The sequence below is a fragment of the Canis lupus genome, chromosome 1 (genome assembly GCF_011100685.1).
Source record: "Canis lupus familiaris isolate Mischka breed German Shepherd chromosome 1, alternate assembly UU_Cfam_GSD_1.0, whole genome shotgun sequence".
NCBI classification, from domain to species: domain Eukaryota; kingdom Metazoa; phylum Chordata; class Mammalia; order Carnivora; family Canidae; genus Canis; species Canis lupus.
Genome location: NC_049222.1, coordinates 122,733,746 through 122,803,401, shown reverse-complemented (window position 1 = coordinate 122,803,401; position 69,656 = coordinate 122,733,746). Strand labels below are relative to the sequence as shown.

The 69,656-nt window shown below is 59.6% G+C and overlaps 1 protein-coding gene across 2 annotated transcripts; it reads left to right on the top strand.

Moving 5' to 3' along the window:
* Positions 1-43,171: 43,171 nt before the first annotated feature.
* On the top strand, positions 43,172-62,647 carry VSTM2B (V-set and transmembrane domain containing 2B). 2 transcript variants are annotated; one of them, XM_038525680.1, is made up of 5 exons: positions 43,172-43,301; positions 43,555-43,739; positions 44,631-44,660; positions 45,844-46,321; positions 61,915-62,647. In XM_038525680.1, exons 1-5 carry the CDS (start codon positions 43,214-43,216, stop codon positions 62,001-62,003), a joined length of 870 nt encoding a protein of 289 aa, XP_038381608.1. In that variant the 5' UTR covers positions 43,172-43,213; the 3' UTR covers positions 62,004-62,647. The 2 variants fall into 2 exon arrangements, with proteins under 2 accessions (XP_038381608.1, XP_038381609.1); XM_038525681.1 differs by lacking the exon at positions 44,631-44,660.
* Positions 62,648-69,656: the final 7,009 nt, after the last annotated feature.

Below are 69,656 nucleotides of genomic sequence, written 5' to 3'. Positions count from 1 at the left end.
CTCAGCGGTAAGATCTGTAGAATCAGCTGGGTGCTGCTAAATGCTATTGATGCATTGAAGGGAAAACCGACAGACTCAGGTCAGCCCATGATAACTAACTTAAGGTCTGATCTGACAGACAGAAGGCCTCTGCGGTCGCGCTGGAACACGTAGCCCCCATACAGGGGGTGAGCAGACCAGGCCTAAGAGGAACTGTAGGATCAGACCGCAAGGGCAACACAACTTCAGAAGGACTGATGCCTCCCATGCCCAAGTCAAGGCCTTGATGGAAAAAAAATTGGGTCCCTGGGACTTGTGATAGTGACATCTGAGTGCGTGCTTGAGGACACTGAACTCCCAGACTCCCCAAACCCTCTGCCTTCAGAAGTCGTCCTCCTCTACCCCTTTCTAGAAGACAGCAGATCTCCTTGCCTGAAATATATCCAGAGGCCCCCATGATGACAAGTCCTTTGAAAGATGATACAATCTTCCCTCCTCAAGATCTGCCTCCACTTCCCCTACTGGCCACTAGAAGGATGACCAGGTTGCATCTCAGCAGGGCCCAACCGTGGAAATGCTGGTCCTTCCAAGAGAAGAGAAGGATTATTCACCCAGGGACTGGGAGGACCTGGAAGTCACAAACCCATAGGAGCCTGGAAAGCTTGCCTGGAAGTGGATCTCAGGGGTGTCAAACCAAGGGTAGGTGGGAAAGGGGCACAGAATATCAGGCTATAAAGAACTTTGTCAGGTTCTGGGAGCCCATCCTAATAACTTCTGGAATGGCTCCTAGAATCTTGGAAAAAAAATGTCTCACCTAAAATAATATATGAAAATATGAGATCAGCCTCATTAGAGTGTTAAATAAGGGCTTCAGATCTTTTGATCTCAGCATAGTTGGCATGTTAGAATGCATCCATTATATAAGATCCAAGTTCTTACCATATGACTATGTTGCTAGAGGGAATCCATAAGAAGTGTCCCTAACTAAGGAGCAGGGAAGGAGCTGGGAGGGGGCAGGGGGAGAGGGATAGGCATCATCGAGAAGCTCCGTGTCTGCTATCTTCTACACGCTGTGCTGACAATAGATCTTACAGAGCTGGCTCCCTAGAGTCACTAAGGAAGGGAGGGTTCTAGAGCAGCGGAGGCCGTGCGGCAGCGCTCGATCATCAGGGACAGGATAGAAAGCAAGGTCAAGATGGCAACCTGGGGACTTTGACCTACAGAGATGTGTAGTGATTCCCGGCAGACCACGGCACATCTAGAGGCAAGATATACAGGTGGTTGGAATGGTATTGCTCAAGAATGGATGGAAATGAGCAGAAACTAGAGATAAAGCTCACCAGTGGGCAGGCCCAGTGCTGCCCAGTCCCAGTGCTCTGGGTCTGAGCCCATCAACTGAGGAAAGACCCTGCAGGGCAACTAAATGCATGAACAGCAGCAATTACTCCAGTTCTGAGTAACAGCACATTGGAGAAAAAGGAAATCCTCTGCCTCTAGTACTGAACAGAGCATCTGAGCTGACATTGATACTTGGGGACTCCACCATCACCCCCCACCCCTCATTACAGGAAAAGTGCATAGGTGCAAAGAATGAACAAAATCTTTCCCACAGTGTGTCCAGTAGGTCCACAGACCCCAAATAAGTCATCTCCTCAGTTCCTGAATATGCACAGTCAGGATGGACATACTTAGCCATCAGCATGGTAGGAAAGGCCAAATGCCAGCCCTGAAATCGGCCCTGACCCACTCACCAAACCAATCAAAATCAATACAACATCCCAAGGGTAAAGGCAAAAAGGAGTGGTATTTTCAAAAACTTAAAGAATATGGTAGCAAGGGTCCCGTTATGACCCCTGTTTAACTTACAAGTCCGGGACCTGCAAAATCCACAGTGGACCACAGTGGATAACGGTGAACCACCTCAGACTTAACAGAACTTTGCCCCAGGCACAGCTCCTTTACCAGATATGGTATCCGTACCTAGGACAGATCAAGAGCCTCTGCTACCTACAATGCAGCTAATCATCTAGTGTTTTTTTTTAATCCCCATCAGAAAAAAAGAACCAGAAGCAGTTTCCACTCACATAGGATAGACAATAATACATATCTGTGGTCTTTCCCCAGAGCTATGTTAACTCTCCTATTCTCTGTCACAGTGCAGCCCAAGGTGACCTTGAACATCTGGACATTTCGCAGAACATCACACTAGTCCACAATTGCCCTACAGAAGTTGGAGGATAACCGGCAGAGGCCCTAGGGCCTGTTACATTGGCCCAGGAGGCTCAGGTACGCTTGTGCACATTATACCTCCAACCACCGAGGAAAGGCGTAAATACATCTCTGACTCATCTAATTTTGAGTAGGACCCAGAGCAAGAGAAAGCTCTGCCACAGGTCTAGAATGCAATGCCAGCAGATCTAACGCTTGGGCCATATGATTCAGCAGATCCTGTGGTGCTGGCAAGATCTATGGTATATAAAGGTGCAGCGTGAAGTCTCCCCAGTAGGACAGTTACAGCCCAGAGTTCTAAGATTTTGGACCAAGTCATGCTATCCGCCGCCCACAAATATACCTTATTCAAAAATCAGCCCCTGGAATGTGAATGCCACGTAGAGACTGGGCTTCTAACCACGACGCATCAAGTGACTGCAACCAGAGCTGTCCATATGAGGCTGAGTGCTCTCCACAGTGATGAGTGTTAGCAATGCATCATTCTGTGAGAGTCATACATCCAAAATCAGGCACAAGCAGGTCCAGAAACACAAGGAAGCTTTATAAACCAAAGACCCAACCCCTCATATCGCCAGTCTATGTTGTGCCAATTCTCACTTATGGCTTTATTGGGGGCGTGGGGTGATCTCTATAAGCAGCCAGCAGAGGAGGGGGAAACCTGGACCTGGTTCATGGTTTGGGTCCACTCAGGATGGTGATGCAGATGAAGGTCCTCTTCCACGTACAGCTGCACACAGAGGGAGCCCTGTGAGCTCCAGCAGAGCATCTGGTCATCCACTCTGCATAGACAAATGGCCTGAGGTAAGGCTATACATAGATTCCAGGGCAGGTGAATTTTTTGGCTGATTGTCAGGGTCAAGAAAGAAAAAGATTCAAAAAACAGGGAGATCTTGTATCTGTGCACAGGGAGCACCCACTGCAAGGGGGTCATTTAACAATCAGGCAGACAGATGCTCTTTTTTTTAAGATTTTTATTTATTTATTAATGAAAGACACAGAGAGAGAGAGGCAGAGACACAGACAGAGGGAGACGCAGGCTCCATGCAGGGAGCTCGACCTGGGACTTGATCCCGGGGCTCCAGGACCATGCCTTGGGTTGAAGGCAGGTGCTAAACCACTGAACCACCAGGGATCCCCGGACAGGTGCTCTTAACCAGGGGGTCAACTGGCATCATCAGCCACCACAACGCCTTCACCACAACACACATTCAGCCACTCAGCAAAGCTTTCCACACAGTGTCATCCTCAAGGACACCAGCAAAACACCAGCGGCGAGTAAATTATATCCAACTTCTTCCTCCCTGGAAAAGCGGTGACTCATCCTGTGGGGGATTAATACATATTTCTAGTAGGTTTGCCTTCCATGCCCATAGCATCACTGTCCAAAGCAAACAGTGCATGATTCATTGTCACTGAACGCCACACAACATCACCTTGCCTCAAGTGACCCACTCCACGAGAAAGGGGATGGGACATACACAGGGCTCATTGGGCCTGCCACATGTTGTACCACCCCAGAGCCACCAGCCCGAGGCACTAACTTGGAGATGACACCCTGCAGGGTTGGCATATTGTCCTCAAGGTGTAGACTAGCGAAGGCCATGTTATAGTGTTCTCTCTTCAATAGATGGAATATTTTAATCTAAGAAATAAGAGGTTGAAGAGGGCTCAGCCCTGCTATCCATCACTCCCAATGACCTCTTCCACTCTTCTCGATCCCCTGAAGAAGTTTCACCAGGAAACACAGTAGAGTCTCATTAAACTTAAAAAGCAAAGCTGCCACCTAGTCACTTGGGGCTCCTCACACCGTTAGGCCAGCAGGAAAAGAAAGGGATCGTCATATCGGCAGAATTACCGGAGAAGATGGGGTTAAGGATACGGGATAGAGAAAGGAAAATCATGTTTGGGATGCAGAGGATCTGATGATCATCTCTCGGGGCTTATGAATGTTCATTACCAATGGTAATTAGGGTAATCGGAGGACAGAGTGCAGACCCCTCGGGGAATGAAGGCCGGGCCCACCCACCAGGTGAGCCACCCAGACCAGCTTAGAGGAATCTAAAATGGGTGGTTGTTGAGGAAGGACCCGCTGAGTATCAGTTACAGACTCAGAACTAACTGGAGCAGTGAAGGTCGTAGTTTATCCTTCTTACCCTCTTAGTCTAAGCTATATTTCCCCAAAAGTTATCAGCCATCACTCACCCCAGGAACTCTGACTGGACAGAGTGAAATACAAGGCAGGATAATGCAGTACTCCCCCCAAACCCCTTCGGCTATCCTTGGGCACCCTTCACCCATCTCCTGGATCACAATCTGGGTAACTCTAAAGCATACCTGCCAGTCCAGAACCCCCTGTGTGAGCAGGCTGACACCACTCTCTGAGGGCCTGAGCCTGAGCCCAGACCTCACCAGCTTCCACTTTCCTGTCCTCCTTTTCTCCCAGGTCCTTAGATGCTGCCTTCACCAACCATTAGCACACCCATCCCCATCTCAGAGGCTGTTTCCACAGACCTGGCCAAGAAGGTATCTCTGCCCTTTTTCTCCTCATCCTGGAGAAGTAAAAATTGTTTCTGAGGAGAATTGGGGGATTGTTGAAGCCAACACCAGGACAGACACTTGGAGGTGAGGGAAAGCTCCAGGGCAACACAGTGGGTAGGGAAATGTCCCAAAGCCCTAAAGGATCTCCCACAGAATGACAATGTTCCCATGCAGGTGTACTAAGCCCAAGAACATTTAACAACACCTCCAAAGAGGTTGCAGGGCCAGCTACTCCTGCATACCACCCCAAGATGATCTCATTCTCCACCCCACACAGCATCACTTCAGACAGTGACTAGGCAGCAGGTATGCAGCCACCACCCGCAGCTCAGAGGGAAAGACTCAGGGGGCTCAAGAACAGTGATTGGAGCAGAGAGGATGCCCAGGCAGATGCTATGTGTGAACAAGACAAAATGCCTCCGTGTGGAAGCCATGCAAGCACAAAACAGAAAGAAGGGAGGTGGGAACACAACACAATGGAGATAAGACAACCACACAACTAGACAAGCTAGACAAATGCATCACTCCAGCACCAGAAGATAAAAGTCCACCACTGCTTGAAATTAGAGAAATTTTTAATAGAAATATGAATTTAGTAAAACTAAAACTCAAAGATGAAATGATAGAACTACAGAAATGGGATGGAAAAAGAGATTGAAAACCTTGGAAAACAAAATTAGAGACCAAAAGACGTCATTATAGAAGAACAGAAAGGACACTGCTGATCATCTAATTATTGACATAGAAGGAAAACTTAGGATAATAAAAATGAATGTGAAAGAAGGAAAGAAAGGAGGGAACCAAGAAGGGAGGAAGGAAATGAAAGAAGGAAGGAAGGAAGGAAGGAAGGAAGGAAGGAAGGAAGGAAGGAAGGAAGGAAAGAAGAAAGGAAGGAAGGAAGGAAGGAAGGAAGGAAGGAAGGAAGGAAGGAAGGAAGGAAAGAGAGAAGGAGGAAGAAAAGCCTAAAGAAATAAAAAAAGAAGAAGAAATCAAATCAAAACCATTAGAGAGACAGACACTGACTATTAAAAAAAAAAGATTATTTTAGGAAAAGTTGGATTCCCTGAAGGAAAAGACCCAACAAATGAAACAAAATACATATTCAAAGATATAATGCAAGAAATTTTCCTTGTATTGAAACAAAAAATAACTGAATCTGCCAAAAACAAAACATAACAAACAAAATCAAAAGAGTACTGTGTATTTCAGGAAATTTTGATACAGAAATCTCACACAAAGACATGTCCCATCCTAATTAAGTTAGTGAAATCCAAGGTTAAGAGAGAAAACCTCCCACATTCTAGCAGAAAGAGCAAAATCATATACAATAAGAAAATCAGGCCAGAATCTGACTTCTCTGCAGTAACATTCAACCAGAAAAAAAAGATGTTCATATCTCAGAGTTCTGAAGGAAAGAAAAAGTGAGCCAAAAATATGACACCTAGCTGAAGTCACTCCTCTGTAAAGGCAAGAAGCAGCCATTTCAAAGCATTAAATACTTCAAGAAATATAGAACATATGGACCCTTTTCTTGAAAAAAGCAAAAAAGAACCTATTCACAAATAAATCCAGTCCATTAACAGATCAGTAACAATAATAGTAATAATAAGGATAAACTCAGGAATTTTGACCCAAGGTAAAAGAACTAGGGATGAGCAGAGAATTTATCTAAATATAGAATAAATATTAAGCAACTAAGGGAATGAGGATTATGGAACACAGTACATTAACCTGGGTAAGGAAAATGTCAAAACCTAACTAACTGATAATGCTCGACAGATGGAAGGGAAGCTGATCAAGGTCTCCTCTTTTAAAGAAGGGAGTCTGGGGCGCCTGGGGTGCTCGGTCAGTTAAGCATCTGCCTTCAGCTCAGGTCATGATCCCGGGGTCCTGGGATGGAGCCCTGGGTCAGGCTCCCTGCTTAGAGGGGAGTCTACTTCTCCCTCTGCCCCTCCCCTGCTCCTCCCACACTCTCTCTCACTCCCTCTCAAAAAATTAAAAAATATATATTTTTAAAATTTTTTAAAAGGGAGTTCATTGAGTAAATTCAGGACTTTGAAACAAACTTGAAACTTGAAACATACTTTTAAAAAATAATAACTATAGACTCCTGATGCTTCTCAAAATTTCTTTTTTATTTGTAAGAGACCTTCCAGGAATTAATTTTGTTTACTTTAAAAAATATTTAACAACTCCCTTAATTTCACTTCAGTTACTTTTATTTCTAAGTTTTAGAAATATTAAGATATTAAATATAATGTGTAATTATATATGATATATTATATATTATATATAATATATTATAATTATATATAATATTTAATTATACATAATAATATTATAATATAATACTTTACATTTTGAAAGAACATCCAGAGATGGTCAGATTTTTATAAAAGTCACTGTATCCATGTTGCCTTCTGTCACATATTTGCATATACAAGTGTCTGGAATTATGTTTTCCTAGGGTAGTGGGGTTTGTTTTGTAACTAGCGTGAACTTTTTTAACCTTTCTTCATTGTACATTTCTGTCTTGTTTAAAGCCTTTGCAATAAGCATATTTCATTTTTATAAAAGTAATAAAATGATTTCCTGGAAGCAAAATATGCCAAGATAAGTAATTAATTTCTGATGATGAGAACACTGATGATTGATTTGTTTTGTGTTTTGTAACTTTAACCAATTTAAACTTTAAAAATATGTTTAAGAAAAAATCAGGATAATCATTTAAAAATAGAAATAAAATCTGTAATTCCCAAATTAACAGAAGAAAATGATAAGAGCTTTAGTAATCAAACGTAAAGCAGAAAGGGGGTTGGAGAGAAGCAAAGAATAACCATGGCAAAAAAAAATATACACAAAACAAGATAATAAAAATAAGTCCAAATAGATCACTTCAATATTCATAATAAATATACACAGATGTAAGTTACTCATTAGAAGACAAAGTCTAACAGACTACAATTTTCTTAATCTAGTGGTAATGGTGCTTCCTACAAAGATACACTAATATAAATAACCCAGAAAAGCCAAAAATAGAGGAATGGAAAAAGAATATTCCAGGCAAAACAACAAAGCAGGAATACCAATATTTGCAGCAGATAAAATCAAATTTAAGACAAAAGCCTTTTGTAGAGATAAAAAAAAAAACCACTATGTAATTTAAAAGGAAAGGACTCACCCAGCAGATAATAGCAATCATGAATACTATGTACCTTACAGCATTGTAGCCCCAAAAATACATAAAGCGAAACTGACAGTTACAAAAAGAAGCTGACAAATCTATAATCAGAGTGGGGGATTCTAACTTGCTGTATCCGAACTTGGTCCTGCAGACAAAAATTACTTTGGATATAGAAAATTTGTACAGCATTGTATCAAGCTTGATCTAATAGATATATAAAGAACCGTGCAATCAACAAATAGAAAGTATGCATTATTTCACAGAAAAGCAGAAATATTTATTTACAAGTAAACAAACTTACAGTGGAACAAAGCAGAAGTCTCAATTTCAGAGAATCAAATATCACAAATACCATTCTCAGACCCTAGTACAATTAAATTAGAAATTGCTAATGAGGGATCCCTGGGTGGTGCAGCGGTTTAGCACCTGCCTTTGGCCCAGGGCACGATCCTGGAGACCCGGGATCGAATCCCACATCGGGCTCCCGGTGCATGGAGCCTGCTTCTCCCTCTGCCTGTGTCTCTGCCTCTCTCTCTCTCTCTCTCTCTCTCTCTCTCTGTGACTATCATAAATAAATAAAAATTTAAAAAAAAGAAATTGCTAATGAAAAGAACTTTAAGACAAAACTATAGGACATTTTTAATGACATTCCTAAACTACTTGTGTGTTAAAAATGAAAATCCCAGTCCCAAATTAGAATATTTAGGGCTAAGTGAAGCAGGGGTTCTATATACCATAAGTTGTGGGATAAATTCAATATAGTTCTTGATAAATTCATTTACATAAAAAATAAAGATGAGTGGAAAGAAATGGTTTAGCCATACAACTCAAAGAAGACTAAACTCAAAAAGGTCAGTGTAAGAATATCATCTGAGGTAGGGATTGGAATGTGAATAATCTAGAGAGAAGTAATCCCAGAAGAAACCAGTAAGGAAGGAAGGAAGAAGTGGGAAAGCACAATGAGGAAGGGAGAGGTTTGTTAGGTCTTGTGGCAAAGGACTTGAGCCAGTCCTTGGCTAAAGGTTGCTTAAGGGTGGGAGGGTTGTCAACTGCAGGGACTTCCAGCTCTCCGTGCCAGCAGGTAGCTCCAGTGCTCAACAGTGGTCCTTTGAAGATTTCAAGTACAAACCTTTAACAGCAACTCACACAGAAGCTGGGAGATGGGCATGCTGAGCTGGTAAATATGATGCAAAGCCATTTGGTAAGGGCACCAACAAAGCCTTCTACAGAGCTTTACTTAGGAGAAGAACAAACAACTCTACTAAAAGAGATCCTTAATACAACAACAACAACAAAAATCCCAGTTATTTTAGAAGAACAACAGAGTAGAAAGATGTCTAGAACAACAAAAAAAGCAAAATTGCACCTTTGAAAAGGCAATTTTTGGGTAGCCAACATTGATTAAGCCGACCGTAGCCTATCTCTTCCATTGATTACAACTAGAATTCTAGACAAAATGACTATGTTGAGAAGTTAAAAATTCCAGAGCAGCCACTAAAAACAAAAGAACAAACAGATTAATAAAAACAAAGTGTAACTCCCCCCCCAAAAAAAAAAATCCAAATAATCTAAAAGTAGACAGGAAAGAGAGAAGGACAAAGAGTAGAAGGGACACACAGAAAACAAACAATAAAATATTTAATCAATTCCAAATATATCAATAATTATATTAAATGTAAATGATTTAAACATACTGAATAAAAGACAGAGATTGTTAGTTTGAATTTAGGAGGAAAAACATCCGCTTAAGGGCAAAATAATAACAATTCTACCCAATTTATTCCAGAACACAGAAAAATGACTTAATATTTCGCAACTAATTTTGTGAGGCCTGCAGGACCTTATTCTAAATCTGACAAAAGATGTTATAAGAGAAATCAATCGGGATCCCTGGGTGGCGCAGCGGTTTAGCGCCTGTCTTTGGCCCAGGGCGCGATCCTGGAGACCCGGGATTGAATCCCACGTCGGGCTCCCGGTGCATGGAGCCTGCTTCTCCCTCTGCCTGTGTCTCTGCCTCTCTCTCTCTCTCTGTGACTATCATAAATAAAAAAAAAAAATTAAAAAAAGAGAAATCAATCAATCAACAAACGACAAGCATCCAAAATTTTTTAAAGATTTTATTTATTTATTCATGAGAGATATATATAGAGAGAGAAGCAGAGACACAGGCAGAGGGAGAAGCAGGCTCCATGCAGGGAGCCCGACGTGGGACTCGATCCTGGGACTCCAGGATCATGCCCTGGGCTAAAGGCAGGAACTAAACCTCTGAGCCACCCAGGGATCCCCAGCATCCAAAATTTTAATTAAAAATAGAATTACAATATGATCCAGTAATCACTACTGGGTGTTTACCCAAAGAAAATGAAAACACTAATTTGAAAAGATAGATGCACCCCTATGATTTATAGCAGCATTATCTACAATAGCCAAAATGTGGAAGCAGCCCAAGTGTCCATTGAATGATAAATGGATAAGGATGTGGTATCATTGTATAATGGAATATTATTACTCAGCCATAAAAAAGAATGAAATTTTGCCATTTGCAACAACATGGATGGAGCTGGAAAGTATAGTGCTAAGTGGAACAAGTCAGTCAGAGAAAGACAACTACCATATGATTTCATTCATATGTGGAATGTAAGGAAAAAGAAACAAAGCAAATCAGCAAAGAAAAATAGACAAACAATAAAACAGACTCTTCACTATTGAGAACAAGCTGACAGTTGCCAGAGGGGAGGTAGGCGGGGGAATGGGTCCAATAGGAGAAGGGAATTAAGAGTACAGTTCTCTTGACGAGCACTGAGTAATGCAGAGAATGTTGAATCACTGTATTACGCACCTGAAACTAATATAACACTGAGTGTTAGTTAGCTACACTGGAATTAAGTAAATCAGTAAGTAAGTAAATAATAAACTACAGACCAATATCTTTCATAAGTGTAGATGCAAAATTCTCAAGAAAATGGCAGCAAATCAATTCCAATAATATTCTGAAAGAAATATAATACGTCAAAAATAATACATCAAAGGTGTGCCTGGGTGGTTCAGGCAGTTAAGCATCTGACTCTTGATTTCAGCTCAGGTCATGACGTAAGGGTTGTGAGATTGAGCCCCATGTTGGACTCCATGCTGGGCATGGAGCCTGCTTAAGGTTCTCTCTCTCCCTCTGCTTCTGTCCCTTCCTCCACTGTTTCTCTATGAAGAAGGAGAAAGAGAAGGAGAAGGAGAAGGAGAAGGAGAAGAAGAAGAAGAAGAAGAAGAAGAAGAAGAAGAAGAAGAAGAAGAAGAAGAAGAAAGAAGAAAAGAAAGAAAAGAAAGAAAGAAAAAAAGAAGGTATCAAAACTAATAATCACTTATCAAACTCGCCCCCGCATCCGCATAATCCTCAGCACTCCTCACAACACGATAAACCCTGGCCTACTAAGCTCCGTCTTCTCTTATGTTTTTTTTTCTTTTTCTTTCTTCTTCTTACTTTCTTCTCCGCCCACCCCCCCCTCTCCCCTCTTTCCCTGACTAAAGGGGAAAGGAGAAAAAATGAGTGGGAAATATGAGAAAAGGAGACAGAACATGAGAGACTCCTAACTCTGGGAAATGAACTAGGGGTAGAGGAAGGAGAGGTGGGTGGGAGTGGGGGTGACTGGGTGACGGGCACTGAGGGGGGCACTTGGCGGGATGAGCACTGGGTGTTATGCTATATGTTGGCAAATTGAACTCCAATAAAAATGAATAAATAAAATCTTATACATCTAATCAATATGAAAGGCAAAATCTGGGCAAGGAAATTAGCAAGAATTCTAAATTTGAAAATCTTCCAGTAATAGTTCAATTTATTTACTCAGAATTATTTTGGGATACTTTTGCATGAAGAATATTCCATTTTCCTTGTTCCTTCCTTCTGTCATGTTAAGCCTCCTGTTTTCCACCACCTCTGTCACTGTTAATAAATAAATACAGTGATTGCTATGGTCTTTGGTAGAATCCATGGGTTTTTTGCATATTAGCAGAACTTCAGAGATGTTTTTAATGCCTACAATACATACTGATCCATAATCCATCCAAAAAATGTTAATGAGCAAATATAGTGCTATACTCTGAGGATATACGAATTAAAACATTGAAGTCTCTGCTCTTGAGCCTGAGGCCATTGTGTGGCCATTCACGATAGATACTGAACTATTCGGCCAAATCTCACTACTTCTCTTTTAACTGTGTAAAAATAAGGGTTGGATAGGATCTTAAAAAAAAAAAAAAAAGAATAACACATCATAATCTTATGAGGTTTATCCTGAGAACACAAGGTTAGTTCAACTTTGCAATAACTGTCAGTCATATTAATAGAACAAAAAAAGAAATAGCTTGTGATCATCTTCACAGGTGCAGAAGAAGCATTTGACAAAATTCAACCATTTGTAATTTTTTTTTAAGATCTCAGCAATGCTGGAATTTAAGGGAACTTCCTTAATCTGATAAACAGCATCCACAAAAACAAAAAAACAAAAAAAAACAAAACTATAGCTAACATCAAATTTGATGATAAAAGATGGAATACTTTCCCCTTAATGTCAGAAACAAAGCAAGGATGTCTATTCTCATGGCTTTTGTTCAACATTATATGGAAAGTCCCAACTAGTATAAAAAGGCAAGAAAAGGAAATAAAGGGTGTACATATTGCAAAGGAAGAAGTAAATAGCCCCTTTTTTCCAACAGACAAAATAAGGCAAAATAAGCCCTTATACAAAGGGCTAAGCAGAAAACCCAAAGGAATCGATAAAAATGATTCCTAACTAATAAAGGAGCTTAGCAAGGTCATGAGATATAAGACATATATACAAAAATCAATTGTATTTCTATATACTAGCAGCAAACAAAGGGAATTCAAAAAAGTTCTAAAACAGCACCATTCTGCATGTACACCACTTACAAAAAATCAAATTCTTAGGTAAAAATTTAAGAAAACGTGTAGGACCTATACACTGAACACTACAAAATGCTGATAAGATAAAAGACCTAAATAAGCAGAGTGATAAATTTGTGTTTAAGGGTTGATGTCTCAATATTGGCATGATCTGTAAATTCAATGCAATTCCAATCAAAATCCCAGGAGGGAATTTTACGAACATTGATAAAGTGTCTCTAAAATTGATTTGGAAAGGCAAAGAAAGTAAAGTAGTCAAAAAATTTGTGAAACGTAACAACAAAGCCCCAAGTCTTCCACTACCTGATTTTAAAGTGTGTCAGAAAGTTGGAATAATGAAGAAAGTGTGACTCTGTAAGGACAGCGTGAAAGCTTTAAAGATAGCGAGATCTACGGAACAGAACGGAGCCCAGAAATGGGCCCAGAGCATGTAGCCAGTGTCCTTTCTTACAAAAGGGCAAAGGCAATTAAGTAGAGAAAAAAAGAATTTTCAACGAATAAATGATAACTAAACAATTGGGTAGATTTAAGCAAAAATTTTAAAAAAAAGAGAAGGAAAAAAGAACTTCCACTCACATCTCATACCTTATACAAACATCAATTCAAAATGTATCGTAGACATAAATGTAAAACTAGAAAAGGGAAGGAGAAAATCTTTATGACCTTGGGCTGGGAAAAGAGTTCTTAGATACATCTTCGGACCTGACCTCCCTTAGGGAACAAAAGCAAATTGAACTTGATCAAAACCGAAAACTTTGCCTTGTGAAAGACACTCGATAGCCACGGAGTGGGAGAAAACATTTACAAATTACCAATTACGCGCTGGACGACAACAACAACAAAACCATATCCAGAATAAACAAAGAATTTCAAGACTCAACAATAGGAAAGCAGTACAAAGTGGGCAAAAGATTTGAAAAGGCCCTTTGCCAAAGAGGACGCCCGGATTGCAGGTAAACACGCTTAAAGGTTCTCAATGCCATTAGTCATTAGGGAAATGCAGATTTAAAATACAGTAAGAAGAAAGATGATGGATAAAGAAGACAATAAAGTAGACAATGGGATATTCCTCAGCCATCAGAAAAGACAAATACCCACCATTTGCTTCGACGTGGATGGACCTGGAGGGTATGATGCTGAGTGAAGTAAGTCAATCGGAGAAGGACAGACATTATATGGTCTCATTCATTTGGGGAATATAAATAATAGTGAAAGGGAATAAAGGGGAAAGGAGAGAAAATGAGTGGGAAATATCAGAAAGGGAGACAGAACATGAGAGACTCCTAACTCTGGGAAACGAACTAGGGGTGATGGAAGGGGAGGAGGGCGGGGGGTGGGGGTGACTGGGTGACGGGCACTGAGGGGGGCACTTGACGGGATGAGCACTGGGTGTTAATCTGTATGTTGGCAAATTGAACACCAATAAAAAATAAATTCATAAAAAATAAAATAAAACGTGAAAAAAATAAAATAAAATATAAAATAATAAAATAAAATAAAATAAAATAAAATAAAATAAAATAAAATACAGTGAGATGGTGTTACCTACCTATTAAAATGGCTTTTTTTTTTTTTTTAACAGTCAATACCAAATGCTGTGTAGGATACAAAGTAAGCGGAACTCTCACAGTCGCTCGTAGGAATGCAAATTGGGATAGCCACCATCCAAAGCAGTTTGACAGTTTCTGCTAAAATTAAACACGCACTTACATTTCATACAGCAATTCCAGGCTCGGGTATTTAACCAAGAGCAGTGAAAACTTATGTTCACATAAAATCCTGTACATAAATGTTTATAGTGACTCTATTCATAATCACACACACACACACACAAAAAAAAAAACCTGGAAAAAAATGCAAATGTCTTCAACTGGTGAACGGATAAACAAACTGGTCTGGGCATCCAGTGGAATGCTGTTTTCTTATGGAGCTTAGCGACGTGATATTAAAGTTCAAACTGACAGGTGGAAAAAGGGAAGGCAACGCAATTTTTAAAAGAAAACGTTCAATTAAAAATATATATATATTAAATAAATAAATAAATAAATAAATAAATAAAATATATATGGAAATTAATTAATTAATCAAAAAGAAAACGTAAAGAGGGGAAAATACACCAGGTAATAAACCGAGTAGTTGCAGAGCCAACCTCATTGAACCAATGCCATGTTACACGGGAAGGGAGAGTAGACCCGGGCTCATCTAGAAACAGAAGTAGAAACACCACTTGGAGAAAAAAAAAAAAAAAAAGAAACACCCCTTGGTGGGAAAAGGTGACCCGCTCCAGCAACGTGCGGGGACAAGGGCCCCTGTGCAGGTCTCCATGACATCCACATACAACGTAGAGGGAGCGGTGCACATACTGTGCACGCGTGTGTGAGCACATACAAGAACATTCGCGTACATACTCGTACCTTTCACTTGCGGGAATTGTAAACTTACAAACGTGAAAACGTAAAAGGCTCAGGGACAGATTTCCTGAACCCAGCACCACGAGCACACACCGCCAAAAAGAATACAACGGTAAGTGTGATTACGTTAAAATTTTATTTTTTATTTTTTTTTAAGAATTCTTTTTTTTTTTTTATTTATGATAGTCACACAGAGAGAGAGAGAGGCAGAGACACAGGCAGAGGGAGAAGCAGGCTCCACGCACCGGGAGCCCGACGTGGGATTCGATCCCGGGTCTCCAGGATCGCGCCCTGGGCCAAAGGCAGGCGCCAAACCGCTGCGCCACCAGGGATCCCAGGTTAAAATTTTAAATGTCCGTGTGTCCAAGACACCATTAACAGACTGGAAAGCGCGAGTCAGGGCAGCCCAGGGGGCTCAGCGGTTGAGCGGGATCGAGTCCTGCATCAGCTCCCTGCGTGGAGCCTGCTTCTCCCTCTGCCTGTGTCTCCGCCTCTCTCTCTCTCTCTCTCTGTCTCATGAATAAATAAATAAAATCTTAAAAAAATAAAACTAAAAAAAGAGCGAGTCACCCTCTAGGACCATGTATCTCAACGCGTACAGCCAGCCTCAGGGCGTCAAGAGCGTGGGAAGTACTCCTGCAAGGCGATTAGAGACAAATCACTTAATGGTCAAATTCGTGAGAGATGAAGCCCTAACGGCCCAGAAGCACAGGAGGCGACGCTTCATTTCACTAATATTCAGAAAGAATTCGAATCAAACCACCGAGAGGCAATCACGCCCCATCAGAGCACGTCGGCGGGTCGGCGGAGCCGTCGGGAGCCCCCGAGTGGTGCTCCAGGCTCGGGGGAGGCAAAAACATCCAGGAGTTGTTGGTGGGAAGCAGAACCACTAGAAGTGCCCTGGAAACACGGCGGCAACCCCGAGTCACGCCGACGGCGCCCGTGCCGCGGGGCTCAAGGCTGGCCGGGCCGCCCAGGAAGGGGCCCCGGGGTCCAGGCCGCCGCAGGAGGCCCGCCCGCCCACAGGGGACACGGAGGTCGCCGTGCAGCGTTCCCGCCCCGTACAGGCCTTCCGCGGAACTGAACGGCCGGGACGTCGTTCCCATAAGGTGTGGGGTCACATAGGGCGATGGTTCTCGGGCGCGGTGCACGAGGCCACGGCGGGCGTCCCCATCAGGGGGCAGGTGCCCACGACACAGAAGAGTGAACGGACGGCGCGCTGACCGGTGCTCTGTCCTCCCTTGTATTTCGCTCCTTTCTCCTTGAACGATTCTACGACGACAATGAGAAGAGGAAAGAAGAGACCAAACGGAAACCCAGCAAAGTGCTCAGAGCCACCGTCTCTTTGGCGCGTGACGGGAGGCCTGCGTTCTTCCCTTGACGCCTTGTCATGTTCTCTGAATTATCCCCGGTGAGCACGTGGGACTTTCATAATCTGAACAAAAAAGCAATAAATGCTGCTTTAAAGCAGCCTGGCCAACACCTTGCCAAGCTGGTGTGGCTTGGAAGTCTGGATCGTGGGAGGGACGCTGGCGTGTGGACGTCGGGCCCGGCTCCCGGAGCAAGTTCTCCACGTCAGCTCTCTGGGGGGGAACTGATAAGGGCACAACCGAATTTAAATTTCGCTCTCGGGGCCACCCCCTGGGCCTCGGGCGGGTGGGGGCTCCAGGAGTCGCCATCCCTCTGCCAGCCTCCCAGGGGACCGGGCCTGCGGCGAGAGATGAAAGCCAGCTCTCTTGTTCTCGCCGACAATCCCAGAACCATTCCTGAAAACCAAGGTCACGGTCCCCACAGCCAAGTCATCACTGGGAAAGGCCCACCCGACGCCCTCGGCACACGGCTGTGACCCCTGAGTCCCCCAGCAGGGGCACGAACCCGTGTGCGTCACGCGGGCCTCGTGCTCAACGACTTAGAGTCCGTCCCCAGTGGCTTCCGCATTTATTTCTCAGAACGACTCCGGGAAAGCTCTGTCTGGTTTCCACTTCGGAGTCGAACGGCTGGGAGTCGGAGAAGTTACCCCGGAAGGGGCGGCCCGGCCAACTCGCAAGGTGGCGTCAACAGCCGGGACCCTCACGGTGGAAGACAAGGCACTAGTGAAAGGCTAAGGAAGTAAAGGGTTTGGGATTGGGGCGGGGCCGTCCCCAGGACCCCGAGCCGTGTCGGGAGAGCAGCCCCAAGCGGAGCGGCCGGGAGGGCCTATTTGGAGATGCGAGTCTGAGCCTTCCCGGCCCGACGCCAGGCCTGCCGCCCTCCGGGGGCCCCGTACGGAAGAGCCCACCCTCCGCCCGCCCTCCGCCCGCCCCCGTCCCCGTGCATAACTGTCAGGCCCCTGACGCTACCGTAGGAGACACTCGGGCGGCTTGGAAAGAGCTCGAGCAGTGGGAATGAGGGGACACTCCCTGCGCTGTCCCATCAGTCTCTCCATTGCTCTCAACTCCGCTCTCTGCGCGGGATCTGTTGCAGCCAAGCTCCAAAATAGTCATTTTTAACCTCAATCAGGAAAAACCCACAGTCCTTAGCGGCCACCGGGAGCCCTCGGAGGCCTAGGCAGGCGGCAGCCCACGGGGCAGCGATTCCCCAAGGCCGGAGCTGGCTCCGGGAAGGCCCGAGCCCCGGAGGGACGGAGGACCCCGGCCAGGCTCCCGGCTCCTCTCCTGGACCCCGACCCGCTGACAGCGTCCACCCTGGGGGACGCCACCAGCTCCCCGCTCTCAGCGGACGCCGCTCCCCCCGGGCCGTCAGGGCTTCCTGACCCGGGCCCAGCTTTGCCCCCCAGCTCTCAGTCCCGCGGAGGCAGGATGACCATGAGCGTGGCCCCCGGGTGACAGGGTGACGGGGGCAGCAGCCTGGAGAGCGTGTCCTGCCCTGAAGGGATCGCGTGCTCCTGGCAGCCAAGCGTCGGGGCCACGCGACACGCAGCGGCTCTTCCCGGCAGCGGCCGAGGACAGAAGCGACCCGGGGCAGGGTCGCCGAGGCAAGGTTTCCGCTATTCCAGGGAAAACTGGAGCTCCCAGTCTTTGTATGAAAGCGCTCACGTTTTTAACAAACAGCAGAGGCTGCGTATCCCCCTGAACCCAACGAAGCACGCTCACGGCTTGGCTTTGGGCCCAGGCTGCCGTCTGGCCCACGGCTGGCCGGTGTCACGCAGCCGTCGCGCTCGCGTCACGGCAACGGAAGGCAGCGGCCTCACCGCGGTGGACAGACGCCTACGCCCACGGGCCCAGGCAGCTGGGGGCAGCGTCGCTCAGGCCTCTGCAGCCCTTCCGGGCCGTCGGGAGCTCCCGGCGGGTGGGTCCACGCAGGCGGACACCCAGCGGCCCGTGGTCCCTCCTCTCTGCGCCGGAGCTTCCTTCTGGGGCTAGAGGACGAGGTCTCCCCGCGTGGGAGCCGGGCCACAGGGGCGGGGGCTCCCGGAGGCAGCCCTGCCCCGCGGGGTGGGAGCCAGTGCATGAAGCTCGGCGACGGGCGCTCTGGGAGCCCCTGCTCGGCCCGGCAGTAGCCCGCCCGCTCCCTGTGCACCTGCTGCCTCTGCCCCCACCCCCTCCCGGGTCTCCCCGCAAACAGGTCTCTGAGCCACGTTCTCCAGGCGGCCGCTGCCTGCGCAGGAACCTGAATTAAGACAGGGGACCTGCAGCCGAGGACACGGAGCTCAGAGAGGTCACGGAGCTCGCCCGGGGCCCCTCAGCTCGGCAAGGACCCAAGTGCACAAAGGCCGGCTGTCGCGTCCTGCTCTTGGCCCCTGCCCGCCACCTGCTTGCAGAACAAGGGTCTGGTCGGCGTCCTCCCTGAATCTGGACCCCGCAGTGTGCCCGGGGGAAAGCCCCCCCCCACCACGGAGCAGGGGTGTCTACTCGGAACCGGGCAACGCTGGTCCGGGGCCCACCCCAGAGGGGCTCAGGACACTGCCCCCGACGCCCCGGAAGCCCACTCACCCTGCGCCTCTTTAGGAAGAGAGAGCTGAAGGGACGTGAGCACCCCTGGGGGCCACAAAGGGCCCCGGCGCCCGGCACGGGGCGGGGGGGGGGGGGAAAGGCAGGGCCTGTGGGGGAGCCGCCTGCCGAGGCCCCACGGGGCCCGCGATGAACAGAAGGTGCGTCGTGGGCGGACGGAGCCTCCCACCACCAGCGCCCACTCTCCCAGGAGGAAGGGAGGAGCTGGGCCCGGAGCTGCTCGTCTCCTCAGGGAGCCCAGAGGGTCCCAGCGGGAGGCGTGGATTCGGGGCCGGCAGGCTCAGCCCCCTGGCGGGGCTCGGTCACAGCCTCCTTGTCGCCTGCCTACCCGGGGACCCAGGCCGGGCCGCCGCCTGGCTCGGGGTCAGCTGTGTCACCCTGCAGGGGGGCCTGGGCCCACGGCCTGCTTCCCGCCTCTGCTTCCTACGTGACAACCGCCACCACGGCATCTTGACGCTCCCCCTCGCTCCCCACTTGTGTTGATCATGGCAGCCCGGGGCCCAGGCGGTGCCCGCGACCCCGATTTGGGGGTCGAGGAAACCCAGGTGCCGATGGCCTAGCGACTGGCCCAGAGTCACACAGCCTGTCCCCAGCCGCACAGGCCCGTCGACTCCAGAGGCTGCATAGACTCGCCGTGCGGCACTTCCTCGACTCCCTTTATTTTTAAAAAACATCCTGTTAGAAGGAGCCTCAAAGCCAACGTTTCCAGAATCTTTACTCGGCTGGATGAGGATGAAGGAAAACCCTAAAAGATCCGTGCAAGAACCTGCACACGCGACACCAGCCGCTCTGAGCTGGAGCAGAGCCCCCGGGGGGCAGGAGAGGGCTGGTCCACCACCGGGGCGCAGCACCCATGGCCGAGTGCTCAGGGCAGCCGTGCTCTCCGGGCGCCCGGGCCTCCGGTTTGCAGAGCATCAGATCCTCCAATAAACGGGGAAAACACAGATTTATTTCCAGGCAGGAAGGAGCCTGCAGGTGCTGCCGAGCCTCCCGGGGGAGAGCGGGGAATGACCTCTGTCCCGGCTCGGATTTACTGTTCCAGGAAGGCCCGGAACAAGGACTGTGATAAACCGTGGGCCACAGTGACCCGCAGAGGCGCACGGACAGAGCCTGGCATCAGGGCAGATTTGTGGGAACGGCTTGAAAACCAGGAAAAAGACAAAGTGCGTGTTAAAAATGTACTAGGATAATTCCCTGCAGCCCATCTTCCCCACTGCGCCCTAGGAACAGGCCTTCCGGCCTCAGGGAACCTGCAGAGAGCCCGACCCCCCTCCCCGCCCACCCCCGGGAGGAAGAGGCCTTCCTCGGAGAGCGCTCGGGAGCCGGGAGGCCGAGGCCGGGATGTCGCCGCGCACAGGTGCAGGCAGCCTCTCCGCCCACGGCCTCTCAGCGGCATCCAGACCTCCCCCAAGGTCTATCCTCAGCCGCCAGGGCACCGACCCCGAGGAAGCAGGACGGGTGTCCAGCCCCACTTTGCAGATTCTAACAAGGAAGGAGGATGGACAGACCCGTAGTCCCAGCCAGTCCACCCAGGCCGCTGGTCAGCCCTGGACAGAACATATTAGCACAAATCAAAATGAACAAAAACGAAGAAAACCTGACTACACACGAATAAATTCCATTTCCCATAGGAAATACACGCACTCTTCCGGGGCCCGTGATAGGCTCACAAAAATAAATACCTTTGACCGCAAGAACCTCTAATTTCCAAAATGCTGTAGACTTATACAGGCCACAATCTTCTCATCACGACACAACACGCCCAGAAGTGAATAATAAAAACGTAAACCTAATCCCTTGGAGCTTTCCAAACTTTGAATTTAAAGCTGTCCCACGAAACCCTCGGGTCAAACAGAGACTTGCGTGCTATTTAGAAAAGAACAAAAATGGAGCGTTCACGTCCCCGTATCAAAGCTTAGGGGGTTCATCCAAAAGTACGCACAGAGGAAAATTAATAGCCTTGGTGGATTTCATCGCCGAACGAGAAATAAAAGCAGCAAACTGGATTTTCAACTAAACACGTTAGGAAAAAAAAAAAGGAAAAAAAAAAAGAGAAAAAAGGCAAAAAATAAATAAATAAAATAAACACGTTAGAGAAAAGCAGGTCACGTGCAGCATGACAATGTCGGAGGAAGGAACCGCCTCTGTCTTAGCCGAAGGAGGGGCGTCCGGGTTCCCACTGTTTGCACAAGGGCTGTTTGCACAAAATAACGCAGTATAGATGCTTTCATAGACCATTTTAATGTCAGAGTCTGTTGGAATAAACACCGTGGGACGCGGCCTTGGATGAAAACTGTCTTCTCCGTAAACCGGGAAACGGGCAGAGCACTGGAGCGCCAGGGCCAGACCAGAGCCGGTGAATGGACACCGGCGACCCGCGTTCAGAAAGACCCAGCGAGTAAATCCGACCGGCGAGACCCCGGCAAACCTGACCCCGACTGGCCCATCCCCAGCCCTGCTCGCGGCCTCCAGCTTCAGGACGGGAAATGCCATCTGCCCATGGCCGTGCGGAAGCAACACAGGTTAACTGAGACGTGGACTGAGGAGGAGGAGGATGGTCAGGTGAATTCACACCAGTGATCGGTAACGATCGAATATTAAAATTGTATTTTTTTCCCCAAATGCCCGTGAATGGAAAAGGCCATGATGAGGGTAGAAATTCCTTTTTTTTTTTTTTTTGAGATTTAATTATCTATTCATGAGAGACGCACAGAGAGGGGCAGAGACACAGGCAGAGGGAGAAGCAGGCTCCATGCGGGGAGCCCGACGCGGGACTCGATCTCGAGACCCCGCGGTCACGCCCTGAGCCGAAGGCAGACAGACGCTCCACCGCTGAGCCCCCCCGGGCATCTCAAGGGCAGAAATTCTGAATCAGGTCGTACGGAAAGTGCAAAAGGAGGGGCTTTGAGAAAACACGACGTGCGGCACGCACACCTCACCCTCACGCTAGCCACGGCCTCGCGAGCGGGACAGGCTGACGTCCTTACACCTGTGACCACAGGCACGAGTGATTGAAGAAGGAGAGGCCCCTCTTGGAGCTTCAGCGTGTGTGATGGTGGCGTCTCGCCAGCGACGTACGGACCCCAGGGGGGCAGACGCCGGAAATCAGGGCTCCCAGGACCCGCCAGGAAGCCTACTATTACGCTGGCCCCGTAAAGCGAGTCAAAAAACAAACCCTATAGAACTTTTGGCCCAGCTGGAAAAATTCCACCTCTATCCATGAACAAGGCCCGAAAAATAAGATGCGACGAGATGAGGAAGGAGGGCAAGCGGGGTGGGAGGAGAGAAGGAAAGACACGACGTAGCCCGTCCACTAGTCCGGTCCTAGACCCCTCCGTCCCCACCTGCAGACCTTCCCGGGTCACTCCAGGCTCCCACGATCTGCCCTGGGCCCACGGCGATGGTTACCTACATGCCCCATACATTTCCCTACGTGATCATAACTCACCTTTATATAATCAATCACAACATTCACCTGAAACTACCTTTAAAGAACGCATATGGAGCGACTCGGAGCCGAGCAAAGTTACTGGGAGGACAGAAACTACTGGAAGGCGCTTGGAGATCCACGTCGGGCCGTCCCCGAGGGGTGGCTTCTGGGGACTGGGCCCTTCGCTCCCCTTCCTAGGAGAGCGAGACGGCGTGTGGATTCCAAGGTGGACGCAGCTGTGGTGCCCGGGAGTGTGGGACACTCCTGGCGCCCGATGAGCCCCTATTTCACTGCGGATTCTTTCTCCGAAAGCTCCTGGAAGGGCCTGTGGGCTGTGATTAGAGTAGGGCCCCGCAGGCTCACACTCACGGATGTAAGGACGTAATCGTTTAGAGCTAAACTGCGCCACGAGCGGGAGCGGTTTCCCGAGGACTGCGGGGGGCAGGGGTGTGCACGCGCCTCGGGGGAGCCGGGGCGTCTGGGAGCCCTCCCGGGTGCTGCTGGAGCCCAGACGGTGGAGGCTGAACCGAGGGCCCTACCCCTTCAGTGGGCCGCGTTCTCCTCCGGCTCCCGCTAAACGCACCAGGAAAGACTCAGTGGTTTGGGCTCATCAGCGGCTTTTTGTTTGGTTCACACGCAGCTGCAAGGGTAGGGCATCCAGCGGCGCCGCACGGCGCACGGCATCTCTCCTTCCTGAAGCCTGGGGAGCACCAGCCTCGGGGACGGAAAGTCTCTTTCGTTGGTCCGAGTGTCCTAAATTTCGGTCCAGAAAATTAAAAAAAAATAAAAAATAAAAAAAAAAAAAAACCGTAGCTGCACAAACAGAGCACAGCTTTTGAAAGCCAGGAGGATAAATCGCATTAATTTGGACACCATTAATCCGGAGTGTGCGCTAATCCCGTGGGCCTAGGAGGAAGCTTAGCTTTGAGGAAAGGGTTTGCTTCCTAAGCAGAGACGGAGGCGACCGAGCCGCAGGAAGCACAACCTACTTAAAAGCAAATGTTATTCTTAAAGGAAATGGTTCACGGTAAGCTCCGCCGCCGCCCTCACCGTGGCCGCCCACCGTCCACCTGCGCAGGACCTCCGGGCCGCAAGTGCCCCTGGACAGCCACTGGCCGCGGAGGCTCCTTGGGGAAACCGAGGCCCCGAGGGGGGACGGAACCAGCCCAAAGTCCCGCATCCACAAGTCCACCCTGGTTAGAGGGTTCTCACCTCCGCTCGGTCTCCTTTGGCGACACTTTGCACACGGAGAGTGGGCCCCGCGAGTCCCCATCCGTGTGACACAGATGAAGGCGGAAGCCATCCCTTCCCCCAAGGTCTAGATGGGACGGAGCCAGACTCCAGCTCCGCTCTCCCGCCCTCCGTGGAGAGCCCTCCTCTAGGTCTCTGCAGAGCCCCGAGGCCACCCCCACCCGGGGGGGGATCCCACTCCCCTGCGTCGTCCAGGGGGACCGCGGCCCACCCTCAACGGGCACCTCCCGAGGCCGCGCCGTGGGCTTGCTGAAGGCTCGGGGTTAGGTTAGGCTCCCGGCAGCACGGGAGGGGCCGACTTGCAGACCCCTGGTGTCCCAGGGCACGCAGGAAATTTTCCTCAAGGTGAAGAACTTCATATTTGCATCCAAAGGGCACCAGCATCTTTAGGAACAAATTATTTGAAATGAGGGATGCCCGGGGGGGCTCGGCAGTTGAGCATCTGCCTTCGGCCCAGGTCGTGACCCCAGGTCCTGAGATCGAGTCCTGCGTCGGGCTCCCTGCATGGAGCCTGCTTCTCCCTCCGCCTGGGTCTCTGCCTCTCTCTGTCTCTCATGAATGAATAAATGCATTTTTAAAACATTTTATTTATTTGAAGTGATAGCTGTCAAGAAACACCATGGTTAACGAAGAAAATAATTCATCTCGCATCCACAGAGGAAAAAGAAACGGACTTTCCGGGCAGGGGAGAGAAGTGCGTGAAGTCATGGCCGGTTTAGTCTTTTCGTGGATAGTTTTCAAAGCAGTGGGTGAAAGAGAAATGTCCACACACTTGCGGGGAAAGTGTGAACCTAAAATGTTAGGGCCGTGCCCCTGGGCATCGGAGTGAAAAGACTCTGGGAAAACGTGGTCTGGGAATACGAAGGAACCCAGGGAACTCCGCCTCTTCTTTAAGGTCCAATTGACCGTGGAACCCAGGCGAAGAGTAACAAAAGGAAAAGGAAGGAAGCTGGCACCATGAGCGCCTTGGGGGGAAATGGCGAGGTCAGGGGTGGGGTCCTCAGTCCTTACTTTCTTTTTTTTTTTAATAAAATAATTTTTATTGGTGTTCAATTTACCAACATACAGAATAACACCCAGTGCTCATCCCATCAAGTGTAAGCAAAGCCTGCGGGGAGGCAGCCTGGAGGGCAAAACCTGCATGACTCCGGCTGCCCTCGGAATCTAAAACCCGGCAGCCGGGCAATCTGCCGCATGAAGGACGCAGGCAACACACAACCATGATCCTCGGAAAGAAAAAACAGCTATTTTGCAATAAAACCAAACATTAAAATACCAAAAAAAAAAAAAAAAAAAAAAAAAATGCCTTCGAAATAAAAAAAAAGAATGGCAATCGCTGAAAAAAGAATGGCAATCGCTGAATATGGTAAAGTGGAAAAAAATAAAAAATAAATAAAAATAAATAAATAAAATAAATTTAAGAAATAAAAAAAATTAAAAATTAAAAATTAAAATAAATAAATAAAATTAAAAGAATAAAAAAATAAAAAATAAAAAATAAAAATAAAAAATATAAAATAAATTAAAAAAATAAAAAAATAAAAATAAAAAATAAAAAATATAAAAATATAAAATAAATAAAAAATAAAAAAATAAAATATAAAATAAATAAAAAATAAAAAATAAAATAAATAAAAATAAAAATAATAAAAATAATAAAGTGGAAAAAAAAAAAAAGCCGGGAGAAGAGCATCCACACATTACCAACGTGGGCAAGGTAGAGGAACGATGTAGCGGGCGGAACAGACAAGCGTCCTGAAGAAAGAAGCAAACCCCGCTAACCGCATCGGTTGGAGCCAGTGGAGACCATCGAGAGTCAAGACATCCTTAAAACGACTCTCCGCGCACGTTGTTTTTCATAATCTTTTTTTTTTTTTTTGGATCCTCGGGACGCGTTTCGGAGGGACACTTCCCTGTCCCCTTCCTGCTGCTGCTGTTAAATCCAAAAGCACAATTTGACGATTTTATTCGTGAATAGCTGTGTGGAGTAAGCCCATGCTTGTCAAACCGCTTCTATTTATGGGCCCGTCGGTGTCCCTAGAGATTTGTCTGGAACAACCGACACCTTTCGTTTTTGCTTTTTTTTCTTTTTCTTTTTTTCCCTTTGCTGCTTCTGTCGTTTGCTTGAATTGTTTATGAGAACACGTCTTTCATGAAATCAATAAATTTGGTATCCTTAAAGGGAAGAAAGAGAAAAAAAAGGGAGGGAGAGGGGGAGGGAGGGAGGAAGCGTTCAGACACAAACACATGACTCCGGTTGGTAGATGGCACTCACGCCTGAGACCTTAGCCACAAGCCCTGGGGATGGCAGCGGCTCTCGTTGCCCGGGCTTCTCAGCTGGTTCAGGCCACAACCTATGGACGCCAGGAGCATCCCACGGGGGTCTGACCTCAAAGAAAAGCAGACCGACACGTGTAAATAGAGGGGTTGGAGCCCTGGATCAAGCCATGCCTGAAGCCTAATCCTTTTAGTTACTGAGTCAGAGTTGCCCTGTGCGTCCACGCGTAGAGCGGTCTTCCATCACCTGCACCTGCAAGCAGCCTCCAAAGGCCCTTTAGCTGGAATTCGGGATTCCCCGTGTCCTACAGATGTTTCCCTGCAAGGCTCAGTCCCATTGTGCATCCTATTCCCAGCACTCGTCGCCCAGTAAAGCGGTCGGCACACGGCGGAAAGCCCCCGACTGCGCGTGCTCAGGCCCAAGGCTGCTGCCGCTGAGGCACTGGGTCATGTGTCTCATGAATAAATAAATAAAATCCTTTTTTAAAAAATTAAATAAATCAGACGTCCAGGCCCCGGGGATATAGGGAGGAAAGGGATCACGCAGCCCAGCTCAGCCACGCGGCACCCGAGGCCCAGGCAGGGGAAGTGGCTCGCACCGGGTCACAGAGCCTCCCTGCGGCTCCGGCCCGCTCCGGCCCGGGCACCGCTGCATAGACGCGGGTCAGGTGTCGCCTCTCGTGCTGAAGCTACTGAAACACCAGGTGTCAAAACATCAGGGGCAAGGAGAGGCAGGAAGGTCACACGGGGACACGGGGACACGGGGACAGCGCGGCGTCCTCCGAGTCCTCCCAGCGCGGGACAAGCGGTGCCTTCTTCACAACGGCTGCAGCTGTCGCGCGTCGTCAAGCGTGTGGCGAGGCCCCCGATCAAGCTGTCTCGTATGTTTTCAGGCGCTCCACGTTGGTCCTGCGAGACCGGGGCGGGCGGAGGAGCAGGGGCCGACCCAGGCCGGCCGACCCCCGGAGACACTGGAGGTTCAGGACCGCGGAGGGCCGCCGCCAGCCGACTGCGGGGACAAGGGCGGAGGTGCCCTCGCGGTGGAGAGGAGTGAGGACGGCGGCACCCCGGGGATGCGACATGCGACCGGCCGCGTGGAGCGCTCTTCTCTTTCAAGCCTGCAACCACGCGCGAGCGACTCACAGCAGCGCGCCTGGGCGGGATGGTGGGGGGGACGCCCTCCCTGAGCCGCGTGGACCCGGGGACAAGCCAAGGCCCCGTAGCCTGCAGGGGCCCCAGCCAGGTGGGGACGGAGAGGGCGGCCGCCAGGAGCGCGGAGACCACAGCCTCTGAGAGGTGGGCAGGCGGCTGACGCGGGCTGGGGGGGCTCGGGGACCTCGGGCGGCAGGCAGGATGGGGGGACCTGGGGGCCTTGGGGACCTGGGGCAGCGGGCAGGCTGGGGGGGGGCTTGGGACCTGGGCAGTGGGCAGGCTGCGGGGGGGCTCGGGACCTGGGGCAGCGGGTGTGCTGGGGGGACCTCGGGGACCTGGGGCGGCGGGTGGGCTGGGGGGCCTCGGAGACCTGGGGCAGCGGGCGTGCAGGGGATGGGAATTGGGGACCTGGGGCAGCTGACATGCTGGGGGGACCTGGGGGCCTCGGGGACCTAGGGCAGCAGGTGTGCTGGGGGAGGCTCCCCGGGCCCCTCCTCCCTCCCCCCTCCCTGTAGACACCCCAGCGCCAGGGGCTCCCCGCCTCCCTGCGGCAGTACAGCCGTGCCCACGGGTCGGCCATGCAGGGAGCCTCGAGGGCCCGCAGCAGGACGTCTGGGTGCCCTGAGCACGGACACTCCCACCCTCGTTGAGGCCCCCTGAGCCCTGCCAGCAGCCCCCCTGCTATGGCCTCCGTGGGCCACAGGAGCGCAGCCTGCCCTCCCCCAAGGCCCTGACACAGGCCCCACAGCAGCAGGTGTGTGCGCAGGAGACACGGGGTGAGGGGCACCCGGGCCAGCCCTCGGGTCGCCCTCATCACCATCGCCCTGCGGGCCCGTCCCCACCGCCCTGTGCTCCCAGCCCCCGGACCTCCCCTGGTGGCCGGCCCACGCCCACCCCAGCCCACCCGTCCCACCTCCTCCCTCCGCCCCCACACCAGGGGCTGACAGCCGCCCCAAGGGCCCAGACACAGGGGACCCCACCAGGGCCTGGTCCCAGGGGCCCAGCCCTGGCCTCCCTCTGAATGACCAAGGGGCCCCGAGGGCTGCAGGGTGCCCCGCGCTGGGTTTCCGCCGGGCCCTCGTGGGCATGAGGCCCTGTGCCAGGAAGGAGTAAACCCCTGCGGGGCCTGTGCCGGGGCAGGAGGGCACAGAACCATCCGCCCGGTTAAGTGGAGTCACACCGTCGTCCCGGCCGCGTCGCGACTAACTGCACGGTATTCAGACACATCACAGCAAAATATAAAGGGACTTTTTTGTTTTTTTTTTTTTAAAGAAAAGCCATGTTCCTCACTAGTCTTTTTTAACGAGCTAAGCCGTGTTAGTTTTGAAATTGCAGCGGAGAGAGAAAGCACAGGCGCTCACACAGGAACGGAGCACTTTAATTTTCAACAACTCTGATCGTGGATCGCGCCGCTAAGGGCTTCCTCGGGGTTTACGTCCGTTTGCCTAAAAGCCAACCCCCAGGCTCGTATGGTGAAGAGGAGAAGGGCGACCCAGGCCGCGCGGGGCGAGCTCGGGCCTCCCGCGCCGGACCCGAGGTTGGAACTCGGAACGTCGGGCGCTCTGGGCCCCCACGCGAGGAACCACGGTCTGGGGAAGCGCAGGACCCGAACCGGCCTGGGAGCCAAGCGGAGGACGGGGACTCCCCGCAGCCACGTGACGGCGGCTCTGACGCGAGACACTGCGATGACAGCAGCGACCGGCGGGCCGTGGGCTCCCTTAAAAACAAGCCCCGTTGTGCCCCAACCGCCTGTTAATCGCTAGAAAAGACATCGGTTCCTAACCGGGTCCCTTCTGAACTCAAGCAGGCTCCCCTCCGCTCCCCCGGGGCCAGGAGGGCATCCATCGCGCGACGCACCCTACCAGGCAGCGGGCGCGTGGGGCCAAGCTCGGGCCGAGCCACCCGAAGGTCCGTGGCCCCACCCGGTGCCACGCTCGGGCGCTCGGAGTCCACTCCGGGACCCCCCCCCCACCTGGCCACTACAGCCCTACAGCCCCCCCCCCCGCTCCCGGACTCCAGAGCCTGCTCCTCCCCGAAGGCCGGCCCAGCAGCCCGACTCCCAGCGCAGCTCCCCTAGGACGCCCCCGGGGCCTCGTCCCGCCCCGGCCACCGAGGACCCACCCCCTCCACAGACGGGCTCTGCTCTCCGGGCGCCCCGGCCCACGGCCGTCCCTGGACGATGGGGGAGCCTGTCGCCGAGACTCACCTGTCACTTCGGTCCCTGGACAGCAGGGGCTCGCTGTGGACCCAACGCCCAGAAAGGGAGCCTGGTGCCTCGGGGTGGCGCGCCCTGGTTCCCGGGAGGGCCCTGTGCTCCCCTCCACGCCCGCCCCCCGCCGCCCGGGGCCTTGCCCACCGCCTGGCTGCCCAGCCCGCTTCCTCCGGCTCCTGGGACGGAGCTTGTCCCCCTCTTGTCCTCCCATGGCAGGTCCTCCGCGCAGCCTTCCCCGGCCCACCAGGCCCGGGTGTCACCCCTGTCGTCAGACGCTCTGTGCAGCGCTCGGCTCCAGACTCTGGTCTCTCCCCTCGTGGGCGCACGTCAGTACCGGCTCCCCTCGTGGAATTAAGCCCGAGAGTAAGCGCGGGTGGGGACGCGGTGCGGGGCTGTCGTCTGAACAAACAGAAGCGGCAGCCGGAGCGAGCGCGGGCAGCCGGGCAGCCTGTTGGTTCGGAGCCCAGGCTCCCGAGGGACAAAGACCTGGGGCCTCGGGCACGTTACCTGAGCCCCCGAGCCTCGGGCCTCTCCGGCTGCACCGCGGGGACACGACCAGCGCCTGCTGCCCTCGGAGGGGGTGAGGCGGTGCTTGCGGAGCGCGGGTGCAGGAGCAGCTGGGGCCACCGGGGGGTCCTGCCCGCACGGGGGCTCATGGCAGGCCAGTGGCGGGGTCCGGGGGCGTCTGCCGTCCAGCCCCTGGGCCAGGAGCAAGTGTCCCCGGGACAGCCGGGCAGGGAAGCCGCCCCGACCCCGCGGTCTCCCGCCGCTCTCCTCCTTTCTGCCCCGCAGAGCAGCTCCCAGCCCGGGGGCGCCTTGAGCTCAGAGGAGGGGCCCAAGGGGGCGACCCCGAGGCTGCTTTCATCTGCCGCCCCAGCGAGGAAGGAGCAGGTCCTCAGCTGCCCCGCGCGGGCCCCAGGAGGGGCTGCGGGAGAACACAGACGCCCCCAGCCACGGGCCCCCCTCTCCCTGCGCCTCCAGCCCTGGCCGTGCCCCCCGCGGCTCCTGGGCCGGGGCCAAGGCGCTTCCGCTGGCCCCTGGCTCCCCGGGACACAGCCGGAATTGTGCAGCCGCGACGGGGCTCAGCCACAGCTGAGGGGACAAGGCCCAGCTGTTCCTGCAGACAAGCGGGCAGCTTTCTTCCCACATGAAAAGGGGACCTGTGTCCCCGGGGAGGGGAGGAGGAGGAGGAAGACAGGGGCCAGGGGAGGCCTGGGCAGGGCGCACAACACCCCTGCCCGGGGTCCCCTCCGTGGCCAGGGTCCCCTCCGTGCCGGGGGCGGGAGCGGGCCAGGTGGGCGACGGGGAGGGCGGCTCGGGCTCCTGCAGGCACTTGCGAGGCGTGGCCGGCTCTGCGCCGAGCCCTGCAGGCCCTTCCCCGTCCCCCTCTGCTGCTGTCCTCTGCACGGAGGGGACCTGCAGCGCTTTCCCTGGATCCCCGCACGGTTCCCAGAAGGCTGAGCTCCTGGCGCCGAGAGGACGCAGGAGGGTCCGCGTGGCGCTGCTGCAGGACCCTCGCAGGTGGACCAGCAGGCCCGGGGGCACGGGGCACGGGGCAACCACTTCCACGGGGGGCGGCGAGCACAGGCCTCCCACCCCCTGCCCCGTCACAGAATGGGGGCCTCCACAGTCCCCCTCCGAGAACACGGCAGGCCCCCGTTTACGCCTCCACGTCCCGGGGCTCATCACTCACTGTTCACCTTGTTCCTGAGAAATGAGAAATCCGTCTCGACGCCGGTGCCCCCCCCACGCACACGCCCGCTCCCCGGGCAGCCCCGGGCAGGCCTGTCCCCTGGCCTCCCTGCAGGTTCCAGGCCTGGCTGAGGACGGAGGACGGTCTGCCCCACCTGCCTGCATACCAGGCCTTTCAGGGGTCGGCGGCAGAGCACAGGGGCCGGGGAGGGGGGTCCCCCGACCCAGGAGGGCACGGCTGCTGCTACGGGACAGGGTCAGGCAGTGGGCCCCGGGGCTGGAAGCAGGGAGCGTCCTGAGGGGCGCGTCGAGGAGGGAGCCAGGGCCGCTGAGCGAGGAGCGGGGAGGGACCAGGCCGTCCCCGACAGCAGGCTGGGACCTGCAGCGTCCAAACAGACCAGGAGGGGACCGCAGGCGGAAGCGAGGGGCAGGGGTGCTCCAGTGTCCAGGCCGACCCAGGGCGTGACAGACGTCACAAGATTATCTTTCTGTGCATCAGCTCGGGCTTCTCCCCAGAGGGTCCAGGGCAGCCCCGCCATGCGGACACCTTCCTGGTGACCCTGGCCGGGCCCCTCACTGTGACACGACGTCACGTCCAGCCCGGGCCCTGTGCGTCGGTCCGCAGACCCCGTAAGGGGAGGGCATCAGGGCGGGGGGTTATCTTAAAACAGCTCTTCCCTATGAAGGTCCCCTCGGGGGGGGCGGGGGGCTGCGGTGTGAGGGGAGAAAAGGAGGCCGACGTGCATGAGCACCTGGAGAGAAGCCGAGACAACAGGTGCCCAGATCCATTCATCGAGCCCCTGGATCGAGCCCTGCCTGACCTCCACATGATTCCCGGGCATCCGTAGACGTCTTTCTTGTCTGCGCCAGGCCCTGTGAATTCATTCTCTGTCACTTGCCACCAACGCGAGGATGCATCCAAATGCCTGCCCTGCCACCGAAGTGCTGAGCTCCAAACCATCAGAAGTCTCATCTTCTCCGTCTCTGGGGGCCCGACACCCGGCACGGGGTCCGGCGTCGGGGGCGAGAGGCGTACGGAGGGCTTGGCCAAGAAGGAAAGACTATCACGGGCGACGGGACAGTGAGGCGACTCTTCTCGCCGCCCCCGCGAGCCCTCGGCGCCCGGCGAGCACACTGGAGGCACCTGCATGTGCGGCACCTTCCCCACCGCCCACGACATCCCCGACTCGGGTGGCTCAGGGGGTGCAGGGCGGGGGGTCCCCATCCTCCTAGAGGAACGAGGGCTGACGGAGGAAACCGTCCTCGGGGAGCGGCCTCCTTGCCTGTTGACCACCACGTTTGTGACCCGAAGGAGCCGCCTTTCGGACACGTGGCGCCCACGCCTCCTCCCAGGGGCCTGTCCCGGGTCCCCCTGCGGGGCCGTGGGTACACCCAGGCGCCCCCGACACGGGGCTGTGGCAACGTGAGGCCGGTGCAGGCCTCCGACCTGTTTCAAGAGCGAGATGGAAATCGTTAGCTCCCGCTCTAATTTAACAAGCCCAATTTTATAAATAAGAGTGAATTTTCCCAGGCTATTATATCTAATTATGCATTTACATCAATTCACATTATGCGGTTGATGAAATGTTAATACCAAAGGCAATTTTCTGCTGACGGGTGGCATGGAGAAGAGCTTTCTTCACATTACAAGTCAATATTTTTGGAAATAATTACCCAGTTGCTCACTAGAGTCTGCACTGAGTCACCCAGTAGCTGCGTCTACACAGCCCCCCCCCCCCCCACTTGAGCTGCTACGAGGGGAAATCCCTGGATCGGAGAGGAAGCCGGGAGAGCCCAGGGGCGCCCGGGTGGGGGGTCCTGGGGGGCTGGCCCGGCTCCACCGCGCGCCCGTCCCGCTGTCGTGCCGCAGAGCTCAGACTGTACCTGCAGGACGGGAGCGACCCCGGAGCCGCGTCCAGGGCGTCAGGGCACTGGTGCCTTCGGCCCGTTGGCTCCAGGAGACTCTACGGCAGGTTACCCTCAGCTGCGCGCTCAGCGGACGCACAGGACACGGCAGTGACGGCTACACGGGGGCCCTGACGGGCCTGGCCGGGCACCCCGGCCTCGACGGTCACCGCGTCTCAGGATGGGCGGAGGCCCTGCGAGAGCCAGCCCCAGCGCAGAGCGCCGGCAACTCAACACCGTGGCGTCACCCAGGTGGCCGGGCAGGACAGGGTGGCAGCCGAGGTGAAGGGAACGGATGACCTGAGAGAGCCCGAGGGTCGGATCACAAGCGCCCCGTCCGTGGGTGCGAAGGGGGCGGAAGGCGCTGGGATCTGTCCGGGCGGGCTACCGGAGGGCAGGCCGGTCACTAGGCGGACGTGACCGCCAGGTTCTCAGGGCCCGGCTGGCAGGTTCCTGTGCGCCGTCCCCGCGGACGCCACACATCCCGAGGACCCCCGTCTGGAGCCGGGGGGAGAGCCCACGCCCTGGCATCAAAGACGGCAACGCCCAGCAGCTGCGCAGAGGCAGCCAGCCCGCGGGGAGCGGGGGGCAGGAAGGGGCAAGAGCGCGCCCACGCGAGCCGGGTGCACCGAGGGTCAAGGGGTCCCTCCGGCTTGAGAACATCGGCACCCCGAGGGACCTCTCCGGGGCCGCTGCGGTGAAGGAACGGGGCGCTGGCCAGGCTGAGGGGCCGCGGACAACGCCGACAGGGCCAGACCTGCCTCGGGGGGCGCAGGGAGGCAGGTGGGGGCCTCCGCCTGTGCAGGAAGGCCCGGGACTGGCCCTCACCCTCCGCAGCCGGGGCGAGAGGACCGGGCAGGCGCTGCAGGACCCGTGGGCCGGCTCCTCCTCCCGCGTGTGACCGGCCTCCCCACCCGCAGGTGCCACACGTCACAGGAGCGCCGAGGCTCACGGGTCCCCGCAGGCCCCGTCTCCGGCCGGGTCACCCAGGCTTCCAGCAGAGGCCTGCGGGGGAGAGGGAGAGGGCCCCGTGGGGCTCTGGCTGGGGGCAGGGGTGCAGCTGGGGCTGGCGAGGAACGAGGCCTGGGGACCCGGGTGTGCTCCACCCACACGGCGGACGGGCCCTGGGGGCCAGGGCATAGCCCACAGACCCCACAGGTTTATCCTCCTGGTGGGACCAACATGGAAAAATTAGACCCTGCGTGGAAGCTGGATCACCTGGAGCCCCGAGCCCGGGTCCACATGGGTGGGGCAGGAGAGCAGGGGGGCCCGTCCCGCTGCTGCCCAGCACCCCTCACTGCCCCTCACGCCTGGCACATCCACCTGGGCCCCAGAGGCCTAGGAGAGAGACATGGGACCGCAGCCCCCGCCACGCGGGCCACACGGGGATGGGAAGCACTCGAGGCATGGGGTGGACGGGGCAGGGTGGACGGGGCGGGGTGGATGGGGAAGGGCAGATGGGGTAGGTGGATGGGCAGATGTGGATGGGGTTGGCGGACAGGGCAGGTGGATGGGGCAGGTGGACGGGGCAGGCGGATAGGACAGGGTAGAAGGGGCACGATGGACGGGGGAGGGTGGACAGGGCAGGTGGATGGGGGAGGGTGGACGGGGGAAGGTAGACAGGGCACGTGGACGGGGCAAGCAGACGGGGCACATGGTCAAGGCAGGCATATGGGGCGCACACATGGGGGGCTGTACGGGGCATGTGGACAGGGCCTGCCCGGACCCCCAGCCCCTCGGCCTCCCGGAGCAGCCAGGACGACGGGGACTGGCCAAGGGCACCAGGGCAGGGGCCAGCGGGGGTTTGCCATCCCAGGGCGATGAGCAGCGTGGAACAGAGGAGGAGGAGGAGGAAGGGGCAGGAGGAGAGAGAGGGATGGGGGCGAGGAGAAGCCGGGAGGGGGTGGGGGCAGAGCTGGTCTCCTGCCTCCTGCTCGCTGCCTGCGGGCTTGGCCCCTGCCTTCCTGCACCGCTCACCAGCCCCCCACGCTCACGCCCCCCACGCACACGCTGGGCAGGTGCGCCCCATTCACACCCATGCATGCTGGCCGTGCACGGGCGCCCGCGTGCACCCGGAGAGGCAGGCCGTCTGCACGCAGGTACACCTGTGCACTCACGTGTGCACACCCCCCCCCCCTGCACGTGTGCGGAGACGCCCGGCGAGGCCCAGTGAGGGTGCGGCGTGGGCAGGGCTGCTCGCGGGGCGCTGTGCCTGTCTCCACACAGGCACCGTCCGCCCGTCTGTCGCCCTGCGCTCGGGCGCCGCCCACCCCTGCCTCCGCTCAGCTGGGCCGCGTGGCCTCCCCGAGGCCGCCCAGCTGCGGTCCCAGCAGCCCCACCGCGTCCCTCCTGCCTCGGCACCCGTGGCACCGCGGAGCCCGTGGGGCAGGCCCGCGAGGACGCAGCAGGGAGCCGCGGCTCGTCTGTCGGGCTGGCCCTCCACCGGGGCCTCGGGGGGCTTGCGGGGCCGGGTCGCAGCTCCGGGTACCACCCCTCAACGTGCCGCAGGGCAAGCCCAAGGCGTGACCCACACCGTCCCAGCCGTCCGCCACCCGTGCCAGCTCCCCGGCCGACACGAGCAGGACGGGGTGTCCTGCTGTCTGGGGACAGCAGGGCGCCGAGCCAGACCGAGGAGGACTGGGCACCAGCGCAGCGGGGGCCTGGGCCCTGCCCTGCCTCACGCCGCTTCCCACGAGAGCACCCTACTCTGCGGCGCGCTTTTGTTGTTGCAAAGGGAAAAATGACATTTTGAAACATTACTGTGAAAAATTAATTTAGGTCTGGAGCATCAAAGACACTTTGCAAGCAAAACCAGGGCATTTTGTGGCTGGCGACCGCCCAGGTTTAAGCCCCGGCGCCCAGGGGAAGCAGGGGCCGCCCCCGCCCCCCGCCCCCGGCCCCCGGCCCCCTGGGAGGCGACGCCGCAGGGCCCCGGCCGGGACGGGACAGGAGTCAGCCCCCGCTCCCAGGCAGGGTGACCTTTTGTCAACTTGGGACGGGAACACAAATCCACCGTCACTCGGCATCGGCCTTGATTGGATCAAAATCCCACCGGAACACGGGGGGAAAAAGGCAATAAAACCTCCAGAATTGATATTAAACCGCTGACATTTCACACACAGCGGCTCTGGCAGCTGCCAGTCCACCGGCAGGAGGGACAAGGGGGCAAGTCCGCGTGAAGGTCACGGCGCTGCCGGGGGCGGGGGGGCGGGTGCTCCCGGGCTGGGTCAGCGGGGTTGGGGGGGGGCAGCGTGCTCAGGCCGCTGTGGGAGCCCCTTCCCCGGGGTCCTGGCCCTCCCGGCCCCTGCATCCGCCCGGGTGCGCCGAGCGAGGGCGATGAGCGACCCCCGAGCCCCCAGACCGGACACGCAGCCACCCTGAAGTCATCGAGGCCAAACCCGCAGCCGCCGCCACGTGTTCCTCTGACCCTTGACTTTTCCCGCGGTGGCCCGGGTCGGGGAGCAGCCACCGATCTGGACAGAAGCAGGACGGACGGACGGACGGGCCTCTGAGAAAGCCGCCGGCGGCACAGGCGGGAGGCGCCCGGGGTCCAGAGGGTCCAGGCCAGCGCGCTGTCCCTGCAGGTAGCCCCGCGCGGGAAGGCTCCACCAGGAGGGTCGCGGGGCTCACGCCCAAGCCGGCCAAGGGCAGGCGCAGACCTGCGGCCCCGACCGGAAGGTGGGGAAGAGGCGCTCCCGCTCCGGGCACCCAGGGGGCTTCCCTGGAGGCAGCCAGTCCCCCGCCCCTCCGCCCCACCCAGGGCAGACGCCACTAACCGCTGGCGGGGCCCAGACGCGGCCCCAGGGTGCCTGTGCCCCCGCCCCCGGAGCCGCCACGGGAAGCAGCACTGAGCCAGGCGTGGAAAGAGGCCTGGGGTCCCCTCAGCCTGAGCGGCACGTCCTGAGCTGCTCCCGGGGCCCAGAAACGCCGGGGACTCTGCCCATAGTCATCGCATGGGTCTCCCCACGACAGTGCACGGACCAGCTCGCGGACACGAGCCCCGGGAGCTGCAGCACAGGGGTCGAGGTGCCCGGAGGGGGAGCGGGGTCAACACCTGCCAGGCTTCCCACACCACGCCCGGGCCAGGGATCCCCAGGGTGCACGAGGCTGCATCCGCCCTGGGACTGTCCCACAGCAGCCTCACCATGGTCTGGAGGGAGCGCGGGAGCCAGACCCCGACCCCGAGCCCGGGGCCAACCCCTGGCCTGATCGCCCGCCTCGCCACCGAGGTGAAGCAGGCACAGGAGCAAATAACAGGGTCTTATCTCAGACCCATCGGTCTGCGCAGATCCGTGTGGCCCCGGCCTCTTAATTCCCCATAACGTCAAAGCAATTTTTGGCTAAGTGTACGGTCCGTCCTCTGCTAAATTAAACTAATAGATCTGGTGGGAGACAAAACCCCAAGCGTATGGAGAATATTAAAAATCTAAAAACAAAGTCATCACGGGTCTGTAAGATTTACTTTGGCACACGATCCCACGAACGCCACGCGGACGGGCTGTAATGAGGCCCACGGGGGACCCCCAGCTCCAGGCCGCCCGGGCAGCACCCAGACCCTCCTGCCCAGGCCGGCCCAGCGCCCGTGGGCGGGTTCACGGAGGCGCCGGGGACAGAGCCGCGGGGGCCAGAACCGAAATCCCATCGTCAGCTGGGGCACGGAGGCTCGGGGGCTTTTCCAGGCAGACCTCGGGGGCCAAGGCAGCTCCGGGGCGCCACGGCGCGGGGAGGGGTGGGGAAGGTGCCCCTAGACCTGGGCAACGAGGGGCTCACCCTGAAGCCCCCGCGCCCAGCGCGCTGTTGGTCGTCAGCAGCTCTCGAGAGCGGGGGGAAGAGCGGGGACGGGGGCGCTCGGCACAGGCCCCTCTCGGAGTCCAGACAGGGCGCAGGCACCCTCCGCTGCTGCCGGCTCCCCGCCTGTCCCCCCAGGGCTCCCGCCCCTGCTCCCAGCCCTACCTCACGCCGCCATCCACGGGCTCTGCTGCTGGCCCTCCCCAGCTCCCCGGGGCCCCGGGTCTCCCCCCTGCACAGGCTCTGGGATCCTGACGCATCCTAACCTCGGGCCACTGACCCGGCCGGTCAAGTTCCTCTCGCAGGCCAGAGCCAAAGGGCCACACATTCAGGGGTTGGACCGGAGGGGACCCAGCCCCCCAGCTCCCTGAAGTTGCCCGGGACCCGCACCCGACTTGACCTCACTAAGCTGCAAGGCCAGGACCGGGGCGCTGTCCTGTCCATGTCTGAGTGCCACTGCTCCGGGCACACAAAGGCCCAGGTGGCTGGAAGGCCACACACGCCCCGGCCGGCCCCGTCCTGCCAGCCCCACCGCGCACGCTCCACTTAGGAGCCCCGGCCGCCTGCTGCCCTCCAGCCGCCCAGCTCGCCGACCCCGGGCCTCCACCCTGGCCAGGCCGTCTGCCTCTCCCTGTCTCCGCCCGGCTGACCACGTCGGGTCCTCCTCTGTCCCCCGGGGCTCCCTCCAGGTAAGCGTGCGCCGAGGGGCGTGTAGGTGCACGTGCGCGTGTGGGCGGCGAGTTGCATGTTGCACGCAGCTGAGAGCATCAGCCTTAGGGTTGATTTCTTCGTTGCAGGTGTATCTCTGCCCTCTTCTGGGCTGAAATGCAGGTTCCCTGCAGGCAGGAGGCTACGGACTCCCCCGCGAGCAGCACGCCACGGAGTCCACGCCTGCCGGTACGAGCCGGCTCAACCGAGACAGGGCTCTCAGGCAGGTGGGCCAGATAGGCCTTGAGGTGAAGCAGGCTCTGCCTGGAGTTGCCCCCCTCCTTGCGTCCCTCCAGGCAACCCGCAAGCCCAATCAATCCTGTCTGTGAAGCAAACAAACAGCCCCAGGCGCAGGGCACCCAGCGCAGTGACACCAGCACAGCACCGACAGGCCAGACCCGGGGCTGCAAAAGCCAGGCCTGCTTCTGGGAGCGCGCGGACAGGGGCAGGGGCAGGGCCGGGGCCCGCCTGCCTCCCCGGTGGCCGGAGGACCCTCCTGTCTGCACGTGATGCAGCGGCTGGAGCCCCGCTGCCATCCTCCGGGAAGGGAAGAGGACAACAGGAACCTCCTCCATGTCACCCCCCCAAGGGAGCCAGTCATCGGCTCCTCCTCACCGTCCAGGGCACGGCAAGGGCCACCCCGCGCCCCCTGCATCTGCAGGAGCTGACCTCGTGTGGCCCCGGGTGGTCCCCAGGCCTCAGGCCTTTATCCCCTGACGGCGAAGCCCAGGGAATGACTCAACTGGCCAAAAACACAGGCCCCCATAAATCTAACGTTTTCCTTCAGGCTGTCGGGTACGCAGAGTGCGCCGGGATTATTGATAGCAAAGTTTATGGATGGGCTGCATCTTAAAATCAAAATACATTACCCCGAATCAATGCTGCTGTACCACGCGCTACGGGGAAGACAGGAAAGGTCGGCCGAGGCAAGAACACGGAAACCAAAACTCCGAGAGGACCTGAGCGTTAAAATAAATTTTGAAAGCGAGTTCCAGGAAAGACATTCACTTAGGGCTGTCACGGAAGGGGCCTTCGGGAAAGCTGGGCAGTCCCTTCAAATTGAAGTGCCTCTGAGAGGCCAGCGACTCGGTCCCCGGCACAAGGAGCACGGGCAGCGCCGGCCGGGGAGGGTGGCTCAGGGACACCGAGGGCCTAGTGGCCACGCCACAGGCCGTCCACCCGCAGTCCCTGTTCACAGTGACCCTGCAGGCATCTCGGGGCCCGTGAATGGAGAGACGGAAGGAAAATCCCTGCAGCCCGAAGGACGTCTATCCCTGCCTACGGATGAACGGTCAGGACTGGGGCCGCAGCGGCTCCGAAATGCTCTCAAAAGTCCGTCAGTGGGCAACCAGCCTCACTTCACGCGACCAACGTGTCCTCCCAACGGGGCATCTTTGTGGGAGCCCAAGGGACAGCGGCAGGGGTGAGCGGGGTGACTGCGTCCACAGAGAGACGTTTCCTTCTGAGAACAGGAGAACCCACACACGTGCTCCGTCCCACGCGCCTGTTTAGAGCCGCCCGACGCGACTCAAGACGCAGCCAGAAGGCACCAGCTCCCCTGCGGGATTGGGGGGAGACAAAGTGCCCCTTCCGGCCCCTTCCAGCCACAACTAACACTCCTGGCCGCGGCACGTGCTGAGCTGAGCGGGGCCTGGCCCAGCTGGGGTCAGAGACACGGGGCCCAAAGGCGCACCTGCTGCCCTCGTGTTGGCGACGGGGGACTGAGCATCAGAACGACAGGCGCCCCCCAACCAGCCGTGAGGATGCCGCAGGGAGGGTCCCGTCCACCCCAACCAACAGAGGGGCGCTGCTCTTCACATGCACTCGGGGTGCAGGGACCAGAGCCGCACCCGGAGCGCAAACATTTGAGTGTTTTGTTCAGAATTTGGGCCCCAGACAAAGACAGAGCTGGGCCGCAGGGCTCTGCCGCTCACCAGCTCGCGGCCCGGGGACCCCGGAGCTCTGAGCTTCAGCCACAGCAACTCGAAGGTGCAGTGAAATCGGCCTCCACCCCCGCAGGGCAGTGACGGGTCAGGTGAGCGCTCGCTCGTCCCCCCAGTACTTATCGGGTTTACTCTGTGCCAGACCCGGTGTAGGCGCCGGGGGAGCCTCGTGAACAAACCAGCAGAGGAGCCCAGCCTCGTAGAGACTGCAGGCCACGGACGAGAAGAGAAGCGCGGTAGATACGGATAGATGAGGACGTCACGGAGCCTCTGCTGGAGGGCGGTCAGCACCAAGGAAAGGAGGAAGAGGAGAGCGGGCGAGGGAGTGCTGGGGACCGGGGCCTGCAGACGGCCCAGGGGGCTCGTTGAGAGGGCGGCTGCTGAGCTAAAAGCAGAGGAACAGGACGCTTGGTGAGCCAGGTACGGGGAAGGAGCATCCCAGGCAGATGACGCGGCTGGGGCAAAGGCCCTGGGGCGGGAGCACGGCGTGGTGCGCTGGAGGAAGGAAGCCGGGCGGCCAGAGAGAGAGCAGGGAAGGGAGCACCGCGCGGTGGAGTGGCAGAGAGGGCGGCCGGCTGGGCCTTGTCAGCCGCTGCAGAGGAGCGAAAGGGTGGCTTGATTGTACCCGAAGAGCAGGTGAAAGGACGGCTGTGACCCTCCTTGACGGTAACACCAATACCCGTGGCCCCACCGGGTGCTGCAGGGTCGGAACACTCAGGTCTCTGGGGGAGCCACACTGTAGCCCTCCGGCTGCGTATCCCCGACGGCGGCCATTCGTGTCTGCTTGGGGCTTGGGTCTGGTCTCAGAGCAGCACCTGCCGTCCCCCAGCGGGCTAGCTCTGGCCACCAGAGCCCCGCCTGCCGTCGGCGCCCGGGAATCCGCTTTCCTAGAATCCCATCAAGGGCCTGAGCCTCCGCAGCACAGCGCAAGCCTGCCCCCTCCCTTCAGAAGCCGAGGACAGCAGTGGGGCCCGCGGGGTCTTCCTTTCGGCAACCGAGGTAGGATTTCTAAGGGAAAGCGGGTCCTGGGGGGATGAAGGACAGGCAGCTGGCAGCTGCCTCCTCGGGTTGGAGTCCCGCAGGGGAACTGTAGGAGAGGAAGTCCCTGCACGCCCGTCCCTTCCCAGCCACAGACCTCGGCACACAAGGGCTCCCGAGCCGAGCAGCAGCGGCCTGGGGGGTGGCAATGACTCCTGGGTCACAGCCGGGGGTGCGGAGAGCGGGGCCAGGCAGGGCGGAGGGCTCAGTGTCCAGGGGCATCCCGCTGGAGGGGCAAGGCTTGGGAAGGGCCTGAGGGAGCGGGGCGGCAGCCGGGAGGTGCCTGCCCTCTGGGTCTCCGACTCCCAGCTCCGGGGAAACTCTGGTGAAGCAAGGAAAGCAGGCGCTCCGCCTCGCCCTCCCTCGCCCCTGCCCAGGACTGGGCCCCGAGGTTAGAGCCTGGAAGTTAGCGACCCAGAACCCAAACCCGCAGTCGGGGGCTCCCACGGGGCAGGACGCACGAGAGACCCCAGCGAGGCGGGACTCGCCCCTGCAGCCCGGTGCCCGCTGGAGCCACACGCGGCCGGTCCGTGGGGGTCACGCTGCTCCCCCCCCGCCCCCCCCTCCCCGCCCAGGGCTCCGGGAGGCTGGGGTGGTGCAGGCTGCGGGGACGGGATGCAGGGGCGGGGCGTGGGCTGCGCAGCGGCCTCCCGCCCCCGCCCGGGACCCCCGGGGACGCAGGGCCCGCGACCGAGGCGCAGCCCCCCCCCCCGCCCCGCCCCGCCCCTGCCGTCGCTCACGGCCCGCTCGTGCGCTCCCCACCCGCACCTGCTCGCCGGGCGCTCGGGCACTGCGGCCCCGCCCCCGCCCCCCACCCCTCCCCGGGCCGCGGACCCAGCGCGGTGCAGCTCCTGGCCCAGAGCCGGGTGAGGGGGGGCGGGGGTCTGCGGAGACGGCGCGCGGGGGCAGGGCTGCGCGGGGGCTGGAGCCGGGTCCCTCCGGGCGGCCCCGCGGGGTGCGGAGGGGAGGGGCGGAGAGGGGAGGGGAGGGGAGGGGGGCGCGCTCGGGGCGGGGCGGGGAGGGCGCAGGGGCGGGGAGGGCGGGGTGGTGCCGCGTGGAGGCGGCTGGCGCGCAGCCACTGACCGCCCCCTCCCTGCTCCCCCCTCCTCCCTGCTCCCTCCTCCCTCCTCCCCCGCCCCGCCCCGCCTCCCCGGGCTCCGGCCCGCCCCGCCGGTCCGCTGTGCCCGCGCGCGGGGTCGGCCGCCAGGTGTGCGCGCCGCGGCTGAGCGCCCAGTCGCCCTGCGGACGCGGCGGCGGAGGCACCGGCGGGCGGGCGGGCGGGGGCGGGGCGGCGGCAGCTCCCGGCGGGGCATGGGTCCCGGGGCGGCCCGGCCTCCGCGCGGCCCTCCCGGCACAGCCTGAGCCGCGCCCCGCGCCCCGCGCCCCCCGGACGGCCGGACCCGCCCGCCGCCCCCGGGCCCCCGCGCCCCGCGCCCCGAGCCCCCGGGCCCCGAGCCTCCGGGCGAGCGGCGAGCGGCGAGCGCGCGGGGCTGATTGGCGGCCGGGCGGGGCGGGGAGGGGCGGGGGCGGGGGCGGGGGCCGCGGGCATGGCAGGCTCCGAGGCGCCCTAGCCGGAGCGAGCGGGAGCCCAGCGCGCGCCCCCGGGAGATGGAACAGCGGAGCCGGCCCTGCGCCCTCGGACACCTGCCGCCGCCGCTGCTGCTGCTGCACGCGCTGCTGCTCTGCGCGGCCCACGGTGAGCTGCGGACCCCGCCTGCGCCGGCCTGCGGGGTCGCCGGGGGTCGCGGGCGGGGGCGCGAGGGCCCCGCGGGGGGTCCCCGCCCCGCCCCGCCCCGCCCCGCCCCTGCGGCGCCCGCCGGCCTCCCCCCAACTTTGCCGGCGCCCGGGCCGCCCCGGGGAGGGGGCGGGGGGCGAGCACGCGGGCCCCGCCGCGCCCAGCCCAGGCCCCCCGCCCCGCGCCCGGTCACGCCTCTCTTCCCCGCCCGCAGCTACGTTTACCGAAGTCCCCCAAGATGTGACAGTCCGGGAGGGAGACGACATCGAGATGCCCTGCGCCTTCCGGGCCAGCGGAGCCACCTCGTACTCGCTGGAGATCCAGTGGTGGTACCTCAAGGAGCCGCCCCGGGAGCTGCTGCACGAGCTGGCGCTCAGCGTGCCCGGCGCCCGGAGCAAGGTAACCCGCAGCCCTCGCGCGCCCGCACAGCCCGCACGGGGCGCCCAGGCCGGCTGGGGGCGCCCCCGAGGAGCAGCCCCCTCCCACCCTCCCCTTCCCCGCCGCACCTTCAAGGCAGCACAAATCCTCGCAACCCGGTCCCTTCTCCTTTCCCTTAAAACCTCGCGAACTGCAGCCTCGCAGTTCCCTCTTCCAGCGGGCCCGCGCCTGCTCTCGGCGGCCCCAGTCCGCTGGGAGCCGGGCCGGGAAAGGAGACCGCTCCGTGGGGCCAGGCCTTCCCTGCCCTCTGCTACTCGGACGTCCCCAGGGCACGGGGCCGAGGAGTTAAGCTCCCTGGGCCGGGATCCAGAGGCTGCCGGAGCACCCCCAGCCCCCACGGGGTGGGAGGGAAGGCCCCCACTGTCTGTCCGCCTCCTAAGCCAGCGTCCCACATACACTCTGACACGCGCACACACACCAACCTCTCCCCGGGGTCCCACCCAGAGTTACTGCTCACGTCTCCCTCTGCGTCCTGTCCAGATACACCGGACCCTCCATCCAGCTTTCCACGGGGGGTTAGAGACACACGGCGGGGAATGAGGACGCTCCGGGGCAGGGAGACGAGCCTTTTCCCACCCCGGTGGCAATCCAGCCTGTTCTCTTGGCCGGCAGGTGTGCCGGGGCGGCCCCTCCTCGGCCAGGCACCGCGCTAGTCCAAGCCCTGCTTCCTTCCTTCCGGGTAAAACTCCAGGAAATCCTCACGTCCTCCATGCCCCGCTCAGCCCGGCCGCATCCCGAGCCGTGTGGAGCCCCAGCCCGCCCGCGGAGAGGCCCCTTGCCGGAGGCGCGTCTGAGTTCCCGGAGCCTGAAGGCCGAGAGCCTAATGTGTCTCTCTCCCTTTTTGCATTTTAGGTAACAAATAAGGATGCAACTAAAATCAGCGTAAGTGTGGAGCCCAGCGCGGGCCGCGGGAGACCCCTTCTGGCCACTTTGCGCCCCACACCTTCCTCCTCCTAGGCTGGGCACCCGCTCGTAGGGCCGCGCTCGCAGCCCCGCATTGCTGGTTGCTTGGCGGGTCGGGGCGCCATCTGTCGCCGCGAGCCGAATGGGTTCGCTTTTGTGCAAACAAGGGTCTCGGGCTTGAGTCGCCTTCCCCCGTGCGGTTCGGTGCTCACCTGCAAAACTCTCCTCGGTCCGGCGGGAGCGCTCAGGGCCCTGCGGTCGCGTCCCGTCCTCTGCTGGCTCATCTCCCAGCAACTAGAGCGCGCTGCCCCCGAGCAGGCGGTGACCTGTCCGCCAACCCAGGGGCCTCCCCCCCGCCCCCACCCCCAGGCACACAGCCGCCCGGCACCCAAGAGGCGCCCTCCGCCGCAGCCCTCTCCTCGGCCTGGGTTTTGGGTCCCGGCGCCGGATTTTGTAGGCTGGAGTGGGGAACGGGGTGGTCAGGGGTCGCGGGGCTCCAAACTCCGGGGATTTGCGCCCGGGCTCTCCCAGCTGGAGCGTGGCAGTGACCACCGGGCCTCAGTTCAGAGGGGAGGGCTCCAAAGCATGTGCTTGCCGCGGAGGCGCCTTGCAAGGTGGGGGGGCCTTGGGGACCCAGCAGCAGCCTCAGCGCCACCTGCCGCTGTCTCAGGAGGGCAGAGGGTTAGCTGCGAAGGGCTGGGGGGCAGGTATTTATTGATGGGTGCTCTGGGGAGCAGGGTGGCCGCGGAGTAAAGGAGCGAGGGTGCAGATGTGCGGGCTGGGCTGGGGCCCGGGGCGGACACGCGGGTGCTTAGCTGCAGGAGGCCGGCCTGGACTGCTCCAAGGTGCAGAAGGGAGGGAGGACGGATGGGTCCCAGGTTCCGCAGCTCTGCAAGGCAGAAGGGGGGGCGGGGGTGCAGCATGGTGCTCCACTTAAGAGGACAAGGACACGACGCAACGGGTAGAGCCGTCCAGGGGCCAGTCAGGGCTGGGCGCCCCGTGCCCCTGGGGAGGCACAGAATGAAAGGAAACCGGGTGGCCAGGGGCACATGTGCCGGGAGGTGTTGGAGCGCTGCGCCCGGGGGCCCAAGGCCGGGGGGGAGCGGCAGGGTGCGGGGCGCCTGTGCTCCCAGCTCTGACCCCTGCCCCTGCTTTCTTGCAGACCGTGCGCGTCCAGGGCAACGACATCTCGCACCGGCTGCGGCTGTCGGCCGTGCGGCGGCAGGACGAGGGCGTGTATGAATGCCGCGTGTCCGACTACAGTGACGACGACACGCAGGAGCACAAGGCCCAGGCGCTGCTGCGCGTGCTCTCACGCTTCGCGCCGCCCAACATGCAGGCCGCCGAGGCCGTGTCGCACATGCAGAGCAGCGGCCCGCGCCGCCACGGCCCCGCCAGCGCCGCGAACGCCAACACCGTGGGAGCCACCGGCGCCGCGGGCCGTGCCACCTCCGACCCCGGCCGCGGCGACAAAAGCCCGCCCCCGGGAAGTCCTCCCGCCGCCGCCCGGAGCCCGGGAGTCCCCGAGGCGGCAGCCGCCTCCGCAGCCCACGCAGCCACCACCACCGTCGCGGCAGCGGCCTCCTCAGCGTCGCCGCTACGGGGCCAGGTGGCCCTTCTGTGCCACCGGCGCGGCTCAGGTAAGGGCAGGTGCAGGTGGGGGGCCCTGGCGGGGGGATGGCGTGGCTCGGCCGCGGGTTGCTGGCGCCCCAGGGTGCGCGTGGGGCAGGCCTTCTGCAGTGCGCGGCCCACTTGCCTCCTGCTGTTTGCGGAGTCGAGCGCTTATGAAGGCGGCGGGGGCGCCCTGTGCCGACCTGGGTGCAGTGGCGCCCGCGGTGTGGGAGCCCTGTCTTGACCTTGGAGGACCCGCCCGTTTTCTCCCGGAGACGTCAGGGCCCAGAGGGCAGAGGACTAGCGCCCAGGGCGGGAGGAGCTGGTTAGAAGGCGGCGGCGTGCGTCTGCTGGCTGAGGCAGGAACGCGGAGACCTCGCGCAAGGCTGCGGGCGCCGGCCTGGCCGGGAGCCTCTGCTCCCTCGCTGCGTCCACAGTGGTCCTGGGCCTCTCCGCGGGTGGGGAGAGGACAGAGCCTTGTCCCGGACAGGAGGGCACCCCGAGGCAAGCGCCTGCTCTCCCAGGGAGCTGCAGGGGCTGGGGCGTAGGGGGGCAGGCAAGAGGGGGTCAGAGCGCAGGGAGGGGACCTGCTGACTGCCAGGCCGGGCGCTCCGGGCAGGAGGGGCTTTGTGGAGGGAGCCAAGGTCTACTGCGGGGCGGGACCTCCTCCCAAGGCCTCCCCCACTCCCTCTGCCCACTCGAAGGTGGGCCTCAGACTCGGGCCACCTCTAGCCATCACCCCCCGTGTCTGATTTTAGGTCGGGAACTCCCTTTCTGAGCCTCCCCCCTGCCCCCCACCCCGGCTGGTTTGATGCTTAGTCCCAGAGAGGCCGGTTCTCCTGGCTTTGCAGCACCAGACGGCTGGACTGTGCGACGTGGGTAACCGTGCCTGCGGGATGGGGCGCAGCACCGCGCCCGACGCTCATGCTCCTGCAAGCGTAGGCTCCCCACCAGCTGTTCAGAGCTCATCCGGGATGCAGGCTCCCGGGCTCTCCTGCTGAGCGTGAGGCGACGGCCACCCCAGCCTATCTCCCTGGCTGAGTCTGAGGCCTCCCAACAGTCGAGACCCGACCCGTCCGTCCAGTGTCTCACTCGGTCACAGGGCCCTCTGGGGGCCTCTCTGTGCAGCCTCGTCCCTCTTAGGCTCCCCGCAGCCCCCCCGCAAGGCGTCCCCCCCAGGCTGTGGGAGAAGGTGGGTGAGCTGCGACCGGGGGAGGGCGTCTCCCCTAACAGCCCCGACCTCCCGCACCTGACTCGGCCTTTTCTCTCCCCGAATGAGTGTGTGAGCGCAAGACAGCACCGGCTGCCGTGACAGATAAACCCTGAAATGCCAGCGGCTCTGCACAGTGCAAATGTATTATTTCTGGGTCACATCTTGTGCTGCTGTTGGGGGGGGGGTTGTGTTCCCTGAATTCATTCAGGGACCCAGGCTGACCCACACTCTATTGTCTGCAACAAGTGGCCCCCAGGGCCACGCCGGGCACCACACGCAGCCGGGAGTGACGGGAAGAGTGACTGATCCAGTTTCCCGAGGAAACAGGGCCCTGATGCTCTAGGGCGTGCGTTGCGTGCAATGAATTGACCTCTTGTACGCGTCGTTCTTGGAAACCTGAGAGATCGGCCCCTGGAATCACTCGGGCGGGGGTCCGTCGGCTCAGAGAAAAGCCCTTGTAGAGGACGGCAAGGCAGCAAGAGCCAGGCCCACACGGGGTAGATATTACTTGCGCGCTCGCTTTTTGGCCGGAGCTGGGTCACGTGGTGCAACAAAGATGCAAGGCAGGGGGGGAAACAGAGTCGGAGCTGACCCCAACCCCGCATCTTGTCTCTTCTTGGTGGAAGGGGAGCGGGAGTCTGCGGGGAGGGAGCGGCCTCTGCCTAGCACAGTCGGGCTCCTGGGCAAGTGCTCGTTGGCTTGTAGGCCACTGGCTGGACAGCGGCGTTGGGGACACAAACCGGACAAACCCAGCGAGGAAACCCCGTCCGGAGCCGGTGAGCAGAGCGGCGGGCAGGGCAGTCAGGAGGCCGGTGAGCGCGCCTCCAGCAGGTGGGGGCATCTGCGCGGGTGTCCTCATCTGGAAGGTGGACAGGAACCTGGGAGGTGGGGTGGGAATCCCGGGCCTCGGGGGCGCTCGGAGTGGGGGTGTCTGTGTATGTGTTCGTTATGGTCCGGGCGGCCACGGCGCCCCGCTCTGGCCAGGGGCGAGCAGGCGGGGGGGCGAGTGGTCGGCCGAGGGAGCCCGCGGTGCCCTTCCAGTGGAGGCCAACGAAGGGTCCCATGAAAAAGATGTTTGAGGGTGAACTTGGGAGCGTTCACGGAAGATGTTGATGAGACGGAGGCCGCAAGCTCACTCTGCTTGACTGTCCCTCGCCCCCTGGCCGGGACCCTGGCGCCCTGAGCCCACCACGGTGCCTTGATCCCAAGGAGGGACCCCTGCCGTCCTACAAGCCCCGTGCTGCCCGCCGCCCAGGGCCACCCGGGTTTGGCGCTGCAGGTGGGACAAAGCCTGAGGTGGTGCTTCGGGCGCTGGCACCGATCCCCCCACCCCGTAGGGCCGTGCCGGGAGCAGCGTGCAGTCCTGAGCCTCCCTGGGGCCCAGAGCCGCCGGGGAGCGTGACACAGTGGCCTCGGAGCCGGCCTGCCCGCTCAGGGTCCCCGCAGCCCCGAGGGCAGGGGAGCAGCAAGGACCGTCGCCGCTGCTGGTCGGCACGAGCGTCGTCAGCGCTCACCAGGCAGGGTCCTGGCAAGGCAGGCGGCGCTTCCAGGCAGGGCCCCGGGTGTGGGCAGGGCTAGGGCACCAGCCAGGGGTGGGAGCCAATCCCCAGGGGGGTGGCCGTGGGAGCCTTGAGCGCCCCCTGCCCGCTGGGCGCCCGGGCCTCACTCTCCTGCTGCCCCCAGCTCCCGGCAGCGCCCGTCACTGGCCAGACCCTCCCGAGCGCCTCGGGCAAGGGCACCGGCTGGACGGCGGGGCTGGGGGGCACCAAGCGCTAAGCCAGCGCTCAGAGGGAGCACGGACCCCGGCCCGCCCGGCCCCGGGACACTCCGCTCTGGGCCTGGGGCAAGTGGACACTGTGGCCGCTTCAGAGTGACAGCCCCGGCCCCCGGCACGGTCTCTGCGCCCGGAAGAGAGCCGGAGGCGTCCCAGACCACGCTGTGCCCCCCCCCACCGCCCGCTGGTCAGGCAAGCAACCTCAGTGATGCCCAGGCCCGGGGCCAGGGGGCCACTGACTTGGATCCCTGTCCTCCAGCTCCTGCCCGGCCAGCCCCGAAAACCCTTCTTGCGCCCCTTACGCGCCCAGCACGGCCACGTCCGTATTTGCGCTGAAAGTTCGTGTGCACAGACTCATTCGTTTCACGTCTCATTTGTCAAGAGACGTTTTGATATTTGTGCTTAAAAATAACACGGGCTGGATTAGCACAGCGGAGCTAGCGCAGGAGACCGGGCCCCTTCGTAGCCACGTCCTCGTACATCTGGCTCCTAATTAATCTGAACGCTGACCTATTTTTTTATGAACACTTTGTTGCTGATTTTCATTTCTAGAGGAAAAAAAAAAAGAGAGAGAGAGAGAGAGGAAAAAAACAACAAAACAGAGCATCTTGCACTCAAAGCCTTCTCATCGGGAAGGGCACCGGCGGGCACCGCGGTGGAGCCAAGTGGGGCCTCACAAGAACAGTTTGCACCTGAATGGCTTGCGGGTTGGCAGGAGGCCCCCTCTGCGGGGACAGGGACGGGGACGGACGGGGCTCAGCTCTGTGGCACGTGACCCTCTAATTAGCCTCAAGGCTCCGGCTCCGGGGGCGCCCTGGGCCCTGCCGAGAGCCGCCCGATGTGGCCAAGCCCTGCCTGGCGCCCGCGGAGCCCTGGCCCCATATCTCAGGGACTAATGAGAGGATGACAGCCAAGGCCTGGGTGGGCCGGAGGGGAGCATCCTTGGGTGTCGCCACGGCGACTGCAAACCATGGCCGGAGGGGGCAGTGGACAAGGTGCAGGTGCTCACTCCCCACCCGGGGCCCCGTGGACGACGAAGCTGGTGGAAATGGTGCCCGTGTGGCCTGAGAGAAGCTCCGCGGGGCTGGGAACGCGGCCAGCGGGGCCAGTGGGGCCAGGCGACAGTCCCCTGGCGTTCCCAACGCCCCGGACCCGTGAGGACCCCAACATTGCCTCCCATAAGCAGCCCCCTGCAGGGATTGTAACGCAAGAGAAGATAAATCTGGCAACATGTGTCCCGGGGAGGAGAGGGCGAGGCCCCCTGAGCATCCCCAAAGAGAAAGTTGAGGGATTTCATAGGGAAAACGGCTGAGCCTCAGCGCTGGCGGGGGATGCCCGCATCCTCTCCGGCGGCCGCCACCGCGCGTGAGTAGTGGCCATGGGGCCCGCCGTCCCTCGTCAGCCAGGGCTTGGTGGCCGTGAGCGGGACCCGCGGACCCCGCTCTGCAGCGTCTCCACCACGGGCTGTGTCGGCGGCGGGAGGCCCCAGAGGGGTAGCCCTTGTCCAGCGGGAGCAATCCGAGGCGGCCTCCTGGAGGCCGTGTGCAGCTGCTGACGGGAAGAGGCACCCGGGGCTTTGTCCTCCTGCTCTGGTCGGTCCTGGGCCAGCTGCTGGGAGCCACGGCCCATCCTGTGCCCTCGGGGAAGTCACAGCACAGGGACTGACCTTCGCCCCCACTGGGTGGTTAGCCGGCGGGCTCTGTGGCCACTCTCTCCCCACAAGGGACAAAGTTAGGGACAAATCAGCCCCCCTGCGGGCTGCAATGACGACAGTTTACTGAGCACGGCTTCTGTGCCACACACACGTCGCCCGCCTTGCTGCCCAGCCTCTGTCCATCACACAGCCGGCCCCGGCCCCAGCCCCGACCCCGACCCCAGCCGGGCCGGCAGCTCCCGCGGGGAGAGCGGAGAGCCAGCCTTTCCAAATGTCACCGGGAGCCGAGCCCACCGACGAGCTTCTCATCAAAGACGCCAGGCGCACGCTTCTAAAGCTCCGGATGCGAAGGATTCCCCGAGCGTCTGTGGGGATAAATGAGGTCAAGCGCTTCTGTAACACGACGCTGATGGGCCGTGCCCGCTGCGGCCTGAGCCCCTGAGCTTCCCGGAGATGCCGCCCGGCCCGACACGTCTGTGGGGCACCGGAGGGGGAGCAACACGGTGCTGTCCTTTGTCGCTCGGGCTTCGCTGACGGTCACAGGCTCGTCCCGGGAGCTCGCCCCCGGGCCTGGGAAGCTGCCCTCTGTCTGACGGAAGGGCAGGGGGAGGGCGCCGGCTGGCCGACGGGCCGGCCCCTGTACCCGCTGGTCCCCTCCTGCTCCTCCAAGGCTGACAAACTTCCCTCCCGGGGGGCGTTGGAAGGCACCGGACCAGCTCGGGCTCCTCGGGCCGCGGCGTGGCTGCTACTGCGCAGCGCACCATGCAGGTATCTGAACGAGGGGCTGGGCTGTCACATGAGCCCTGTGCGCCCCGCGATAGGACCCGCGGGCAGTTCCCGGCTGCCGTGTTGTGCGTCACCACTCCCTGGACCGAAGTATCAAAGCTGCTGTGACTGGTTTCGGGGGGCCCCGGTCTGCACGACGCAGGGCCCAGGCAGAGATTCCGGAAGCCTGTGCCCCCCTGCCATCCGCGCACTGGCCACCCTGCGGGCTCTGCTCCGTCCAGCTCAGGAGGGACCGCCCTGCCGGAAGGGCTGCCACCTGGGGAGAGACGCCCGAGGTCCGTGGAGGCCGAGTACGCACAGGGCACTGCCTGGGTGCTCCCAGCTGGACGCCCGCGTGCGCCAAGGACGAGCCCGGGGGACGTGGGCTGGCCGGTTCCCCCGGGAGCTGCCCCCTGCGGTGGGAGAGACAAAGCGCAAACCCCAAAGAGGCCAAGGGCAAGTCGGGAGGACGTCTTCCTCGCCGCCTGCGTCCTGGCACTTCCAGTGCTCCTCACCGTTCAGCCTGCCCGGTCTGGGCCCCGCTCGGCCCCGGCCTCCGCGACGGCGCGGTACGTGCCCTCCTAACCCTCGCGACTTCCGTGCTTCCCGTCTTCCATGGGAGTCCAGCTGCTTGGATTCGAATCCTGAGCCCTGCACCCCGACGTCCACGTGTGCCGTCGTGCGGGTGGGGCCCGTCCCATGGAGGATCCACGGGCAGAGCGGAGCTCGGGGCCTGGCACCAACACAGTGCTGCTTAGATGTTGCCTCTCGTCCCCATCTTGGGCGAATGCCGTTGACCGTCCGGGGTCGTTCCGTGGCCTGTGACCTGAGGCCTCGCTCCGGGACATTTCTCCCGCTGCCCATGCCAGGAGCACCACGGAGCGTGATAGAAGGGAGCCCCGAGCTGCAGAACAGAAAGCGCCTTCAGATTGCGAACGGCTCGGCCGGCTGCTAGTTTTGTCCCTTTTCTCCCCGCGTGCTTTCTCGGGGGGGTGGGGGGAGGAAATGGGGGGACGCGTCGTCCTAGTCCTGGCCCGGCTGCGGCTGTTTTCAGTGAGTTAGGAGCTCCTTGGTGAGCAAGGACAAGCTCCTCCTGGTTTCTCACGCCCACCACGTCCGTGCACCTGCTACAGGCCGCGCTGTGCACCCGCAATACGCCTGCGTCCCTCGCTGTGGTGCAGGCCGCGTGGGCAGGGAGGCCAGGGCGATGGGAGGAAGCGCCCGTTTGTGGCCGCAAAGCCAAGGGCTGAGGACAGCCTGGGGGTCGTAGCACTAGGCAGGGGCCCCTTCACGGGAGAAGGGAGCAGAAGGAAGCACCTGCTCCGGAGCAGGCCGGGGCCCAGGAGGAGGTGCCCCGGGTCCCCCTCGAGGTGGAGCCGCCCCGGGCCTGGCCTCCCCTGGCTCTTCCACGCGAACGCCCGCGGCTGCCTTTCATGCTCACGCTCCCCCCAGATGCCTGCTGACCAGGGTGCTGCGTGGTGCTCGGGTCAGTGGCCGCTGCGGGGAGGTGCTGGGAGCCTGAGCAGGCTGCTTGCAGGGCCACAAGGCCAGGCCCCTCATTGTTGGCCCCTCGCCTGCCCCATGGGAGCCGCCCCCACCCAGCACGGGAGCCCAGGCAGGCCCACCCCGAAGAGGCCCACCCACTCTTAGTAGCTGTCCGCCAAAGACAGGGAGCCCCACGCTGGGCCGATCCCTGGCCCCTGCCCGTCAGCTCCTCTCAGGAGGGGGTCAGTTCTCCTTGAGTCAGGAAACCCCAGCTACAGTGTGCTTCCCCTTAGAGCAAGTTTTATTGCAGTTGATTCTCACACAAATGCCGCTTGGCACAGATAAAGCATCTTTAAATAAATGCAAAGGAGGGAGAGCTGACACCGAGTCGTGGCTCACTCTGAGCGGGGGTTGTGGGCCAGCTAGGTCTGCTGTGGCCAGAGCCAAGGAGCCCCGGGCTGCCCGGAGCATCGGGTAGGCCCAGCCCCGTCTCGGGGAGGAGCTCACAGTCTCGTCATGGCGGTCAGATGAGCAAGAAGTCCTCTGAGAATGAGTTCAGGGCGCAGTGGAGATTACTTCCCTATGTGAGAGACTCATGGGCTACGGGAGCCAGGAATAGGGGGGCTTGACCCGGTCAGGAAAAGGTCCCTGAGGGAATGACACCTGAGCCACAGCCTGAAAGATGGCTAAGAGTAAAGACAGACGGTAAAGAGAGCGGGAAGGCCTTCCAGGAAGGAGGGACGGCATGTGCAAAGATCCTGTGGCAGGAGAGAACAGAGGAGAGCAAAGGCATGACCAAACGTTACTATGGTTGGGGCAGCAGGCAAGAAAGGGCACAGAGAGCAATTGAGGTAAAGGGTAGCTCAGAGCTCTGGCTCGATAAGGCCTATGAGAGAGTCGGGAGTTTGGGCTTTGTCCCAAGGGCAATAGCATGGGAGCATGGGGAGCAGATGGGCGAAGGGAGGATGGGCGGAGGTGAGGGTGGTTATAAGGACGGAGGTGAATGGGCGGGTGGCGGGGGAGAGAAGGAAGGATGAGTGGATGGGTGGGTGGGGCAGGAGGGGGAGGCGGGTGCTCGTGGACTCCAGTGGGTTGAGGATGAGGAGGCTGACCTGCCCCCGTGCCCAGGGCGCCCCCCTGCAGCTGCCCCCCCGACCCCGCAGGCCCATCGTCCCTCCCTGGCCAGAGGCCCTGGGTGGCCCCGGCTCAGCCTGGTGGTCCACGGTGCCCGCCCGCCCTTGCTTCTCAGGCCCAGGCCCCAGTGAGAGTGGGCGAGCAGTGGCCCCGCCGCTCCCACTGCCCCGACGCTCAGCGTCTCCGGGGCTCGGCCGCCACATGCTGGTGGAGGCCCGGGGTGGGGGGTCCTCCGGCTTCTGGACGCGGGCGCCCGGCGAATGCAGCCCGACCGAGGCTCGGCGGCTCCGTCCAGGTGGAAGGTAACGGGGACACAGTGTCCGAGCATCTCGGAATCCCCATCAGCACGTGGGCAGGTCACGGCCGTATTCGCGTCGGAGACCGCGTAGCAGCGGGCACGCGGGGCGGGGATTCCCTCGGCGTCCCAGGCCACGGTGCCGTATCTCAGCGCGTGACACGTCGTGGGCCGTGCCCCTGCGCTGGCTTTAAGGAGCTCGCACCGCAGACCTTTCAGAGCGCCACCCCTGGGCAGCTAACACGCGTGAACCTTTCCAGTTAAACTGTGTTTCTAAGGAAAAGGCTTCAGCGCAAAGCAGGAAAGAAGGGTCCGGGCCCGGGCGAGCGGCCGTGTCCTGGCGGGGCCGCCCGGGAGCTGCCGCCCTCGTCCTCCCACGGCCAGGTGGGCTCCTCCGGGCGTGGCGGGGAGGCCGAGGCCGGAAGCCCCCGTGCAGCCTCCGCGCAGCAGGCGTTGGGTGCCCAGCGGGACCTGGGCGGGCTCCGGATCAAGGGCAGGAGGGCTGTGGAGGGGACACGTGCGACTCAATGGGACCAGGGTGCCCCCCAAGGGAGGGCCGGGTCCACTCATTTGAGGCCCGGAGAGGTCGTCCGTTGCCCCCATCGGCTTTAGAAGCGGGTTCCACTGCTTCCAAAGATCTAAAAGCTACTGGTATCGCCCAAATATCTCCATGACGTCACACGAAGACGTACCAGTTACGTGAAGGATGCAAGTGTCTGTTTCTCGTCTGAATCTGACGCCGCCTCGTGAGGGAGGCATTTCAGGCGGCCCACGCTGCTGCACGTGACCGTAGTGGAGGCAAACACGTCTTGACGGCGGGCATCAGAACGGAGAGGAGGTGAACGTGAAACGGTGACGTCAGCCGGAGGAGCAGTTGGGCGAGGGCCGCGCTCGGTGTCGGGCGGCTGGAAGGTCAGATGGGTGAGGGCGAGGGGCCTCGGGCACCGGCTTGTGCTTGAGGATGAAAAACGAGATTGCAAACGTGAAGCGTCCGCTGGGGGTCTGGTGCACCCCGGAGGCGCGGGCTGAGAGGCACTTCCGTTGGTTCACCCCGCCGGTGCTTCATGAGCATTGCACCGGGTGCGGGTGGGGGAGCCGGGAGGCCGGAGTCGAAGGGTCACCCCCGCGGCCACCCAAGTGCAGCTGGGGAGAACCGGAACGGAGGGCGCGGGCAGCGTCCAGGCGGAGCCGGGGGCCCTGAGCGCGGAGGGCCCGTCGGGGGCGGCAGGCACGGCTGGCGAGGCCGGGAGGCACCTGCAGGTGCCAGGAGGTCTGGGAGGGGCCCCGCAGGTTAGAGCGGACGGAGCCCTGGGGGCTGGGGGCTGGGGCGTGGCCTGCGAGGTCGCGCGGGGGCCCGGGGGGGGGGTGGTGCTCTGCTGTGCACCCTCGGGGCCCTGGAAGGGCCGCGTCTAGCACAGGAGGCGTGGACGCCCGGTTCACTGAGTTTCAGGCAAACGAGTGAAGGCGTCTGAGTGTCAGTACGTCCTGCGCGGTCTTTGGGACGTACACGGGCTTAACGTCGTCGTCGTTTCCCTGACATTCGAGCCGAACTGGTGCCCTGTCGCCCCCGGCAGCCCTCGGCCTCGAGGACGCGCGGCACGTCTCCGATCCCCGTGTCCCCAGACTACACACAACAGCCCCTGGCACCGTGCCGAAGGGCGTGCCGAACGGGCCACGGCTGCGCCTCCGCCTGCCCGCCCGCCTCGCCGCCGTCCTCGGGCCCACCGTGCCCGCCTCCAGCAGCTCGGGGGCTGGGTCCTCCGCTGCCTGGACCCGAGGCCGCCCCCGGGCAGCCTGTGTTCGGACCTGGCCCGGGCCCGGGCGGCAGGCGGCAGGGCAGTCGGCAGGCCCCGGGCACCCAGTGTGCCCTCCTGCGCCCTCCTGTGCCTCGGCCTCCGCGCCCAGCCTTCCTCCCGAAGGTCTCGCCTTCCTTTAAAGCCCAAGGCTCGGGTGGCGCCTAGCTTTTGCCCTGGTTACCAGCCCCCGTTAATTTTACGGCAAAGATTAATTCTGTCCAGTTCTGTTGGTGCCCGGTGACTCCGCATGGACTCCCGGGGAGTAAGTACCCGGGAGGAGGCTTTAGTTAAAACGCCGAGGGCAGCAGCCTCCTTGCACGGCGGCACCTGCCCCCTCGGGGGAGGCCCGTGCGGCATCCCGGGGGGCGGGGGCAGAGGGCGGCCCTGGGCGCCCCGGGAGTGCCCGGCAGGGTCCCAGGCAGGGTCAAGGCCCGGCCTCCTGGAGGCTGCCGCCCAGCTGCCAACTCGGGTGCCACCGAAGGCCAGGCTGGGTGGTGGAGGTGAGCGAGGCCGGCTGAGCCAAGGGCGCCCCACCTGCTGGAGGGGTGCCACGGGCCCAGGGTGCGCTGGGGCCCAGGCTGCAGGTAGGGACATGAGTGGGGGCCAGGCCAGCCCGGCTGCCCCACCACACAGCGTCTGTCCCCTGGCTAAGGGGAGGTCGGAGGCCAGCCCGCCACGACCTGCCACGACCTGCCACACACAAGCTGCTGCCTCTTGGGGGCCAGGCCCCCTGGCCGGGGAGGCAGAGCCGAAGGGGAGAGGCCCAGCTCTGCACGTCAGCCCCGAAGGCCTCGTCCCCAGCACCCTCTTGGCTCCCACGTTTCTAGCCCAGAAGCCCGTGTGTCAGCAGTGGGTCACGACAGCACAAAAGGCAGGACAGACTCATGCGGCTGTGCTCTGGGTGACGGAGGGAGGGGACTGTCCTCAGGACCCGCATCGCAGCCCTGACGTCGGGACACCAGGCCTAGCGGCGGCTCGGCTCTGTCCACGGAGACTGGGCTCGCTCTCTGGCACCTGTGCTCAGCGGTGAATATTCTAGTGGGACTCGGGGGCCGGGCCCTGCGCCGTCAGCCCTCAGAGTGACCCCCCCTTGGCCCAGGCCCCGAGAGCCAGAACCTGCCTGTTCCCTGTTGCATAAGGAGTCAGGCTCCACACGTAGCTGAACTTTATTTGCTCTTTGCAAACCTGAATTAAATTTTAGGTTTTAATCTATAGCAGAAGACAAAAAGTGTGCAGGCAGCAAGGGCCGCGGGGGCATCGTTGGCCAAGCCTGACCCAGGGCAGCTCCGCCGCTGCAGCAGCCAGGCCCCCAGGGGCCCACAGCTCCCTCCGCCCACGGCCAGCAGGGCGGGTGCTACGGACCCCACCAGGCCGCGGAGCCGTCTGTGCCCCCGGCACAGCTGCTGCTCCTGGCGCCTGCAGTGGGGGGCGGCCTCCCGGTGCTGCTGCACCCATGGGAGTCGGGGACTCACCGGGGGTGACCTGCTGGATCCCCCGCAGACACGCACCCCCCAGGAACCTGACTCAGGGGGCAGCCTCCAGACAGCGTGGACGCGGCCACCATCCCAGAGGGCGACCCAAGCTAAACCTCCTCCTCCGCTTCGATCGTGAGGCCTCCAACGGCCCCAGAGGTTCCAGGTTGTTTCAGACACGCGGCCTTCGGCATCGTGCGTGGAGCGTCAGTGGGCACAAGGGCCTTCCGGCCGCGCCCCGGGCGCTGGGTGCCCGCCGTGCCCCCTGGGAGCCGCTCAAGCGGCTCCAGCGGGTGTCTCCCCTTGCTCACCGTCTCGGTGCTCAAAGCTATTATTCGCGGAGCAAGAGCAGCTTTCGTTTCTTCCCGAATGATTAGCAGAGCGGTGAGACTCGACCGTGACAGGCGGAATCAGCCTCTCTTCCGGCAGACGGCCTCCCTCGCCTCGGGCTTTCCCGCCTGGTTCTCAGCCCGACTTGCCAGCTTAATCACGACGCATGAGCCGCTGCACGTGCCAGCGCCGTTCCTGCCACTGTCGGGAGGGGAGGACGTGGGCACAGGGACCGTTAGCACCCAGGCCCGGAGGTCCAACCTCTGCTGAGCCCACGCCCCCACCCCCAGCCCTGCCCTGGAGGGTCGGGTGACCCCGGAGCAGGGGGGCAGACCCGCTGCTGCAGTTACTCGGCACGGACAGGGCCTAGGGTGGCAGTGCCTAGGGGCCCAGCAGCCACAGGCTCAGCGGGTCCCTCCGAGGAGCCGGCCCTGGGGGAGGGGACCCTGGGCTCCCAGACCCCTGGGCCCCTTCCGGCGTCAAGGCCCCTTCCTGCAGGGCCACCTGAAGTCAGTCTTGCCTGCTGTGACCTGGTTCGCCTGGAAGCCAGGGAGAGATTGGCCAGAGGTCCCCACACCCAGGTCCTTCTCCCACCAGGGGCCCAGCGATGTGTGTCTGTCTTGTAAGACATGGTTGGGGAGGGGCGCCTGGGGGGCTCAGTCGGTGAAGCATCTGCCCTTGGCTCAGGTCGCAACCTCGGGGTCCTGGGATCGAGCCCCATGGGCATCTGCTTCTCCCTCTCCCTGTGCCCTCCACCTGCTTGTGCGCTCCCTCCCTCCCTCTCGGATAAATAAATTAAGTCTTTAAAAAAAAAAAACGGTTGGGGAGATTACTTTCCCCACCTTTTCTATCTTGGGAAATTTTCTCCTTGAGAGGACGACAATGCCCCACGCTGGTCTTCAGCACTTCTCGGAAAAGTCGCCGTGTTACCCTTTGCAGTAACGTCTGTCCGCAAAGCAGCCGACTCCGTGGGAGTCACTGTCGTTTCCGTGATTGGGCAGCAGGGACTCCAACTCGGTGGCTTTGCTGTGGTACGGGAAGCTTTCCTTCAGCTCACGATCCAGCCCGTCGGGTGGGCAGCCCGTCGCCCGTGTCGTCTGGGCTCGCGCGTGCCGCTGGGGACAGCTGCCCTCTCGCCGACGGCCATCTGGACTGGAGGGGCTTCTGCCGGACGTCTCGTGGCTTCTGTCCCGCGGCAGGCGGGCTGGCCCGGCTCGTTCACGGGCGGTGGCCCCCAAGAGGCCCAGGGGAAGGGCAAGCTCTGTGTGCAGTAGGTTCCCAGCCTTTGTCTGCCAGACCCTCGATGGTATTCATTGACCTCGGCAAGTCACGTGAGCAAGGCGGGAGTCAGTGTGGTGGGACACGGCCAGAGGGTGTGGCTGCGGGGTCGCAGGGGTGAGGGGAGCAGGTGTGGGCGCCTGGGTCACAGGGGTGAGGGGAGGAAGAGTGGGCACTGGGGTTGCAGGAGGGGAGGAGGTGTGGGCCCCTGGGTCGCAGGAGTGAGGGGAGGAGGTGTGGGCACTGGGGTCGCAGGGGTGAGGGGAGGAGGTGTGGGCGCTGGGGTCGCAGGGGCGAGGGGAGGAGGTGTGGGCGCCTGGGTCACAGGGGTGAGGGGAGGAGGTGTGGGCACTGGGGCCGCAGGTGTGAGGGGAGGAGGTGTGGGCACCGGGGCTACAGGGGCGAGGGGAGGAGGAGTGGGCGCTGGGGCCGCAGGGGCGAGGGGAGGAGGTGGTGGCCATCGTGGCCATCTCCCACTGTGGTCGGGCCTCACCGGGCCCCCGAGCTGTGACCCCCCCCGGCGCGTGCTCCCCGCAGGGAGTGGGCAGGGCGGGCGCCCCACAGAGGTCAAGGTGCTGCCCGGGGTCTCGCCTCCGTCCCGGTGCCCGCCCTCCGCCCCTCTCTGGGAGGCTGGGCAGGGGGGAGATGAGGTGCCACCCGGGAGCCAACCCTGGCTGTGCCCCCGAGATGTCGTCGGCAGAGACGCCAGGCACCTGCCCCCAGCGTGGCCCTCGGGCCACCGTGTGCCCGGCCAGCGCCCTCTGCTCACCCGGGCCCAGCACGGCGCGGCAGGGGCTGGCTCTAACCCAGGGTCTCTACGGAGTCTCGGTCGATCTTACAACCCTGCGTGACGCCGGGCAAGGCCGGCAGTAGAACGTGGAGGCCAGCTGGGATTCCCCTGCCCGTCCCGTGCCCGCGGGTCCCCGGCTCGGTCACCGCGGCACTGCTCGGCACCTGCTCTCCTGCGCCTCCCGCGCTGTCCCTGTGCCACACGAGGGTCAGGGTCACACCTGAGCCAGGAGGCCTGGAGGCCTGGAGGCCCGTCCGGCCACGCGAGCCCTGGGCGCCCGGGGGCAGCGCTGACCCAGCCGCGCCCCTGATCCCTGTGCCCGAGTCCAGGCACCCGGCCACGCAGCGGCGTCCACCTTCGTCCCTTGTGATGTGTGACTGGAAAAGCAGCGAAGGGGGACCCGGACCCTTGGACTGACGTCCCCCCCGTGGTCCTCCTCGGGGACGCAAGAGGCACATCCGGGCCGCAGGGGTCCAGGAGGGCTGTGGGCGCGGGATCAGTGGCTGAGAGGGAGGCGCTCCTGGTGCTTCCCTGCATCTCCGTGAGCTCGAGAGCACTGCCTCGGGGTTCGGGGGGGGGGGGGCAGACCGAAGCGCCTCCACCCACCCCTTCCCACTCAGACACCTGAGCGCAGCCCGAGCTTCCCAGAACCCGCAGGTGGAATCTGGAGTCTGCGGCAGGAGCGGCCCCTGGATCCTTATCCGCGTCCCTTGCACGGAGGGACCCTGGGGCCCAGGACACTCTGCTGCGGGAGCCTGAGGGACTCGGGGTCGGGGGAAAGCCCTTGCACACATGACTGGGAGCCACAGGGAGGTCGTGGGCTCGGGCCCAGCCTGTCGGGGCGGCTGCATAGGGGCGGCCTCAGCGGGAGTCCCATCCGCGAGGCTCGGGGGACGGCGTCCTGCGTGTCTCCCCCGGGCCGGGAGCCCCGGCCCAGCTGCCCGAGCCAAGGGAGGGGAGAGGCCTCCGCGTGGTGCAGGTGGACAGGGCGGGCCAGAGGCCGCGTTCGCGCGTGTAGCCCGGCCCCGAGCGCACTGCGGTCACCTCCCCGGGGCTGGGGCGCTGCGTCCCCCACCGGCTCCTCTCAGGACCCTGGAGCACCCGCTTCCCGGGTGAGGCCTGGGGCTCCGCAGGTTGCACCGCAGGCCTGCTGACCGGCCGCCCGGGGAGGGCACCGCTGGGGGTGGCCCTCCATCCTCCAGGACCTGACCCCTCGCCTCCCCGAGCCAGAGATCTCCGAGCGCCCCACCTTGACCCCGAGGCCCCGCCGACAGCCCACGGGAGGAAGGCTCCGGAACACAGGATGCCCAAGACGGCACTTGTGAGGTTGCGGCCGGGGTTGGAGGGCTTCAGTCGTGTGCAAGGACGGAGGCTCCCCGGAGGAGGGGGATCTGGGCCGCCAGTGCCCGGCCACGTTCCAGCACACGCCGAGGGGAGCGTTGGGGGAGGAAGCGCGTCGTCTTGTCATTTCGCTCAAGTAACTTGGGCTCGAGGACTGCAATCCCGCGCAGGCCAGGCCGCCTCGCCTCTGACCGCGGCCCCCCTACAGGCACGTCGCAGGGCGCCCAGCGGCTTCTCCCCGCGGCTCGGCTCGCGGATCCGGTGTTAACGGCGCCCGTTGTCTCGTCCCCTGCAGGCACGGGCCCCAGCTCCGCCACAGACCCCCTCCTGTCCCTGCTCCTGCTAGCTCTGCACAAGTTCCTGCGCCTGCTGCTGGGGCACTGACGGGCACGGCCCCGCCCACGCCCGCGACGGACGCCGCCTCGGACGCCGCCGGGAGCCTGGGGGAAGCATGACAAGGTCCACGGGGACAGTTACCCAGTCACATTTTGGGGGAGGTCGCACACACGTACAACACCTAGAATCACGCATCCAGTTCCCAAATAAGATGGAGTTTGGACCATGCGGCCTGCATGGGACCAGTGATTTCTCTACTTCAATGTATTTTTTCTTTTCTAAACTTTTCCTCCAGGTCTTCATTTTGCACGAACTGTTGAGCAGTTATCTTTAGGATACTATGTAAAAAAAAAAAAAAAAAAAAAAAAAAAAAAAAAAAAAAAAGTTGGGTCAGAGGTCTTTCTGACAAAGCAAAACTATTTTTAGTAGATTATTTGTGTTTAGGAATTTTTTTTTTATTTACTCTTTTCTTTTGGGGGCTTTTCCTTTTTTTTTTTTATTAAAGTAAGTTATTTCTTTTGAGACGTTTTGATTTAAAAAAAAAGAAAAAAAGAGATACATCTTATCATAATTAAAATCCACTGTCAATAATATTTATTTTTAAATAAAGATTGGAAACAAGGTCAGACGCTTGTTTATACACCGTATTGTATACCTGCTGGATAACAGTTGAATAAAAAAACGACTTTGAAGTAACGCTTCTGCGGGCATGTATGGATGGCGAGCCCGGGAGCCTGGCGAGCGCCGCCGTGCCCGCTGTGCGACGCCGCAGGGAGCTGCCCCCCAGCCTCCTCGAGCGCAGGGCGCCCCACGGGCAGGAGCAAGAGGAGCCCCCAGCCCGGGTTTAGGAGGAGAGAAGGGCTCCGGGAGGAGGTGGGACCTAAAGTCGGGAGCGCTGCCCCTTTGCTCGGGGTAACTGTGCTGTGCATTTGCCCCCTTGGGGGACACAGTCGCGCATCTGGGTATTTACTGCTCCCGGGTGTGCTGCTAGTTTGAGAAGGGAACTCGGGGCGCGAGGGGTGCTCCTTCGTCGTGCACGGAGAGGTGGCTTCGAGCCTCTAGGAGACGCGCGGGTGGGCAGGTGCCAGGCGTCCTAAGGAAACCGGCGTGGCCTGGGGGCCGCTCCTCAGTCCGCGACGGGCTGGCATTAGCCGGAACCCACTGGCTCGGCTCACCCAGCCAGTTTCTAAGCAGGTGTGTTTGTGCTGGATGTTGCTCGTCACCCCGCATCCCGTGGCACGTGGGGCCATGGAGCTAGCTGTGGCCCCTGCGTGGCGCACAGCAGGCGTTGGCGTGACTTCCAGGCCCAGGCAAGGTCCTGGGCGCCCTCGTGTCCTCCAGGGAGGACTGGCTGCGGCCTGGAGGCTCCGCAGGGCCCAAGTGTCCTGTGCACAGCGCGCCCCATGTGGGGCGGTGCCGGAAGTGCCCTCAGGCCGCGGTGGGGGGCGCCCCGCCATCCAGCCAGTCCCCGGCCCCCAAGGTCCTGCCGTCCCCCCTGCGGGATGCAGAGACCCCAGGGAGGAGCTGATGCCCAGCGAGGCCGTGGGGAGACCACCCCGCGTCTGCTGTTTCTGCAGATACAGCAAGTTGCTCACACCCCCTGTTGCCGATCAGCACCCATCAAGGCGGAAGGTGATGGGAGAGAGCCAGCAGCCGGGCTCCGGGGCCGCTCTGCGAGGCCTGCTCTTGCACAGAGGGCTGCCCCTCACTCGGAGGAGCAAGCCCCGTCGTCCCCTCAAGACCGAGGACGTGCAGGAAGCCACGAGTGAGGCTGCGCTTCACACCCCCCAACAGAGGCCAGCGGAGGACAGAGCAAGGCCCTGTGGGGTCCATGAGGGGCAGAAGCAAATCCCTCTGACCGTGGACCCCCCGGACCACATGCCCTGGACTCAAAGGAAGGAGACGTGCAGTTGCAGCTGTGCACCCACGAGCAGATTGACACGGACCCCCACACGGGCTCCCTGAGGTCCCTCCTGCGGCACCCCGGGGCGACCACCAAGAAGGGGCAGGCCGCACTGAACTTTATGGGATGTGTCTAAGCCAGGGGAACACGCACCCACCCAAAATGGAAACTGCAGCATTGGACCCAGCACCGAACCACCTTTTCCTTTGGATTTTGGTCCCAGGCCACGACAGACAGGGGCTCGTGCACGAGGACAAATTTGAATGTTTTGATATGAGAAGGGGGACTGCTGTGAAGACCACCCGGTGGACTGGAAGGGGTTGGCGGGGCGGGGGGTGGGGGGGAGATCACTGCAAATAACACCAAACCCAGGGTGAGGAGGCAGGAGAGGGGAGGAGGGAAGGGATGGCAGGGGGAGAGTGGGTGGGAGGGTGGAGGAGGCGGGAAGGAGGTGAGGGGAGCAGGCTTGTTGGGGAGGGTGGGCCACACCCCAGACGCCGGGGAGCACTGGCCCGCGCGTGTCCTCCGGGCAGCGTTTTGGGGGAGGCCTCGCGGGAAGGCCTGCGGTGACGTGACCAAGGCAGTGGCCTTCAGAGTCTCAGCTCTACGTCAACCCCACGTTCCTAGCTACTGCTCTGACCCAGAAAACGGCTCCCTCTGACGGACGGGCACTGGCCTCGGTGGGGACGTACCAAGGTGAGCCACCCTGAGCTCGTGGCTGAGGGGCTGTGATTGCTGCTTGTTTTGGGGCCGCTTCCCCCGCACGGGCTCATCCCCATATCCGATGGCATCGGGCATCCGGTGGCCGGCGTTTCGGAGGGTGCACCCCCCCACCCCGCTTTTTCCGGATAAGAAGCGGCAAGAGGCTCGGTGCCGCTGTTCCCCGTGTGTATGCACACACGTGTCCAGCTTGAGAACACTTGGGCTTTCTGTGCAGTGAGTGGTGGCGCGGTGGCGGCGGCCCAGCGCTTGGGGGAACTTCAGCCTGGCCACGTGGTGGGGCTGCTGCCCCCAGGCCCCCCTGCCTGCCTTTGCCGGGAAGAGCCTTTGCCAGGGCCCTGAAATGCATGGATAACCCAGGACCCTTAGGAAAGACCTGCCCCCTCTTGTGCCTGCAGACACAACATGAGTCTTTCAAGTCTCAAAACAACACCAGCAGTGACCCCTTTGAGATGACAAAGAGCGGCGGAGCATGAAAATGTCTGTCGAGTCACAGAACATGACTCGACGCCGGGTCTAATATGCCACCAACCAGCAGAGACCCAACAAAAATCAGATTTGTTCCCTGCACTTGATTTTTTTTTTTTAAGAGGGTGAGTGACAAGTAATATTCTTATCAATAAGTGATAGCCCTAGAAAATAAGGATGACATCGTTCAGATTGTGAAGTCGGGAAGGATTTCTTAAATGACCCTCCAAGAATGGTAACGATGAGAGAGCAGATGGAGGATTGTGACCAAGTATGATAAAGAGCCTTTGTTTATCAAGAGCCCTATAAAGAAAGTGAAAAGAGGCTCGGAAAATGCCTCCATTAAGGGATTAATATCGAGCACGTACAAGGAACTCGTAGAAATCAGTAGGGAAAGCACAGGTGATATGATGGGAAAAAGGACGGAAGACAAGAACCACAAAAAATGTGGCCGGTAAACACTGGCGACGTGTTCGGCGTCACGAGTGATAACGGGAGGGCAGACCGAGTCCATAATGATCACGACCAACGAGGTGAACGTCTGACGATACCAGGTGTTAGGATGTGGATCACACGCTCCACGTAAACTGGCACAACCTCGCCGGAAACACTTTGCCACGGACTCTCAGGTTGGACGTTCACATAAAACAAATGAACTTCATCTTATCACCTATTGGTTGAAAAAGGTAAGTCCCAAAAGATTACGCACAGCATAATATTTTTATACAGTTACAAAACCCAATGAAAGCCAAAAGATAGAGAGAGGGTGGGCGGATGGATGGACGGACGGACTCTTTAAAAACCTATAGTGAGGGCGACCCCGGTGGCTCAGCGGTTTAGCGCTGCCTTCGGCCCAGGGTGTGATCCTGGAGACCCAGGGTCGAGTCTCCCTGCATGGAGCCTGCTCCTCCCTCTGCCTGTGTCTCTACCTCTCTCTCTCTCTGTTTCTCATGAGTAAATAAATAAAATCTTTTTAAAAAATAAATAATAAAAGAGAGAAGATGCTCATCTTCAGCTAGTCCGCTCCACACTGCGGAGTATTTTTAATTTGTCCATCTCTCCTGGTGTAATCCAGTCCTTGGGGAACACCATAAATATGTGGCACTGAGTGTGCGAGGCTCCCTGCAGAGGGCACTCCCGTCAGCCCAGCCCTGTTCCCGGCCTGTCTCTTCATGTCAGTCTCTCAACACTCAATTAAAAAATATATAACAGGGGATCCCTGGGTGGCACAGTGGTTTAGCGCCTGCCTTTGGCCCAGGGTGCGATCCTGGAGACCTGGGATCGAATCCCACGTCGGGCTCCCGGTGCATGGAGCCTGCTTCTCCCTCTGCCTGTGTCTCTGCCTCTCTCTCTCTCTCTCTCTCTCTCTCTGTGACTATCATAAATAAATAAAAATTAAAAAAATATATATGTATATAACAGGCTAATAGATGATGGATGGATGGATGGATGGATGGATGGATGGATGGATGGAAAGTTGGGTGGATGGAAGGATGGATGGAAGGAAGGAAGGAAGGAAGGAAGGAAGGAAGGAAGGAAGGAAGGAAGGAAAGAAGGAAGATTGGGTGGATGGAAGGATGGATGAATGAACAGAAGGATGGATGGATGGATGGATGGATGGAAGGATGGGTGGATGGATGGATGGATGGAGGGAGGGATGGATGGATGGATGGAGGGATGGATGGAAGTCTACATGGATGCATGGATATGGAGGCAGGACAGAAATAGAAATTTTCAAAGATTTTCAAACCTAGACACCCCCAACCATAAACAGTTTATAACTTCAGATTTCCCCTGACCCCATGGGACCAATAAATCCTAGAGGAATTATTCATATCCTGAAAGGAATTACTTTAGAATTCCTTTAAATAGCAAGTTCCTGCAGCATGTTTAAAATAAGGATTGAATCTTGATTTTATTACACAGAGAATAGAAGCACTGGTGCACACGCACGTGCGCACACACACAGGTTTAGATGGTTATACCCCAAGGTGTTAAGGGTTGATGTCACCATGGTGGGTGGGATGGTGTGTGCGTTGGTGGCTGACTGCAAGGCTCAACGTTGCCACGATGAACACTACTTCTGTAATACAATAAAAGCAATAAAATATCTTTAATTAAAGCAATTCTCACACACAAGGAAGATTCAATGTGTAAACTGTAACTTCCCAGTGGTTTTCAGCAGAACATTTGCTCTGGGAAGGGCTCTCCTGGAACATGGTGATTTTCACACCCGGTTCCCCGGTGGCCGAGCATCAGCAGGTCACTTAGGTGGGAGCTTGGGGTTCCCCCGAGGTGGGGATCTACCACAGACCGTCACCCCAAAAGGGAAAGCTGTGTGGCCCAAGCGCGGGAGAGGTGGCCAGCGGGACTCAGAGGAAGGGGAGGCTGGAGACACGGGTGTCCGTGTGCCACGGGCCCTGCGGTCTGCAGCGGGGCCATTAGCTCCTGTCAGTCACTCAGACACACGCAGCTCCGAGTTGGAGAAAGAGCTGACGGTGGGAGGATTCCCGGCCCCCACTCGGCGAAGGAGCTGGTGGCCCCGCAGGAGGGGTGAGCACACCCACAGCGAACTGGAATTCCACGTGGACCAAGATCAGCACAGTCATGGGGTGGGAAGGGGCCCAGGGAGAGAAACCATGAATTGCGATGAGGTGCGGGAGGGAAGCACGGGCTCCCCGTTCGTGGTTTGAACTGAAGCGGCGTTTAGGCCGGGCCTTAGGAGCCTCCCTGCCTCCCTGCCACGGGACAGGCCTGTGACGCGGACGCAGCGGGATGTCCCCAACCAGGACCGCAGCGGTCCCCTTGCAGCGAAACTCAGCGCTTTTCCACAGCGGCGTCCCCAGAGGTGGAGGCCTCACTGCGACTCCTTCCCAGATGGGTTGAGGTGTGGAAACAGGAAGCAGCGGGTCTCGGGGCGGCTGAGCAAAGGCGGCCCTCGCGGGGGTCTCAGAGGCCCCTCGGGAACACGGAGAGGTCTCTGCACGGGCCCGGGATGCGCGGCGACGGAGGCTGAGCCAGCCGCAGGGGGGAGGGAGGGCTGAGCCATTCCACGCACGGCGTGGGCAGTCAGGACACCTGTCACGATGGAGACGACGTGGGGGGAACACGGCACGCACACGGCAAAGCAAACCTAACGAGGAGAACTGCAGTCCCGCAGAAGGAAAGAAGCGCCAGCCCGTCCGCCCCGACCTTTGCAGAGCCGGGGTTCTGCGCACAGACGCCCGGGACGACGGAACCGGGGCCAGGGCGGCTCGATGAGCAAAAGGCAGACCCGGGTCAAAGCCCTGCGCTGGTTGGCCTGTTAAAAACTAAAATCAGTCAAATAAATGAGGAACTTGCCGTTTCCCCCTCCGTTGTATGAGGCAGGGACGAAGAAAAATGCCCTAAACACAGCAGATATGTCAGCAATTGGTTTTTATTTATTGAACAGACGTAGGCGTTTGGCCTCCTACCGGTGCGTGCTCGGCAGAAGAGGCCGTGCAAAGGCGCCCATAGGCCGGAGAGGAAGACCAGAGCCTTTGTCCTTGCTCGGTCCTACGAGTAAGGTTCCCAAGTGCCCGACTCATGCCATTGGTCAAGACTGAAAGGGAAATTTTCACGACATGGTTGGCGTGGCGTGTTTTGAGGTACTCACTGCATCATTCCCGTTTGGGGGCATCGACTCCGTCCCCGCATCTAGGCTACTGGGGGCATTTAAACACGATCGGTGCGTTGTGACCGGAAAGATGCTCTGCACCACGCAGGCCCTCCCCTCGGCCTTCTCGGGCTGACCCAGTGCCGGCGGGCGCTCCCAGGTGACACCCAAGGACCCGTCCCAGGGGCCCGGTCCGTGTCCTCCGCTCCCAGGTGACACCCAAGGACCCGTCCCAGGGGCCCAGTCCATGTCCTCTGCTCTTCCTCCAGGGCCTCCGCTAAGCCTCAGAGCCTGTTCAGTGTGGCTCAGGGACAGGGGCGGCGCAGGAGTTCGGGTGAGGCCCGGGGGTCCCCTGGGCATGCCTCTCCCATCCCCGGTGGGTCATTGTCAAAGATGCTCAGCCTGCCTCGGGACACCGAGTCCCGTCGCCCACACAGGTGACCTAGACAGAGCACCCTTTACTGTCTTTTCCTCCTTCTGGGCTCGCTCTCTGCTCCCTCCTGCCAGCTCACCCTCAAACTAGTTGCCTCCGACCGGGACTCAGAGCCGTGCACGTCGGGGCTGTCCAGCAGCCGTTCTTCCTTCATCATCATATTCCCTTGGGGACTGACTACGCCCTCGCTGTGTGCAGATCCGTGGCAGGGGATCTGAGAGGGGCCCGCGAGCCAGGGCAGCTCCGTCGGCCCCTTCCCCGGCCCTGGACAGCCTCGGGGCCCGGGCCCCGGGAGGGACACCCAGGGTGAGAACGGCCTGGGCCATTCCCTGTGGCCGTGGCTTATGTTTACAGGCCTGTCCGCCCTGCAGCGCCCTGCCTTGGTCTTCCGCTGCCCATCCACCCGGCTCCTTTGGGGCCACCTGCCTCCCGTGAGCCCCTGAAAGCCCTCAGCAACCAAGACGTTCTCTCCAGAGGAAGATAGCCAGAGTCCGGGCTCCCTTGCTGCCACCACAAGTCCCAGCTGACACAGCTAGCCAA

Bases quoted from the DNA above. Each gene is read 5' to 3' on its own strand.
- VSTM2B (XM_038525680.1), top strand. From the start codon at position 43,214: ATGGAACAGCGGAGCCGGCCCTGCGCCCTCGGACACCTGCCGCCGCCG. The intron at 44,661-45,843 runs GTAAGTGTGGAG...GCTTTCTTGCAG, and splicing joins AGGATGCAACTAAAATCAGC to ACCGTGCGCGTCCAGGGCAA. The intron at 46,322-61,914 runs GTAAGGGCAGGT...CGTCCCCTGCAG, and splicing joins GTGCCACCGGCGCGGCTCAG to GCACGGGCCCCAGCTCCGCC.